Source organism: Crinia signifera, chromosome 8 (assembly GCF_055691185.1).
Source record: "Crinia signifera chromosome 8, ASM5569118v1, whole genome shotgun sequence".
NCBI classification, from domain to species: Eukaryota; Metazoa; Chordata; class Amphibia; order Anura; family Myobatrachidae; genus Crinia; species Crinia signifera.
This window is the reverse complement of record NC_139224.1, coordinates 176,286,997-176,359,085: the sequence shown is the minus strand read 5'-3', so window position 1 is coordinate 176,359,085 and position 72,089 is coordinate 176,286,997.

Below are 72,089 nucleotides of genomic sequence, written 5' to 3'. Positions count from 1 at the left end.
ATTGTGTACAATGAATTAACATCCATTGTACACAATAGACATTCGGGTTCCAGAACACCTAACCCTCTAATGTCCTCAAGGAACTGTGACGTATCCCTGAGGTATGTGGGGGTGGCCTGGACAAGTGGTTGGAGATAGTGGTCCAACCATTTAGCAAGTGGCTGCAAGAGAGAACCCCTTGCTGAGATGATCGGACGGCCAGGTGGATTGACGAGGGACTTGTGGATCTTAGGCAATGTATAAAGAATTGGACACACCGGATGTTCCACCGTTAAGTAGTCCCTTGTCTCCTCGTCAATCCACCCTTGCGTCAAACCCATCCTTAATAAATCATCAATTCTATGCATGCATATGAACAAAAATCTATTTTTCCGCATTACTCTGGGCAGATCAAATACCTAAAAAGATACATCGATGATGTCTTTCTCATATGGTTAGGTGATGAAGCATCCTTCGTTGAGATGGTTAATACGTTGAATTGTCTACCCTCCCCTGTGAGGTTCACATATGCATGTGATCTGAACTCCATGAACTTTCTTGACATAACTGTCTTGAGAAACGGAGCCTTTTTGGGATATACCCTCTACCAGAAATTAACAGACAGGAATACTCTCCTTTGGGCGACTAGCCATCACCCGGACTCTCTCAAGTCCAATTTACCCATTTCGCAATTCCTTCGGGTTATGCGAAACAACTCTGAAGAGTCTGCAACAACTAAACAACTATCTGAGTGTAAACAGAGATTTCTGGATAGGGGGTACAGTCTCAAAACTATTGATAAGAGCCTCACCAAAGCCAAAAGAAGGTTTCAAGAACAGAGTTTGATTCCTAAAGGTGTGACCCAGAATGCAAGGATGATCATCAATACCCACTGTGACACCAACTTCAAAAACACACAGCGTGTCATTAAATCTCAATGGTCGATGATCACTTCAGATCAAGCATTTAAGAAAATGGGCAAGGCCCCTCCACTGCTTAGTGTGAATAGGGGACCCAACCTTAAGGATCACCTCTTGAGACCAAATATGAAACCAGTAAAAGCAGATCAAGATCGATGGCTAACTAAAAAGAATGGATGCTATAAGTGTCTCGGTTGTGCCACCTGCCGGGCACTGATAACTGGCACATTCTTTTGCCATCCACACAATGGCACAAAAATATACTTGAAACATCGTTTGTACTGCCAATTAGACCATGTAGTCTACTATCTGATCTGCCCTTGTGGCTTAGTATACGTGGGAAAAACAATTCGAACCCTACGTGAAAGAATTAATCAGCACAGATCCTCGATCCGATTGGCCTACTCTACCGGGGCCACTGATAAGCCTGTGGCAGCACATTTTGTAAAAGAAAAACACCAACTGTCCACTTTACGATATATGGCAATAGACTGGATCCCTCCCCCACCACGTGGAGGTGATAGGGGACTTATGCTTCTAAAAAAAGAGGCACAGTGGATCCACCGGTTGGACACTGTATGGCCTCGTGGACTCAACGAAAAAACCCATATGAACATTTTTTTGTGATGAGACATGTGACTGAGGGCAATAATTCCCAATGACAATATAACAACTGTAGTCAATGGTATTAGAGATGAAAGTACTTTTATAACTACACTAGGTACATAATGGAGTATAACTGGCATCTATTTACTTGTGTACAAAAGAGTTCTATAGTAAATATGTTCTGAAAATCATGACCTAAAGGCAATATCAATGGGACCTAATTGGTATTTGTTTTTAATTAAGGGAGGAAGACATGGTGCCCCGGTCCAGGCTACGTTATAGCCAGGCTTGTGGCACCATGGCTCCACCCTGCAATAATTTTTAAAATGAGTGTATATGTTGTTCGTCCTATTTTTGATACATTTCTGGGTTGTGACTTTTTGTGAACCAGAGGCAGTGAGTGAGAATGCCCCTTCGCCAGCAATATATTGTTCACAGAGTATATTCTTCTTAAGCATGCCCCTAGGGACTTCTAATATGTCTTTGTTAATATAGTTCCCTCTAAATATACGTTCTCTGAAAGATATTGTCCCCCCTCATAATAAGCGACAGATTTGCGGGACAGAACTGAAAGCAAGCCGGTGTGTGATTTAGTGGTTGACAGGATGCGTTCCAAAACGATCCAAAATGGCCGTGCGTTTCACGGCCGGATCGTGGTGGGCGGCTATGTCCCGTATGATTGAGTACGGATAACTAAGCGATAGGAACTTAATTTCTCTGTTGCCGCTTGCCGGGGACCTGTGGTGGTGGCGTACGCGTTGGCTCTGGGTGCGCGTCGTCTGGCGATGACGCGAACGGAGTTCTCCTTCCGGCTTTTGCGTTCCAGGACGGTGGAACGCACGCCGGAGGTGACCGTGAGTAAAACAGTATGGAGATTTTAATATGAGGTAAATATTATATACGAGTGTACTGTATTTAGAGCGGCACCAAGGTAGATACGGTATGAGAGGTGGACACTATCCTAAGATATAGAAATGATATAGAAGCGATAGATAATTGATTAATTGGCGATGGGCAGGCACTTCCTGCTTCTGGGGTGTATTTATACTGTGGAGATTTCAATGGTGATCTGTACTTTTGGAGCTGTGACCCATTCACCACTGTCTTGACAAAGGGCCCGCAGTGGCTCGAAACGTCGACATTCTGCTGTAAAACTCTGGTGATGTATTAAATTTTATTGGCATCAAATTTGGAAGACTGGTGAGTGCTCTTTACATTGGACTATATATTTGGCTGTACCCCCGGGACCACAAGCCTGAGTTGGCACCCCAGCTGTTGCTAAATTGAAATTTGTGTGTGCTGGCCCTACAGAAGTATATATATGGAGATTCACCTGCTAAGGTAACATTTCCTGGACTATGCACCCATTGGATATAATTGTGAAAAAAGTTGTGAACTATTGGAGATTGGAGACTACTTTTTTTATCGCCTGCATTTCAAAAAACGTGTGACACGTGCATGTGTTATACTCCTGAAGTAACTAAATATCACCTATAGGTGTAAATTGTGACTTGTCTTTTGGTTCTGTATTCAGAAAGATATATTGCAAAAGATACTGTTTGTATTTGCTTAAGTGTTTAGCTCTGCCAGTATTATTGTGTACCTATTAAGAGTGTGTAGTAAGTTCCTTAAATGGCGACAAGCCTTTCGGGACTAGATGAAATTGCCTTGAGTGATGCGGAAAATATCCAGATCAGTCTGACTGATGATGAAATTGATAAAATTTTGTTCACAGAGTTAGATTTTGCTCAATTACCTTCCGCTACATCTGTTGATCATTTTCATAAATTGCACAGATTAAAACGGAGGGAAATTGATTTAATGCTGCATGGTCAATTCCTCTCCGAGTACTATAGAAAAAAACGTATTCCGAGAGGATTTAGAATCAATAATACTCCCACCATCGGTCGCCGCAATCCTGCTTTTTGCGTCCGATGGTGTGGAGTACTTAATAAATGTTCTCTGGATTTGATAGCTCTGGTTGTGGAGGAGGTTGGTGTAGAACTAAAGAAAATTAAGGTTGAAATCTCTGAGTACGAAAAAGAATCATTGAGTATTTTGAAGGCCGATAAGACTGAGGATTGGTTGGGTCGGATACAATCCCAAATTGAAAAATATAAAGCAGACTTAATAGCCTTCAAAAGAAAAAAATTGGAAACTGTTGAGGGTGACTACCAGAGACACGGTGTGTACAAGTGGTTAATGGGTGAAGGTTCCACACAACCATCAGGGTACAGACACCGAGGAGGGTATCGCTCTCGGCAACCACGCTTCAGAGAACCTGAATCCCAGATTTCTAACTCTTCATCTGAGACTGATACAGGTGATAGTTTACCCCCCCCTCGGGGATCCTCATACCAGCAGGCGTCCTCATCTTTTTTAGAACAAAGAAACAGACCCACCCGCAGAGACGTCTTAAGTCGACGCGCAAAAGACCGCACCCGCGGAGGGGTGGGAAATCCAGGCAGAGGGCAAACAGGAGGGTACAGGGGGTACAGGAATTGATTTTCAACCTCTCTTCTAAGAACCTGTCCCAGCCAGAACATTCCTTACTCTCGAAGGGTTTGAACTTCATACCCACATATAAATTTGATTCATTTCAGTGGTCAATTGACCACTTTAAAATGGGGAGGAAGCTCCGCCTTCGAGAGCATTTTGATAATAAACCGATACAAATCTCAATGACAAACCCCACTATGGCTCCCAAAGAGATTTTCAAAAAACCAAGTACCTTTGATCCCATCAGTACTAATGCGAGTTTAAAAACGTTTTTACGGGTAGTGGATAGAGATTGTAAAGAACAAGCTAAACAGAACAGGGCTTTTGACAACTTATCCACAGCAGAGAGAACAGCACTTAGAGGGTTACAGGATGATACTTCAGTGGTAATACGTAGCGCAGACAAAGGCGGTTCTATCGTACTACAAAATTTTTCAGACTACGACCACGAAATTAAGAGACAACTGGGTGACAAAACAACTTACCTTGAATTAACTGCTAACCCAATGAGTGCAATTAAATATAGAATTGATGATTTATTAAGGATGGGTTTGACGCAAGGGTGGATTGACGAGGAGACAAGGGACTACTTAACGGTGGAACATCCGGTGTGTCCAATTCTTTATACATTGCCTAAGATCCACAAGTCCCTCGTCAATCCACCTGGCCGTCCGATCATCTCAGCAAGGGGTTCTCTCTTGCAGCCACTTGCTAAATGGTTGGACCACTATCTCCAACCACTTGTCCAGGCCACCCCCACATACCTCAGGGATACCTCACAGTTCCTTGAGGACATTAGAGGGTTAGGTGTTCTGGAACCCGAATGTCTATTGTGTACAATGGATGTTAATTCATTGTACACAATCATTCCGCATAAAGAGGGAAGTGAGGCAGTGAGAGCTGCACTCCTGGAAGGGCCTCAAGGGGGTCCACCCATTGAATTTGTGCTAAATGCGTTGGATTTAGTATTAAAGTATAATCATTTTTTATATCAAGAGAAATACTATATGCAGTTGGCGGGGACCGCTATGGGGTCCAATGTGGCCCCAGCCTTCGCCAATCTGTTTATGCATGCATATGAACAAAAATCTATTTTTCCGCATTACTCTGGGCAGATCAAATACCTAAAAAGATACATCGATGATGTCTTTCTCATATGGTTAGGTGATGAAGCATCCTTCGTTGAGATGGTTAATACGTTGAATTGTCTACCCTCCCCTGTGAGGTTCACATATGCATGTGATCTGAACTCCATGAACTTTCTTGACATAACTGTCTTGAGAAACGGAGCCTTTTTGGGATATACCCTCTACCAGAAATTAACAGACAGGAATACTCTCCTTTGGGCGACTAGCCATCACCCGGACTCTCTCAAGTCCAATTTACCCATTTCGCAATTCCTTCGGGTTATGCGAAACAACTCTGAAGAGTCTGCAACAACTAAACAACTATCTGAGTGTAAACAGAGATTCCTGGATAGGGGGTACAGTCTCAAAACTATTGATAAGAGCCTCACCAAAGCCAAAAGAAGGTTTCAAGAACAGAGTTTGATTCCTAAAGGTGTGACCCAGAATGCAAGGATGATCATCAATACCCACTGTGACACCAACTTCAAAAACACACAGCGTGTCATTAAATCTCAATGGTCGATGATCACTTCAGATCAAGCATTTAAGAAAATGGGCAAGGCCCCTCCACTGCTTAGTGTGAATAGGGGACCCAACCTTAAGGATCACCTCTTGAGACCAAATATGAAACCAGTAAAAGCAGATCAAGATCGATGGCTAACTAAAAAGAATGGATGCTATAAGTGTCTCGGTTGTGCCACCTGCCGGGCACTGATAACTGGCACATTCTTTTGCCATCCACACAATGGCACAAAAATATACTTGAAAAATCGTTTGTACTGCCAATTAGACCATGTAGTCTACTATCTGATCTGCCCTTGTGGCTTAGTATACGTGGGAAAAACAATTCGAACCCTACGTGAAAGAATTAATCAGCACAGATCCTCGATCCGATTGGCCTACTCTACCGGGGCCACTGATAAGCCTGTGGCAGCACATTTTGTAAAAGAAAAACACCAACTGTCCACTTTACGATATATGGCAATAGACTGGATCCCTCCCCCACCACGTGGAGGTGATAGGGGACTTATGCTTCTAAAAAAAGAGGCACAGTGGATCCACCGGTTGGACACTGTATGGCCTCGTGGACTCAACGAAAAAACCCATATGAACATTTTTTTGTGATGAGACATGTGACTGAGGGCAATAATTCCCAATGACAATATAACAACTGTAGTCAATGGTATTAGAGATGAAAGTACTTTTATAACTACACTAGGTACATAATGGAGTATAACTGGCATCTATTTACTTGTGTACAAAAGAGTTCTATAGTAAATATGTTCTGAAAATCATGACCTAAAGGCAATATCAATGGGACCTAATTGGTATTTGTTTTTAATTAAGGGAGGAAGACATGGTGCCCCGGTCCAGGCTACGTTATAGCCAGGCTTGTGGCACCATGGCTCCACCCTGCAATAATTTTTAAAATGAGTGTATATGTTGTTCGTCCTATTTTTGATACATTTCTGGGTTGTGACTTTTTGTGAACCAGAGGCAGTGAGTGAGAATGCCCCTTCGCCAGCAATATATTGTTCACAGAGTATATTCTTCTTAAGCATGCCCCTAGGGACTTCTAATATGTCTTTGTTAATATAGTTCCCTCTAAATATACGTTCTCTGAAAGATATTGTCCCCCCTCATAATAAGCGACAGATTTGCGGGACAGAACTGAAAGCAAGCCGGTGTGTGATTTAGTGGTTGACAGGATGCGTTCCAAAACGATCCAAAATGGCCGTGCGTTTCACGGCCGGATCGTGGTGGGCGGCTATGTCCCGTATGATTGAGTACGGATAACTAAGCGATAGGAACTTAATTTCTCTGTTGCCGCTTGCCGGGGACCTGTGGTGGTGGCGTACGCGTTGGCTCTGGGTGCGCGTCGTCTGGCGATGACGCGAACGGAGTTCTCCTTCCGGCTTTTGCGTTCCAGGACGGTGGAACGCACGCCGGAGGTGACCGTGAGTAAAACAGTATGGAGATTTTAATATGAGGTAAATATTATATACGAGTGTACTGTATTTAGAGCGGCACCAAGGTAGATACGGTATGAGAGGTGGACACTATCCTAAGATATAGAAATGATATAGAAGCGATAGATAATTGATTAATTGGCGATGGGCAGGCACTTCCTGCTTCTGGGGTGTATTTATACTGTGGAGATTTCAATGGTGATCTGTACTTTTGGAGCTGTGACCCATTCACCACTGTCTTGACAAAGGGCCCGCAGTGGCTCGAAACGTCGACATTCTGCTGTAAAACTCTGGTGATGTATTAAATTTTATTGGCATCAAATTTGGAAGACTGGTGAGTGCTCTTTACATTGGACTATATATTTGGCTGTACCCCCGGGACCACAAGCCTGAGTTGGCACCCCAGCTGTTGCTAAATTGAAATTTGTGTGTGCTGGCCCTACAGAAGTATATATATGGAGATTCACCTGCTAAGGTAACATTTCCTGGACTATGCACCCATTGGATATAATTGTGAAAAAAGTTGTGAACTATTGGAGATTGGAGACTACTTTTTTTATCGCCTGCATTTCAAAAAACGTGTGACACGTGCATGTGTTATACTCCTGAAGTAACTAAATATCACCTATAGGTGTAAATTGTGACTTGTCTTTTGGTTCTGTATTCAGAAAGATATATTGCAAAAGATACTGTTTGTATTTGCTTAAGTGTTTAGCTCTGCCAGTATTATTGTGTACCTATTAAGAGTGTGTAGTAAGTTCCTTAAATGGCGACAAGCCTTTCGGGACTAGATGAAATTGCCTTGAGTGATGCGGAAAATATCCAGATCAGTCTGACTGATGATGAAATTGATAAAATTTTGTTCACAGAGTTAGATTTTGCTCAATTACCTTCCGCTACATCTGTTGATCATTTTCATAAATTGCACAGATTAAAACGGAGGGAAATTGATTTAATGCTGCATGGTCAATTCCTCTCCGAGTACTATAGAAAAAAACGTATTCCGAGAGGATTTAGAATCAATAATACTCCCACCATCGGTCGCCGCAATCCTGCTTTTTGCGTCCGATGGTGTGGAGTACTTAATAAATGTTCTCTGGATTTGATAGCTCTGGTTGTGGAGGAGGTTGGTGTAGAACTAAAGAAAATTAAGGTTGAAATCTCTGAGTACGAAAAAGAATCATTGAGTATTTTGAAGGCCGATAAGACTGAGGATTGGTTGGGTCGGATACAATCCCAAATTGAAAAATATAAAGCAGACTTAATAGCCTTCAAAAGAAAAAAATTGGAAACTGTTGAGGGTGACTACCAGAGACACGGTGTGTACAAGTGGTTAATGGGTGAAGGTTCCACACAACCATCAGGGTACAGACACCGAGGAGGGTATCGCTCTCGGCAACCACGCTTCAGAGAACCTGAATCCCAGATTTCTAACTCTTCATCTGAGACTGATACAGGTGATAGTTTACCCCCCCCTCGGGGATCCTCATACCAGCAGGCGTCCTCATCTTTTTTAGAACAAAGAAACAGACCCACCCGCAGAGACGTCTTAAGTCGACGCGCAAAAGACCGCACCCGCGGAGGGGTGGGAAATCCAGGCAGAGGGCAAACAGGAGGGTACAGGGGGTACAGGAATTGATTTTCAACCTCTCTTCTAAGAACCTGTCCCAGCCAGAACATTCCTTACTCTCGAAGGGTTTGAACTTCATACCCACATATAAATTTGATTCATTTCAGTGGTCAATTGACCACTTTAAAATGGGGAGGAAGCTCCGCCTTCGAGAGCATTTTGATAATAAACCGATACAAATCTCAATGACAAACCCCACTATGGCTCCCAAAAAGATTTTCAAAAAACCAAGTACCTTTGATCCCATCAGTACTAATGCGAGTTTAAAAACGTTTTTACGGGTAGTGGATAGAGATTGTAAAGAACAAGCTAAACAGAACAGGGCTTTTGACAACTTATCCACAGCAGAGAGAACAGCACTTAGAGGGTTACAGGATGATACTTCAGTGGTAATACGTAGCGCAGACAAAGGCGGTTCTATCGTACTACAAAATTTTTCAGACTACGACCACGAAATTAAGAGACAACTGGGTGACAAAACAACTTACCTTGAATTAACTGCTAACCCAATGAGTGCAATTAAATATAGAATTGATGATTTATTAAGGATGGGTTTGACGCAAGGGTGGATTGACGAGGAGACAAGGGACTACTTAACGGTGGAACATCCGGTGTGTCCAATTCTTTATACATTGCCTAAGATCCACAAGTCCCTCGTCAATCCACCTGGCCGTCCGATCATCTCAGCAAGGGGTTCTCTTTTGCAGCCACTTGCTAAATGGTTGGACCACTATCTCCAACCACTTGTCCAGGCCACCCCCACATACCTCAGGGATACCTCACAGTTCCTTGAGGACATTAGAGGGTTAGGTGTTCTGGAACCCGAATGTCTATTGTGTACAATGGATGTTAATTCATTGTACACAATCATTCCGCATAAAGAGGGAAGTGAGGCAGTGAGAGCTGCACTCCTGGAAGGGCCTCAAGGGGGTCCACCCATTGAATTTGTGCTAAATGCGTTGGATTTAGTATTAAAGTATAATCATTTTTTATATCAAGAGAAATACTATATGCAGTTGGCGGGGACCGCTATGGGGTCCAATGTGGCCCCAGCCTTCGCCAATCTGTTTATGCATGCATATGAACAAAAATCTATTTTTCCGCATTACTCTGGGCAGATCAAATACCTAAAAAGATACATCGATGATGTCTTTCTCATATGGTTAGGTGATGAAGCATCCTTCGTTGAGATGGTTAATACGTTGAATTGTCTACCCTCCCCTGTGAGGTTCACATATGCATGTGATCTGAACTCCATGAACTTTCTTGACATAACTGTCTTGAGAAACGGAGCCTTTTTGGGATATACCCTCTACCAGAAATTAACAGACAGGAATACTCTCCTTTGGGCGACTAGCCATCACCCGGACTCTCTCAAGTCCAATTTACCCATTTCGCAATTCCTTCGGGTTATGCGAAACAACTCTGAAGAGTCTGCAACAACTAAACAACTATCTGAGTGTAAACAGAGATTCCTGGATAGGGGGTACAGTCTCAAAACTATTGATAAGAGCCTCACCAAAGCCAAAAGAAGGTTTCAAGAACAGAGTTTGATTCCTAAAGGTGTGACCCAGAATGCAAGGATGATCATCAATACCCACTGTGACACCAACTTCAAAAACACACAGCGTGTCATTAAATCTCAATGGTCGATGATCACTTCAGATCAAGCATTTAAGAAAATGGGCAAGGCCCCTCCACTGCTTAGTGTGAATAGGGGACCCAACCTTAAGGATCACCTCTTGAGACCAAATATGAAACCAGTAAAAGCAGATCAAGATCGATGGCTAACTAAAAAGAATGGATGCTATAAGTGTCTCGGTTGTGCCACCTGCCGGGCACTGATAACTGGCACATTCTTTTGCCATCCACACAATGGCACAAAAATATACTTGAAACATCGTTTGTACTGCCAATTAGACCATGTAGTCTACTATCTGATCTGCCCTTGTGGCTTAGTATACGTGGGAAAAACAATTCGAACCCTACGTGAAAGAATTAATCAGCACAGATCCTCGATCCGATTGGCCTACTCTACCGGGGCCACTGATAAGCCTGTGGCAGCACATTTTGTAAAAGAAAAACACCAACTGTCCACTTTACGATATATGGCAATAGACTGGATCCCTCCCCCACCACGTGGAGGTGATAGGGGACTTATGCTTCTAAAAAAAGAGGCACAGTGGATCCACCGGTTGGACACTGTATGGCCTCGTGGACTCAACGAAAAAACCCATATGAACATTTTTTTGTGATGAGACATGTGACTGAGGGCAATAATTCCCAATGACAATATAACAACTGTAGTCAATGGTATTAGAGATGAAAGTACTTTTATAACTACACTAGGTACATAATGGAGTATAACTGGCATCTATTTACTTGTGTACAAAAGAGTTCTATAGTAAATATGTTCTGAAAATCATGACCTAAAGGCAATATCAATGGGACCTAATTGGTATTTGTTTTTAATTAAGGGAGGAAGACATGGTGCCCCGGTCCAGGCTACGTTATAGCCAGGCTTGTGGCACCATGGCTCCACCCTGCAATAATTTTTAAAATGAGTGTATATGTTGTTCGTCCTATTTTTGATACATTTCTGGGTTGTGACTTTTTGTGAACCAGAGGCAGTGAGTGAGAATGCCCCTTCGCCAGCAATATATTGTTCACAGAGTATATTCTTCTTAAGCATGCCCCTAGGGACTTCTAATATGTCTTTGTTAATATAGTTCCCTCTAAATATACGTTCTCTGAAAGATATTGTCCCCCCTCATAATAAGCGACAGATTTGCGGGACAGAACTGAAAGCAAGCCGGTGTGTGATTTAGTGGTTGACAGGATGCGTTCCAAAACGATCCAAAATGGCCGTGCGTTTCACGGCCGGATCGTGGTGGGCGGCTATGTCCCGTATGATTGAGTACGGATAACTAAGCGATAGGAACTTAATTTCTCTGTTGCCGCTTGCCGGGGACCTGTGGTGGTGGCGTACGCGTTGGCTCTGGGTGCGCGTCGTCTGGCGATGACGCGAACGGAGTTCTCCTTCCGGCTTTTGCGTTCCAGGACGGTGGAACGCACGCCGGAGGTGACCGTGAGTAAAACAGTATGGAGATTTTAATATGAGGTAAATATTATATACGAGTGTACTGTATTTAGAGCGGCACCAAGGTAGATACGGTATGAGAGGTGGACACTATCCTAAGATATAGAAATGATATAGAAGCGATAGATAATTGATTAATTGGCGATGGGCAGGCACTTCCTGCTTCTGGGGTGTATTTATACTGTGGAGATTTCAATGGTGATCTGTACTTTTGGAGCTGTGACCCATTCACCACTGTCTTGACAAAGGGCCCGCAGTGGCTCGAAACGTCGACATTCTGCTGTAAAACTCTGGTGATGTATTAAATTTTATTGGCATCAAATTTGGAAGACTGGTGAGTGCTCTTTACATTGGACTATATATTTGGCTGTACCCCCGGGACCACAAGCCTGAGTTGGCACCCCAGCTGTTGCTAAATTGAAATTTGTGTGTGCTGGCCCTACAGAAGTATATATTTATATATATATATATATATATATATATATATATATATATATATATATATATATTGTAAGCTTGCAGCAGGGCCCTCCTACCTCCAAGTCTGTCTGTTGTTACCCAGTTTGTTTTATCACTGTCTACTATTGTAAAGCGTAACGGAATCTGCTGCGCTATATAAGACACTGTAACGGAATCTGCTGCGCTATATAAGACATTGTAACGGAATCTGCTGCGTTATATAAGACACTGTAACGGAATCTGCTGCACTATATAAGACACTGTAACGGAATCTGCTGCGCTATATAAGATGCTGTAACGGAATCTGCTGCACTATATAAGACACTGTAACGGAATCTGCTGCGTTATATAAGACACTGTAACGGAATCTGCTGCGTTATATAAGACACTGTAACGGAATCTGCTGCGCTATATAAGACACTGTAACGGAATCTGCTGCGCTATATAAGACACTGTAACGGGATCTGCTGCGCTATATAAGACACTGTAACAGAATCTGCTGCACTATATAAGACACTGTAACGGAATCTGCTGCGTTATATAAGACACTGTAACGGAATCTGCTGCGCTATATAAGACACTGTAACGGAATCTGCTGCGCTATATAAGACGCTGTAACGGAATCTGCTGCGCTATATAAGACACTGTAACGGAATCTGCTGCGCTATATAACACACCGTAACGGAATCTGCTGCGTTATATAAGACACTGTAACGGAAACTGCTGCGCTATATAACACACCGTAACGGAATCTGCTGCGCTATATAACACACTGTAACGGAATCTGCTGCGCTATATAAGACATTGTAACGGAATCTGCTGCGTTATATAAGACACTGTAACGGAATCTGCTGCACTATATAAGACACTGTAACGGAATCTGCTGCGCTATATAAGATGCTGTAACGGAATCTGCTGCACTATATAAGACACTGTAACGGAATCTGCTGCGTTATATAAGACACTGTAACGGAATCTGCTGCGCTATATAAGACACTGTAACGGAATCTGCTGCACTATATAAGACACTGTAACGGAATCTGCTGCGTTATATAAGACACTGTAACGGAATCTGCTGCACTATATAAGACACTGTAACGGAATCTGCTGCGCTATATAAGACACTGTAACGGAATCTGCTGCGCTATATAAGACGCTGTAACGGAATCTGCTGCGCTATATAAGACACTGTAACGGAATCTGCTGCGCTATATAACACACCGTAACGGAATCTGCTGCGTTATATAAGACACTGTAACGGAAACTGCTGCGCTATATAACACACCGTAACGGAATCTGCTGCGCTATATAACACACTGTAACGGAATCTGCTGCGCTATATAAGACATTGTAACGGAATCTGCTGCGTTATATAAGACACTGTAACGGAATCTGCTGCACTATATAAGACACTGTAACGGAATCTACCGCACTATATAAGACGCTGTAACGGAATCTGCTGCGCTATATAAGACACTGTAACGGAATCTGGTGCGCTATATAAGACACTGTAACAGAATCTGCTGCGATATATAACACACTGTAACGGAATCTGCTGCGTTATATAACACACTGTAACGGAATCTGCTGCACTATATAAGACACTGTAACAGAATCTGCTGCACTATATAAGACACTGTAACGGAATCTGCTGCGCTATATAAGATGCTGTAACGGAATCTGCTGCACCAGGGACGTGCAGTCAGGGGAGGCAGGGGAGGCAGAGCCTCCCCTGTCATTAATGATTAAAATAATACAAAGAAGATACTTATGACACTTAGTCTGTGTCATAAGTATTTTCTTTATGTTAATTTAATCCTTTTTATTGTTGCTTGATTTTTTATTTAATTTTAGAGGCACCGAAGGCGGTGCCTCCAGCTGCCCCTTACAAAAGGCTGGAAGCAGGGGGCGGGCATGGGGTGGGGACATGCTGAGCGCTGTAAAAGCCCATTAATAAAACTAGCAGAAGCGGCACCACTACAAGTGCCGCAGTGACAGGGGCGTGCATTCAGCCCTGTCACTGAAGCCATCGGAAAGCCGCCACCCCCCCTTCCCTCCCTCTCCCCTCTCCCCTCGCTGTCGGCACCCGTCCTGCACTGCCATCACCCACCTCAGTGATGGCACCGGTACAAGCAGGCCAGCTCGCCAATGTGCGCTACCTTAGCTGGGACAGCTGCGGCTGCTGTAGAACGGTCCTAGCGTGGCATTGAGGAGATCTGGCTATAGCGCTGCTGTGAAGGCTGTTCCAGCGGCGGGTGAGGGGGGGGGGGCGGGGAGAGAGAGAGAGGTCCCTGCGCAGCGGTGTCCTGAAGCCCTCCACCCGCCTGTCCCCGGGCCAGGAGCAGATGTGTCCTGAAGCTCTCCACTCGCCTGGCCCGCTGCATGGCTGGCCATTGGCTGCCCTGCCAGACATGGTGGAGAGGCCACAGTCCAGGCTGCCGACGAAGGTCTTCACCAGGCTGTCAATCAATCAACTTGTGTGTCATCACCATGCTGGAGCTGCAGGCCTAGGAGGAGGAGGGTGAGTATGCACTAATGCCTCTTGTCATCAAATTCTACTCAGTGTCAGCCAGCCATAACCCCCATGGCATCGAGCATGTAAACCCTATGGCAATGAGCATGTAACCCCCATGGCAACAAGCATGTAACCCCCATGGCAACAAGCATGTAAACCCTATGGCAACAAGCATGTAACCCCCATGGAAATGAGCATGTAACCTCCATGGCAACGAGCATGTAGGACGTTAAGTCCTAGTAGAGGCATTCTTTTAAGCAACAATAGTGGGGAATTATGCATCTACCCCACACTGCAGGGGGCATTCTGCATTTAAACGGCACTAATAGTCCACGAAAGGGCCCAAAATGTATTATTACACCATTGCGTGTGTAGTAATACCCGGAAGTGCTGCCGCTGTATCTTTTGCCAAGAAACTCAGGGCAATGAATAATTAGAAACCTTAATATTGGGGCATAATTTGCTAGGGGCATTTTTGTGTGTGGGACATAAAAAGGTGTCAGCGGTATACCTATGTGTGGCATAATGTCCAAATGGGCATTACGGTGTGTGGCATAATGTGCGATAAGCATTACGGTGTATGGGTAATGTTTCATTGGCATTACGCTGTGTGGCATATTCTGTCATTGCCATTACGGTGTGTGGCACAATATTTAATGAGCATTGCAGTGTGGCCTAATATGTAATGGGCAATATGTTGCGTTGTATAATATTCAATAGGCATTACAGTGTGTGGTGTGATATGCAATGGGCATTATGTAGTGTGGTATTATATGTACTGAGTTTTACCTTGTGTGGCATAATGTTTCATGGGTATTACGATATGTGGCATATTGTGTCATGGGCATTACAGTGTGTGTCATAATGTTTAAGGGTCATTACAGTGTTTGACATAGGTAATGTGACCATGCCGCTATTGTTATGAAACTTGACCACAACCATTTTTGGTACCACCTAAGAAAAAAATTGTGCTTGCACCACTGCTTAAAGACCAGTGCCTCACCAGCCACTGACCTCACCGCACGTCACTGTGCTGCACTATATAAGACACTGTAACGGAATCTGCTGCGTTATATAAGACACTGTAACGGAATCTGCTGCACTATATAAGACACTGTAACGGAATCTGCTGCGCTGTATAAGACACTGTAACGGAATCTGCTGCGCTATATAAGACACTGTAACGGAATCTGCTGCGCTATATAAGACGCTGTAACGGAATCTGCTGCGCTATATAAGACACTGTAACGGAATCTGCTGCGCTATATAACACACCGTAACGGAATCTGCTGCGTTATATAAGACACTGTAACGGAAACTGCTGCGCTATATAACACACCGTAACGGAATCTGCTGCGCTATATAACACACTGTAACGGAATCTGCTGCGCTATATAAGACATTGTAACGGAATCTGCTGCGTTATATAAGACACTGTAACGGAATCTGCTGCACTATATAAGACACTGTAACGGAATCTGCTGCGCTATATAAGATGCTGTAACGGAATCTGCTGCACTATATAAGACACTGTAACGGAATCTGCTGCGTTATATAAGACACTGTAACGGAATCTGCTGCACTATATAAGACACTGTAACGGAATCTGCTGCGCTGTATAAGACACTGTAACGGAATCTGCTGCGCTATATAAGACACTGTAACGGAATCTGCTGCGCTATATAAGACGCTGTAACGGAATCTGCTGCGCTATATAAGACGCTGTAACGGAATCTGCTGCGCTATATAACACACCGTAACGGAATCTGCTGCGTTATATAAGACACTGTAACGGAAACTGCTGCGCTATATAACACACCGTAACGGAATCTGCTGCGCTATATAACACACTGTAACGGAATCTGCTGCGCTATATAACACACTGGAACGGAATCTGCTGCGCTATATAACACACCGTAACGGAATCTGCTGCGCTATATAACACACTGTAACGGAATCTGCTGCGCTATATAACACACTGGAACGGAATCTGCTGCGTTATATAAGATGCTGTAACGGAATCTGCTGCGCTATATAAGACACTGTAACGGAAACTGCTGCGCTATATAAGACGCTGTAACAGAATCTGCTGCGCTATATAACACACTGTAACGGAATCTGCTGCGCTATATAAGACACTGTAACAGAATCTGCTGTGCTATATAACAAACCGTAACGGAATCTGCTGCGCTATATAAGACATTGTAACGGAATCTGCTGCGTTATATAAGACACTGTAACGGAATCTGCTGCACTATATAAGACACTGTAACGGAATCTGCTGCGCTATATAAGATGCTGTAACGGAATCTGCTGCACTATATAAGACACTGTAACGGAATCTGCTGCGTTATATAAGACACTGTAACGGAATCTGCTGCACTATATAAGACACTGTAACGGAATCTGCTGCGCTGTATAAGACACTGTAACGGAATCTGCTGCGCTATATAAGACACTGTAACGGAATCTGCTGCGCTATATAAGACGCTGTAACGGAATCTGCTGCGCTATATAAGACACTGTAACGGAATCTGCTGCGCTATATAACACACCGTAACGGAATCTGCTGCGTTATATAAGACACTGTAACGGAAACTGCTGCGCTATATAACACACCGTAACGGAATCTGCTGCGCTATATAACACACTGTAACGGAATCTGCTGCGCTATATAAGACATTGTAACGGAATCTGCTGCGTTATATAAGACACTGTAACGGAATCTGCTGCACTATATAAGACACTGTAACGGAATCTGCTGCGCTATATAAGATGCTGTAACGGAATCTGCTGCACTATATAAGACACTGTAACGGAATCTGCTGCGTTATATAAGACACTGTAACGGAATCTGCTGCACTATATAAGACACTGTAACGGAATCTGCTGCGCTGTATAAGACACTGTAACGGAATCTGCTGCGCTATATAAGACACTGTAACGGAATCTGCTGCGCTATATAAGACGCTGTAACGGAATCTGCTGCGCTATATAAGACACTGTAACGGAATCTGCTGCGCTATATAACACACCGTAACGGAATCTGCTGCGTTATATAAGACACTGTAACGGAAACTGCTGCGCTATATAACACACCGTAACGGAATCTGCTGCGCTATATAACACACTGTAACGGAATCTGCTGCGCTATATAACACACTGGAACGGAATCTGCTGCGCTATATAACACACCGTAACGGAATCTGCTGCGCTATATAACACACTGTAACGGAATCTGCTGCGCTATATAACACACTGGAACGGAATCTGCTGCGTTATATAAGATGCTGTAACGGAATCTGCTGCGCTATATAAGACACTGTAACGGAAACTGCTGCGCTATATAAGACGCTGTAACAGAATCTGCTGCGCTATATAACACACTGTAACGGAATCTGCTGCGCTATATAAGACACTGTAACAGAATCTGCTGTGCTATATAACAAACCGTAACGGAATCTGCTGCACTATATAATACACTGTAACGGAATCTGCTGCGCTATATAAGACCATGTAACGGAATCTGCTGCGCTATATAAGACACTGTAACAGAATCTGCTGCATTATATAAGACACTGTAACGGAATCTGCTGCATTATATAAGACGCTGTAACGGAATCTGCTGCGCTATATAAGAAAGTGTAACAGAATCTGCTGCGCTATATAAGACACTGTAACCGAATCTGGTGCGCTATATAAGACGTTGTAACCGAATCTGCTGCGCTATATAAGACACTGTAACGGAATCTGCTGCGCTATATAAGACACTGTAACGGAATCTGCTGCGCTATATAAGACACTGTAATGGAATCTGCTGCGCTATATAAGACACTGTAACAGAATCTGCTGTGCTATATAAGAAAGTGTAACAGAATCTGCTGCGCTATATAAGACACTGTAACCGAATCTGGTGCGCTATATAAGACGTTGTAACGGAATCTGCTGCGCTATATAAGACACTGTAACGGAATCTGCTGCGCTATATAAGACACTGTAACGGAATCTGCTGCGCTATATAAGACACTGTAATGGAATCTGCTGCGCTATATAAGAAACTGTAACGGAATCTGCTGCGCTATATAAGACGCTGTAACGGAATCTGCTGCACTATATAAGACATTGTAACGGAATCTGCTGCGCTATATAAGATGCTGTAATGGAATATGCTGCGCTATATAAGACGCTGTAACGGAATCTGCTGCGCTATATAAGACACTGTAACGGAATCTGCTGCGCTATATAAGACACTGTAACGGAATCTGCTGCGCTATATAAGACGCTGTAACGGAATCTGCTGCGCTATAAAAGAAACTGTCAATAAATAAATAATATATATATATACACACACACACACACACACAAGCAAATACATAAACATAATAGAGATAATACACTTATCTCCACATCATCCATTACACTGTCAGATCTTTGTCTCCAGTCCTCTGGGTAATTGAACTATTGATCGATTGAAACCAATTAAATAATCTTCCTATAATTAAAACATGAATTCCTCCCTGAGAGCAGAGAACAGGGGTCTATAGCGATACATTTATTATCTCTCAATACAACGCGTCACCATAGAGACGGACATCTTTCTAATTACACGCCCTCAGATTTATCCTCGCCATTATTTATCCAACGCACTTTCTGGCATCACAATCCTCTAGCTAGACATGTCTATATGTGGAGCTGGACACGCCTATATGTGAAGCTGGACACGCCTATATGTGGAGCTGGACACGCCTATATGTGGAGCTAGACACGCCCATATGTGGAGCTAGACACATCCATATGGGGAGCTAGACACTCCTATATGTGGAGCTAGACACTCCTATATGTGGAGCTACACACGCCTATATGTGGAGCTACACACGCCTATATGTGGAGCCAGACACTCCTATATGTGGAGCTAGACACGCCTATATGTGGAGCTAGACACGCCTATATGTGGAGCTAGACACGCCTATATGTGGAGCTAGACACGCCTATATGTGGAACCAGACACGCCTATATGTGGAGCTAGACACTCCTATATGTGGAGCTAGACACGCCTATATGTGGAGCTAGACACGCCTATATGTGGAGCTTGACACGCCTATATGTGGAGCTAGATACGCCCATATGTGGAGCTAGACACATCCATATGGGGAGCTAGACACTCCTATATGTGGAGCTAGACACTCCTATATGTGGAGCTACACACGCCTATATGTGGAGCTACACACGCCTATATGTGGAGCTAGACACGCCTAAATGTGGAGCTAGACACTCCTATATGTGGAGCTAGACACTCCTATATGTGGAGCTAGACACGCCTATATGTGGAGCTAGACACGCCTATATGTGGAGCTAGACATGCCTATATGTGGAGCTAGACACGCCTATATGTGGAGCTAGACACGCCTATATGTGGAGCTAGATACGCCCATATGTGGAGCTAGACACGCCTATATGTGGAGCTAGACACGCCTATATGTGGAGCTAGACACGCCTATATGTGGAGCTAGACACGCCTATATGTGGAGCTAGACACGCCTATATGTGGAACCAGACACGCCTATATGTGGAGCTAGACACTCCTATATGTGGAGCTAGACACGCCTATATGTGGAGCTAGACACGCCTATATGTGGTGTTTGACACGCCTATATGTGGAGCTAGATACGCCCATATGTGGAGCTAGACACATCCATATGGGGAGCTAGACACTCCTATATGTGGAGCTAGACACTCCTATATGTGGAGCTACACACGCCTATATGTGGAGCTACACACGCCTATATGTGGAGCTAGACACGCCTAAATGTGGAGCTAGACACTCCTATATGTGGAGCTAGACACTCCTATATGTGGAGCTAGACACGCCTATATGTGGAGCTAGACACGCCTATATGTGGAGCTAGACACGCCTATATGTGGAGCTAGACACGCCTATATGTGGAGCTAGACACGCCTATATGTGGAGCTAGACACGCCTATATGTGGAGCTAGACACATCCATATGGGGAGCTAGACACTCCTATATGTGGAGCTAGACACGCCCTTTGGGCAAAGTGTGACACTGTAATCTCTCTGATTCTAGTTCACAAAAGTATCCCAGTATAGGAGTGCTACAGCGGTACACCCCACCCGCTCTGTCTATCAGCATGGTGTAACCATGTTAAAAGGTTAATAAACCAAATACTTATATAGGGTTTGTAGTTGATAAATATATGCACGTGGTTGAGGTAAAAAACGTTCATATATTTACACACAGGTAAAATAAGTGATGTGTATCAATGTATGTATATAAAGTGAATATATATTTAATACCATATTACATTTCTGTATTTAAACAATACTTGCTGTTATGTACACATTGGTGGTGCAGGAGATAATACATATGTGTGTATTCAATGCAAGAAATAGGTGGTCAGTGTAGTATAGAAAGTTCTGGAATCCGCTCACACCGTTACAGCTGACAATCCCCAGAGCTGGCAGGGGAGTGTCAGTGGGTGGGGTTTCAGATCACACCACCAGAGAAAGAGGTCAGGTGACAGGGCTTGACAGAGATAGAAAAGAGGAGTACATCAGCTACTCAGGCGGAGTCTGGAGATCCCTCCCTCCAGTGCTGGCACCTCCCCCCCTGTGCCCAAGTGGCTCCCGGGCTGTAAACATGAGCTGTAAGCAGGCTGCTGGGCACAGGGGGGTGAAGCCGGAGAAGGAGTTCGGCCAGCACTGCTGATCACCACTGAGAGTCTAGGCTGTGTAGTCTGAGGGAGCTACCAATAGCACACCTACGTCCTAGCCAAGCACAGGAGAGACAGACCGAGCAGCAGGAGAGATAAGAGGCAGCCCTGATTGGTGAGATGCCCCAGACATTTCACCGACCATATGGTTAAGTGAATGACTATGACATACTTTAGCCCATGGGTTGCCCACTGTCAGAGCACCGACCTTGCAAGCCAGCAGAGGAAAGATGCATAGACAAGACACAGTGGCGTAACTAAGTTTTGGGCGCCCAATCCCCCGCCGCCCATGCAAACCCCCCCCCAATCCCCCGCCGCCCATGCAAACCCCCCCCCAATCCCCCGCCGCCCATGCAAACCCCCCCTCCCCCCCCCAATCCCCTGCAGCCTTACCTATAGCGCTGGTCCCGGCGGCTCCGTTCTTCTTCTGCTGAGGACCAGCACAAAATGGCCTAAGGGTGTGCCAGTATCAGTGCCGTCTTTCCCCGGCCCAGCCCAATGGGAAAGATGGTGGCCGGGGTCCGGGAATCCGCTCACCCTCGCTGGGGGATCCGGGCAGGGGGATCAGGGCGGTGGCGGTAGCTAGAAGCCTGATTCGGCGAAGCTCTATTTGCCGGCGGGGCGGGAAGTGCTGTTGCATTTGATTAGACTGGCCGGACGCTGATTGGCTGAATTCAGAAAATCAGCATCCGGCCAGTCTTTGAAAAGGCAACAGCGCTTCCCACCCCGCCGGCAAATAGCGCTTCACCTCCTAGCTAGCAGTGAATTTAATTTCAGGGGTCCGTGTGCCGGGGTTCTGATCACCCTCACTGGGTGATCCGTCAGGGGGATCAGGGCATCGGTGGCGGTAGCTAGGAGCCCGAAGCGGCAAAGCGCTATTTGCCGGCAGGGGGGGCGAGAAGCGCTGCTGCATTTAAAATGACTGGCTGAATGCTGATTGGCTGAATTCAGCCAATCAGCATCCGGCCAGTCTTTTCAAATTCAACAGCGCTTCCCGCCCCCGCCGACAAATAGTGCTTCGCCGCTTCGGGCTCCTAGCTACCGCCACCGCCGCCCTGATCCCCTTCCCCAGCGAGGATGGTCGGATCCCCGCCACCCGGCCACCATCTTTCCCATTAGCGCTATTTGCCGGTGGGGCGGGAAGCGCTGCTGCATTTGAAAAGACTGGCCGAACGCTGATTGGCTGAATTCAGCCAATCAGCGTCTGGCCAGTCTTTTCAAATGCAACAGCGCTTCCCGCCCCGCCAATTAATAGCGCTTTGCCACTTCAGGGCAGGCTCCTAGCTACCGCCGCTGCCCTGATCCCGCTGCCCGGATCCCCCAGCGAAGATGATCGGATCCCCGGCCGCCGGAAGCTGACTGGCTGCCGCACGGAGCCAGAGAGGTGAGGGTTGGGGAGGTGACTGTGGGCTCCTGGGCAAACTAATTTGGGGGGGGGGGGGGTCCAGTGAACTAGGTTGCCCAGGGGCCCTTCCTAATGTTAAGACGGCCCTGGCCAGTATACCTAATGGAGTACAGCTGAGGGGGGTCCAGAAGACAGCATGGTATATGTACCAATCTGCCAGTGGTGCTATAAGAGAGATACATTTATACAGTGATTTGCTGAGACTACATCAATATAATGGTAACATTTGTGAGCGAAACTGACAAGTCTGCTTTGCTGCTTGTGACCTGATACGATTGTAGGCACACACTTTTCTGTGCAGTACTCATAGACCAAGAGTCTATTTCTCCTATGGATGTAGACAAATTCTGCTAAACAGGCTAAGATATGGTAAAGGAACTCCCTCATACTGTACTTTCAGGACTTCTAAGGAAAGGGCCCCAACATGTGCACCACCGAGCACTTTGCTATTGACTACTCATATGTAGATCAAATATTTATATGATTATACTGCATTATAATGATTTCATGTTATTTACAAAGTTATATATTAGTTACATATTGTTAATAGAAATGTATAGAAATCTGGAACCGCACTGGGACTCCAATGCATTGTCCAGGTGGTGAGAAGTGTGAGGCACGTCGTACAACCCTAATGGGTATAAATGCATTGGATCTGTAGTGAGGTCAGTAGTTGGAATGGGAAGTGAGGAGTATGGGTGTAAACCTATTAAGTTTATATATTTATATTTTTATTATAAGGTAATTAATTCATCATTATAATTTCCGTTAAAGATCTATAACTGGATGTTTAATAACTTTATTATCTCTTCCAATAAAAGTATTACAACGATTGTTTACCTGTGAGCAGTGGCGATGCGGCATTCTAACAGAATATGTCATTGTAGGTAGTTGTATAATCTCTATCAATGTCTTTATCCAACACCACTATGGGTTTTCCCAAGTAGACTTATTATAATATACTTGGGTGGAGGCACTGACACAGAAAGGCAAAAACCCTTTAACCGAAGGATAAGTAGCATACTCAAGACATAGTAAATTAGTAGCCCACAATCTCTATAGTGGTCAGAAGGGGGGTTACATTGGTGCTTTTTGTTTTTTAGCTAAAGGTTTTGTGCATGGGAGTGGGGTAGTGCTGCAGCTTCACCTGTCTGTCTGTGACAATGCATTACTGGGAGGTGACCCATGAGACTTTTCACAAGAGGTCAGAGGCTGAGAAGCTTGTGCTGAGCTCTGATTGGTGGAGCTCATCACATGCTTCTCAGGCCCATGGAAGACAACAGCAGCCTCTTCATGGGAGGGTTTTTAATCAGAGGCAGCTCTGAGCCTGTGAGGTCTCCTACAGAGTAATGTACAATGGGTCAAACACAGGCTTTTCATTTGGTGTGTGTATATATATATATATATATATATATATATATATATAGGGTTTGGCTGAATACAAAGTCCAATTGTGTCCGACGTTTCGGGGTTCGCAGACCCCTTTTTTCAAGGTGTACCCTTGAAAAAGGGGTCTGCGAACCCCGAAACGTCGGACACCAATTCTGTTTTATTAAAACAATTATGAATTAATTACATCAGACGCAGTGATTTCCAATCCATTTCGTAAAACATGGGAACAGGTCCAACGCGTTTCATCACGAAAGTGACTTCATCAACATTGACGTTTGTTTACAAAACTTTCTTCATGTGACGTTATTTGAACGTTGCGGTGCCAATACAGGCTCATTCCCGAGGTTGGCGGCTCCATACACCGCAAGTAAAAGGCATGAATGGCCGGTGCACAACGCTCAGCAAATAGGAGCAGGTTACAGCTCACTTCACAAGACTCCTGTTTAACTGACGCTAGGCTACGTCTCAACGCGTTTCGTCACCAGTCCCCCCCCCTGCAGTTACCCATTGACCAAGTTTATACTGCCTTTACTCTGTGTTCTGTAATATTCTCCTATGCAGTTTGCGGCCAGTAATGACAAGTGGGAGGGGGTCCCCCTGTCTAAAATGACCCGGGCCCCCCGAAGGCTTAATCGGCCCCTGGCCTCTGCCTCTAGGATAGGCCCATTTATCATATCCCAGGTACTATCGCCCTCACTCTGTGGCCCCTGCTCTGGGAAGCTCTGTGCTGCCACAAACCCGAATTCCCTGTGCAGAACATCCAGTAATAATGCACCAAGCCCGGGCTGGCTCCGGGAGGGTCACTGCAGGTAGTCATAGAACTGGTGACGCTTATTTAGAACAATCCCAATGTACATTTAGTATAATAACAATGTTACGCCACAATGATACATGGTGTTTGTGTACTTGTAGGCGCCTATTAAGCCCCTTCCACATCATCTGCTTGGCACAGCCGACCTGAGACCTGCATTGTAGATTTACTAATGGCATTTCCCGTTAACTAATTGGTATGTAATTGTCCTGCTGTTCATTAGTATTATGTCCTCCAGTTGTTTTGTATCAATGTTTCCCTGTCTGCTGAGGCTTCGTCTCCCGGCTTAATGGGGTAATGGTGAAAAATGCAGATTATTACGGAGCAGATTACAGATATCTGGGCGGTCGATATCCCACTAGGCCTCAGCGTAATGTTCTGCTTTCTTTTACAGCTAAATATATTTCATTTGCGCTTAATTGTATCCTGAAGACAAACCCAATCTAGAAAACAATTGATAAGCTGTAAAAAAGGATGAACGTTGGTTACGTGTAACCGTGCTGCATATCCTGGGACGTTGCTTTCTGTACACTGACATATATCTGTAAATGTTCATCCCACGCACTAAAATCGGTATACAAATAAAGAATCAGGGCATGTAAATACGAGACCACTCGAGATGCGGTAATAAAGTTACCAGTTGCATTTACCATTGCGTAGGCACCAGGACATAGCTTCTGGTAAAGCTCTGTTCCGGCCAATGGCTAGAAGCAAAAGCTGATGACCCGGCTGAGTTTGCTGCACATCTGGGGCCAACGGAGATGGATATGGATGATCCCTCTCCAAAATATGCGAAAGAGCAGCCCTCAGGCTACTACAGTAGCTACTAATGTCATCTAAAGATGGCGTTAGTAGTCGGGTCACATACCAAAATATTGAGGTAAATTTGACATTTTAGCGGCTTCTATAGAAACCTATGGGGGCTGCATCTGTATTCCGAGGGACTGTGACAGATATAGGAGATGAGTCAATCTGGTATACAGGGCTGTATGTAAGGGTTCAGGCACCAATGGCAAAGTGTGGGACTTCTCCAGTATCGAACGGGCACCCCAGTTGATAAAAACTGCGACTAGCTGTCCGGGATACGGTCATTGGGTCTACAGCATGCTGGTCGACAAGCAATGGTTCGACACCATTAGGTCGACATGGGGATAGGTCGACATTGGTCAAGGTTGACACAAGCATTAGGTCAACAGTGTCTAGGTCGACAGTCAAAACGTTGATATGGGGTTTTTCACTGTTCTTTGAGTCGACATGTGCCGACAGGCGATATTTCATGCCCTACCATCCACTAGGACGTGGTGGGAGAATAAAATAGTGTGCCGAGCGTAGCGAGTGAAGTGAGCCATGCGGTGCACTGGAAACTGTGTCCCTGTTGACTGTGTCAACATTTGGGTAAAAAACAGTGAAAAACCCCATGTCGACCTTTTGACTGTCCACCTAGACACTATCGACCTAATGATTGTGTCGACATATTGACCTGTCGACCTAAACCTATATCAACCTAGAACCATGTTGACCTAGACCCATGTCAACCTAACGGCTTGTCGACCAACATGCTGTAGACCAAACGATCCCAACCCAGCTGTCCTTGGCTGAAACCGCTTACCAGAAATGATTCCCCAGTGTGAGCAGTCTTAGCGAAGCCCAGGACTTAAGCTGCCCATACACCTACAGATTGATTGTCAGATTGGGCTGGTTGGAACAAAATCCTGGCACTGGATGACAGCAGATGACAGGTGACCATTTGCATTGAAATGCTGGAAAACTGCCAAAACCTGTCACTCAGATGTTACCAGCCAGATCTGACAATCGATCTGTAGATGTATGGCCAGCTCGTCGGCTTCGATAGAATCAGGCTGATCAGGGCCAGAGCTGACACGTTTTTGTGTGTGTGTCGACACCTGTTGACATGGACTCCCAATTAGTGTAGCGCGTATGCTCGCCATGTTTCGGACCTAGTACCTCACTTTGCTGCTGCTGCTGCTGCGCTCGGTCAGGAATTTACCAATCCCAATTTTAGTCCGTGTGGATCAAAAAGCATGAAAAAGTCCAAAGAAATCATGAAAAACTCATGTCAATCTTTTCACAGATCAACCATTGCCATGTCAACCATCCACGTGTGTTGACATTTTGTCAGTGTCCGTCTGACTGTGGACCTCCTGTATCATCTGGATCCCCGCTATGATCCCTGCTGCAACCTCATCAGTTCATACAGTTTTGTGGGATAGTGAACTGATGAGACCAGAATGACAGATAAATGCCGGGTATTGTTCCGGAGAGCGGTTATTAGCCGGCTGAGGTCTGTAACCTGCCGGGGTGGGTCTGGATTCCCCATTAATAATCAGGATGTGTCCCCACAGCTGGTTCCCATCATCTCCCCTCAATATTAGAAGCACATTACGCTGATTTCAGACTCTGGGACGTATCTCTGTATCCTCTCATTGTTTTGTGGCCGGATATTAGCGACGTCTCCTCATGTTGGCGGCAATGAGGCCCAAATGGCGGCAGACTCCTAACAATTCATCCTTCTTGTTCTAGTGCATGTAGCCTGACCGCATCCTGTAATGGGGATGTTCCTGCCCTCGCTTACTGGTAAATAATGACTTGTGCGGTGCGATCCCAGTATCCTGGTAATACCATCTCTGCGCCGTGCCGCAGCCGGGCCATCTGCTAATAAATCCTGGTCTGTAAGAGACATTGTTCTGCGCTTCATCCTTAGTCTGTCAGCGAGTAGCGTAATATATAGATTGGCAGAAATAAGCCATAACCTGCTGTGTACGTTTGAGCTGAACGTGTGACTACGCAGCGTCTGCCAGGCTATGATGTCATTTTCCACGCCACGTTAGATAACTAACATGATTTATGTCCTTTCCTTCAGCTTTCATGGTGATAACAACTCTTCAGCCGACTCAGGACAGGCCCCGGTTTAGGTAATGGGGGCGTCCACTGCAGTTTGGCCTGCAAATCCACCCAATCGATGTCACCGCACCATATGGTGTGAGCAGGCCCGGTGCAGAGAACAATGGCACCGACCATAGGGAAGTGCGATTGTCATGAGCGGGGAGAGGGATGGAATTGTTAGGCTTCCTTCGGGTTACTTTGTTATGTGGCGAGGAATCGTCTTGGGCACGTGGGCAGAATGGCGCGCAGTTCCAGTTAATGTATCATTTCCCATGCTGGAATTCCCAGCAGCCGTGTGCTTAGCAGAGATGCCTGGGACAAAGGTTCCCACTTTGTAAAACGCAGAACTCTGTGAACTGTGGAATGCGTCTCGCAGATTAAACCAGATCGGAGCCTGTATGGTCCGCGCAGACCCCTCACGGACGCACTAAGCAGAGCTGCCTAGGTTTTGTTACAAAACTCAGGTCTCTGAACCTTCAATGGCCAAATTGATGGCCATACTTTATATTATTTAAACATAGTTTTTTTTAAGGAACAAAACATTAGGGGGGGATTCAATTGTGGGTGAAGGGGGCGAAGGCAGCGGAATTTGCAGAGGAGCTCAGTGACAGGTGGAGCACTTACCAAAATGACACACTGGAGAGGATTGAGCATGTTGCTTATCTTCATTGCAAAATAAAACATCCAATAATATCACAACATCTACATCTGAAGAAATGACGAAGCATATGCTCTGCGCTAACTGATCTGTAATTATGTGTTTAATAAATACTCCATAATATCTCTAAATGTTTCCTTAGTTTCATCTAATATGTGATACATACCCCAGATGCCTGGGAATGTTTAAGAAATGCTCCTTACATCTGCGACTATTCACAACGAGCCCCTAATGTCTCCAAATGTTTACCGAGTACCCAATAATGCTGGAAATACAAAACAGCCTGATGTTCTCCATACTAGGTGCAACAGATCCACCTTCTAAAAGGCACAGATGCGCTAATGATGGGCACTGGGACAGACTGGTCCGTTACAGGGGAAATTCCCAGTGTCCTCACTTCCTGCAGGCCCCGCCCCCTTAGAGTGGCAAGTAAGTCGGTGGAGCAGGGTCACAGATGAACCTGGGCCTGGTGCTGGTTTTAAAAAAATCAGTGGAACCCTAGTCAAATTTTTCCCTTATTTATTAAAACCAGGACCGGCTCTTTGAGCCTGGGGCTGGTTACGGCCGTGGGGGGGGACCCCACACAGGCCCTTATTCTGATCGGTGCGTACTTTTCCGAATTCTTTCGGATGGCGTTTTTTAGCCGTCTGCGCATGCGTGGAGAACGCGACGCGCATGTGCCACGCATGGTCTCCGTACTTGTTCTCATTAATACCGTACAGAAATGTGCACCGCAATCACTCGGGCAATATGGGTGTGTTATGGGCGTCATGCGGAATGACACAGGGGCGTAGTTTCAAAGTGGGCTAAACTGGGCGGAAACATGGGCGGACACGGGGGAGTACACATATTTTGGTAGACGTGCATTCGGACAGCACGCCGAATGCACGCGAACAAAAAGGGAAGAAATGTGCGGTGTCCAAAAGGCTACTCTTGCTTTGCGGACCCCACTCGGTCATGCGCTAGGCAATCGGAACGCCTAATCAGGACGGACGCACCTCAACCAATGTCACCTGAACCAAATACAATCACATACTTTACCCATTACTTGTTAATTACACGCTTCTCACTGCTACAATTGGAAGCATTGCAGCTTAAAGGGAACATTACATGCTGCACTTGTCACACACTTTTACACTGCAAATAATGCACACAACTTAATATTAATAATACTAATACACATGGCACTTGTGCATGTATCAATTAATACAGACATTTGTGGGGCCAAAATAACATTTATTAAAGAAACTTTTGAAAAAATTTCAAAAACATCACAAAAAAAATGGTACCATAACAGGACTAAAAAGAAATAATATAGAATAAATAGCCACAGCAGAATCATTAGGAACACATCAGGTGGCTTCACAACAAAAGTACAGCACCAACACTTCAAGTACAGCACACAGTAATGGTAGCCGAAACAGGGCAACAGGGGAACCAAACATGACATTTGAACCGCGGCCAAAAGTGGTGACCCTCGGCACGGATTTGGACACAGGATGCTGACACACACAGCTCAATGGAAGATTTGGGAAGACATAACGGTGGAGATTAATGGGGACACAAGTTCATTTGCGGGCACGTTTGCCCCTGGCAGGCTCCTTGCCACGTGCAGCAGCTCTTCGGCCTCGTCCACGGCCAGATGGTGGCTCATGTGGAGCACATGCTGGTGAGGGGGTGGATGTTCTTCCCCCTCTGGCAGCAGGGAGTGATGGTGTTGGTAATGCACTGGAAGCGGGTGACATTAGGGCCCTATTGGTGGTAACTAGCTCCACCATAAGTTCATTATGGCGGAGGAGGAGGTCATTTTGCCGCAGGGCTTGATCAGCCAGCACCTGCAGGCTAGCAGCAATAGCTTGCTGGCTTGCACTCATAGCTTGCTGGCTGGCACTCATAGCCTGCAGGCTCTCAGCAATACTCTGCTGGCTGGTGGTCAAACCCTGCAGCACCTCGTCGGCCCTACGCACCCGCTCGAATGCCGACTCTCCCTGCTGCACAATACTATCCAGCACACGGCCCCACATGGACAATTCAGCCGCGGACAATCCCACCGGCTGCTGCTGCACGGGCCTGCTACTGGGGCCAGGTGGCACAGACTCCACAACCTCCTCAAGAGAATCTGGACCAAGCGGTGGGGATGCTGTTGAACGAGAAATTACCAATTACCACACATTCCATGCCAAATTTAAAACATCTACTTATGGCCTGGCAAATAATTACCTTCAAGCGTAGAAGCCATCACTTCCGCTGGGGACTCGCTGTCTATAGTGCTCACCCCCCGGACCTCCTCCACTGCAATGCAGCACTGGGCCATCTCTTCCAGGGGGGTGAGCTCCAGCTTTGATGGCATGGGGCCAGCCCCAGAGGTGTGGCTGTGTTCCCACTGCTGGGTCAATTTCTTCTTGAGGTTGCCTTTGAAGTCGTGCCACCTGCAATCAAAGTGTACATATTAATACATGTAACTCCTCATGTTTGCTGTAGCACCCATTGCAATCTGAAACATAATACAACATGTGCCTACTGACACCAAACTTACATTATATTCATTTTTCAAACCAACCCTTAGAAGATACAAAAACAGTCACCCTCCAATAACTATCAATTCAATGTCATGGCCAACATGTCTGTGCCTCCAAGCAACGTGAACACCCATTTCCCAACTCCATCTAATATTGAATGTAAACATTACTGGACTTGTACTACTCAAATGTAACACACATGTACTTGCCTCTTCTTAACATGCTCCGTCTGACGAACTTGTGGAGCCACTGCATTAATCTCCGCCGTTATCTCCTCCCAGATCTTCCATCTCCTTGTGTGTGTCAACTTGACCGCTGGGCACTCTATTAAATCACGTGCCCGGGTCACCAGGATGTCAAGCTCCCGCGGTTCATATGCCATGTTTCTTGTGGTTGGTTCCTCTGTTGCCCCACTGCGGCCACGGGCACGGCCACTGGCACGGGCACTGCCACTGCCACGGCCACGGCCACCGGTTGCTGTACTTGAAGTGCTGGGCTGGCTACTCTGTTGGGAAGCCACCTGCTGTGTTCCCAATGATTCTGCTGATGCTGAGGATGGGCCAGCTGCTGATTGGCCTGATGTTGATGGCCCATCTGGCTGCTCTGGGTTGAGGGGGACATAGGTGGTGTTGGCCTCCATGCGGGACAAGAGATTCTGCACCACCTGGTCTTCCTCTGACTCTGAGCCAGCCATGTTTGCAACAAGTGTTTGCCTTTCTAGGACAACTTTAAATACTATTTCTGTAATTGGCGTTAATCAGCTGCAACCTGCGTTCCGTACGGCCGCGTCCCGTACGCCAGCGTCAACCGTGCGGCGCATACGGGCCGCCCCTTGGTGTTGAAAAATATTTCCAAAAAACCTGGCAAACTCAGTAAGTCTGATTGATTAGCTAAATGCAGATTCCGACACCAATGACCAAATAAAACTGAGGTCACACATGAAATGTATATGTGAATGTACATCTGTACTGTGCACTTGTTTGCTATGTAGTACAACTGACACTACCCATTCCATATGTCAATCCAGTCCACCACTTAGCCACAAGTAATCAGTGCTAGCATCCAAATCATATGTGAAAGCACTCCACATTCAGGTTAGATGCTAGCTACTTTTCATTCCACCTCTGTAGTATGGCCCAGTAGAAGGTAAGTGTACACATGGCAGCATGGCCTAATTTTGGGAAAAGGTCTGCCACTATTTGCTATGTTTCTGCTGCATAGCTTTCATTATAAATTAGCTGTTTAGTACCTTGTTGAGTTAGGTGTAAGTGGCTAGTGATGCAGACTATTTCACCTGTTGCTTATACCCATGTTTGGTGAATGTTATAGATTAGATATAATGTGTTTCCATCTTATTTTACACTGTTTAGGATGGGTGTGCGATGCAATGGGTTAGCCGTCTGTTCGGGCGCATCCACGCTGTTAGTGTAAAAATGAACAATAAAGTTAATACCAAATATCACTCTGATCAACCAATGACAGCACATGATTGTTTGATTTGTGCCATTGCTAAGATGGCGGCTTATGGCAGAGCAGCACCTTTTTCGCCAGCAGAGCTGAGGACACTGGTCTCCGTTATGGAGACCAGGCTGGGGCGGGCGGGCCCCTTTATAACGAACAGGCAGAAACGCTCTGCCTATGCGGTGGCCCGCCGGCGGATATACGCCCGCACCCATGTGCGGCGGACCATCGCTCAGCTTGAGCGGCGGTGGTCCGACCTCCGGCGCAGGGAGCCAGAGAGGCTGCAATCAATAAGGGCCAGCATTGCTAGATGTGAGTATTTCAACAGTAAATGTGGATTTGGACATGATTGCTTACCTGACATTATTTAATCCACTAAGGTCACCAGCCTGATCATGAGTTAAACATGGCATACAATATATGAGTGCTACTTCCTGTTTGACACCCTGTAATGGTCATAAAATATGTTATTGGGGGGGATTAATGCTTGTGATGCTTACAATGGGCCAAATGTCACAGCATACCTGCCATGTTACAGGCTGTGTTTTGTAAAGGCCACTGAGGAGCTGTTTGCATGTACAATTATCAGTACTTACAACCTTTGCATTTATAGGTTGATAAGGCTTAATACAAATTACCACTAATTGGCACTTTTTTCATTTTTCCCAAACACAGCACGTGCACGAGCAAGACAGGCCCGGGAGGAGGCAGAGGCGTCCCAGGCCCAGGAGGAGGCAGAGGCGTCCCAGGCCCAGGAGGAGGCGGAGCCAGCTATGGGCGAGGAGGAAGAAAATGAAGAAGGGGTGGTGGAGGAAAGGGATGGAGTGGAGGAGGATGTGTGGCCAGTGGAGGCAGAGGTGGTGGCTTTCGACCACGAGGTGGCAGCCGAGGAGGAGGTCGTGCCAGCCGAGGAGGCCCAGGAAGAGGGGGAGGATGAGGAGGCCTGTGAGGTGGAGCAGCCGGCCGAAAGTGGTATGTATACATAAAGAATCGTTATTCCTTTTGACATCCACTATTTGATATGTAGCACTGTTGATTCAAATGTGTTTAAAAATTCTATAAAGGCAAACAACAAATTGGGTAGCAACAGACACACTTTGGGGTTAGATAGGGTGCCCAAACCATCCCTTTCATCCTGGACACATATTAATGACACAGGTTGTGCGGATGGCTTTCAGGTCGAATTGAAGTGCCACTGAACCTGTGTAGTTAATCTGTATCCAGGAAGAAAGTGATGACTTGCTCATGTAAGGGTTACATGTCCCTGCTGGTTGCATACAATCTGTAGCCTCATATAGGTGAGTAGAGTTTACTGGTGAATGATCTTTGTAAACTAGATTCAGTATGGCCTAAATGGAGTATGGACAGGCGTGGCTTAGACTGGAGTAACAAGTGGTGAGTGCCCCTGGGCCCTCCTCTAGCTAACCACCCCCTGCGGTCTGCATGTATGTTTTGCACCATAATTGTGTGTTGATTTGGTCTTAGTAATGCTTTTGAGCATGGGAGTGGGTTAGTGCTGCAGCTTCCCCTAACTGGCATTATGACAATGATTTCTGGAACAGACCATCAGCAGCCAAGCCATGCTTGATTGCACAAATGTACTGAGCATTCCGGAGAGTTGTGTAACTCCCCTGCCAGGCTCCATCATATAACAGACACTGAACTTTGTTTGCCGAATTGTGATTGGTGCAGCGCGTGGCATGCTTCTCAGAGCTTAGTCATGGGTGGGTTTGGATTGAGAAGGAGCAGTATGACTGTGAGGTGTTCTACAGAGTAAAGGGTAGAGGGCCAAAATCAGGCTTTCCATGTAGTATGTATGCATGTATGTATAGGTGTATGTCTCATATATATAGTTAGATATGTGTGTATATATATATATATTTATATATAGATATATATATATCCAGGGCTATTTTTGTGCAGGCTCCAGCAGGAACTGAGGCCCTTATTCTAGTTCACTCTTTCAGACAAAATATTTCTTAGATGGACAAAACCATGTGCACTGCAGGTGAGGCAGGTGTTACTTGTGCAGAGATAATTAGATTTGGGTGGGGTTTTACACCTGCCTCACCTGCAGTGCACATGGTTTTGTCCATCTAAGAAATATTTTGTCTCAAAGAGTGAACTAGAATAAGGGCCTCAGTTCCTGCTGGAGCCTGCACAAAAATAGCCCTGTATATATCTATATATAAATATATATATATATATATATATATATATATATATACACACAAACCTGTCACAATGCATGTTTAAAATGTAGGTTTGACTATGTTAAATGTATGTATGAATATCATTAGTCATTTTTAAATTTGAATTTCCTCCACAGGTGAGCCTGCCCAAGCAGAGGAGGGTCGCTGTGGGGCTCTCCTTCGTCTACGAGGCCTGATGCGGCAAATGTTAAGCCTCATGGACAGCATCATTGATGCGGAAAATTAATTTTCAGTTTTTTATTCTTGTTTGTGAATAAATATTTATTTAAAGTTCAAAGTTGTCAGTGTTTTTTCCTAACATGCTAAAGTATATGTGTAAGTTGTTTAAAATGTTTAAAATAAGCAAAATGTACATAGTGTATATAGATGTATGTTAGGGTCACATGCTGTAAGGGTTAATGTGTGTCATGAATGAAGTAGGAATGTGGGTTAGTATAGATGAGCATTTAATTGATTGAAATTGATAACAATCCCTTTTTCAGGAGGTTGCCTAATAGCCTAAGTGGGTCATGTGATCGCTGTGTGTACTCAGTACAAAAGTGTTGGATTTTGCATAAATACTCCGCATCGGGGCGTACGGACAGCTTCCCGTACGTTCTGACGCGGTAAGACCGTGCTTGTGCGGGAAGACCGTGCAAGAATCTGTACGTTTCCACCGCACACGCACGGTTTGTATGTCGTCCGTACACACGCCCTGTTCTTAAAGAGTGAGTCCGTCCGAATGCGGAGGACACGTGGGCGTTTCTACGGACGATGCCCGCACGCCGCCGCACAGCGTGGCGCGCGGACCGCACCGTAAGAATTCGGGAATATCCGCACCGATCAGAATAAGGGCCACAGTTTCTTAAAATTATTTATTTTTCTTTTCTTATAAACACTGCAGCCGATACGAATTTGTATTTTAAAATACGAATGTGTATCAGCAAAAACACGAATGGATATGCCATCGGAAAATACGAATAAGTCAAATACGACTGATTCGTAAATTTTCCTCCGGAATATACGAATTCGTAAATGCAATACGATGGCGATGCCAGTTGTATACATTCGTGTTAAGAATACAAATTCTCGTATTCGTATTCTTAGGATATAGATAAAAAGATAGATAGATAGATGTTATCTATCTAATGAAGAATATCTGTGCTGATTATTTGCCGGTGTCGGTGTAATACATACCATGCCTACAGGACGCATTACTGGGACATAATGAAGATAAATCGGTGAATGAGATGTGACATGACGCCATATACAGGAGCTGCCCTACAGACCTGGGAAATACGATTAAGATGGAACGCAGCTTAATGAGAATATTAATAAACTCCTTGTTGGTTTCTCTTCTCCGTTACTGTAACCGCGAGCAGCGTAATAATGACACAACAGGGCGGAAAAAATATCGGCTGCTTGATTAGCGTAAGATAGGAAATGCAGGCAAACGACTAATAAATCACATGTGTATAATTAATAAGACCAAGGAAATTGGCTCCCAGATAAGAAAACTGCTGGGATAATAATACTAATTAACTAAAACATCACAAACAGAATAAAAAATATAATGAAATACAAGTTTGTTTATTATACACATTGACTGTATTATATCATATCATTGCTGCAATGTATCAGTTCTACCGCTTTCACACTGCCAAAACGTTTCTAAAACCGGTATTTTTAAACGGTATATAAAACGGGTCTGAGCCTTCACATTACAGTAGATTACTGTTTTAAATACCGTTTAAATACCATTCACATCAGTCAACCCGTTTAATCCCCTGAACACGTTTCAAGGCAGAATGCAGAGGCCAGCCTATCACAGGTCTGTAATCTGTTGTTATTACTAAATACCGTTTCAGAGCCATTCTCACTGCATAAAAACCGGCTCTGAAACGTGTAGGACTCTGCTTTTTAAACGTTTTGAAATACCGGTTATCTTTAACCGGTAAATCAACTCTGGCGCTTTCCCACTGCAGCCTGAAACGTGATGAAATGGGAAAAAAAAGGCAATATACCGTGTAACAAGTGCGGTGTGAAAGGGGGATTACAATAGTTTCTGTTCTGTTTATCGTACACATTCAGGGCCTTATTCTAGTTCACTCTTTCTGACAAAATCCTTCTTAGATGGAAAAAAACATGTGCACTGCAGGTGGAGCAGATGTAACAGGTGCAGAGAGAATTAGATTTGGGTGAGTTATTTTGTTTCTGTGCAGGGTAAATACTGGCTGCTTTATTTTACACTGCAATATAGATCTCACTTTGATGTAAAACCCCACCCAAATCTAATTCTCTCTGCACAAGTAACATCTGCCCCACCTGCAGTGCACATGATTTTGTCCATCTAAGGGCCAGATTCTATAAGCTTCAAAAGAGATAAGTTTCACAGTGATAAACAGCCAGCCAATCAGCTCCTGCCTGTTATTTTTCAAACACAGTCTGTGACATGGCAGGTAGGAGCTGATTGGCTGGCTGTTTATCACTGTGAAACTTATCACTTTTAAAGCTTATAGAATCTGGCCCTAAGAAGGATTTTGTCAGAAAGAGTGAACTAGAATAAGGCCCTCAGTATATTATATAATTGCTACAATGTATCAGTTACAGCAGTTTCTGTTCTGTTTATCGTACACATTGGGGGTTATTCTGGATGGTTGGTAAGCTGTGAAGATCATCACCCAGCGCCACCACCGCCCCCCCCCCCTCCCCGCTGCGGACGGTCTGATGAGTGTGTAAATCGCCGCAGCCACTTGCTATCGGGTTTTCACGTGCGCACAAATTCCGATGGCCATTTAGTATATTATGTGATTGCTACAAGGTTTAGAATGAATGTTTATTGCAGACTTAATTCCTGAGAATGATGATCTCCGCTGTATCTGTTCCTATTTATCTTGTATATTCTCAGCCACCGGCGTTGACAGCCCCCCTCCCCCTCCCCCTCTGCCGTTTATGGGGGTCATATCCCACCACATTCATCATGGCAATTTGGACTTGGCAAATGTTTGCTTGTTCCCTGTAATGTTTATCGGTGACCGGGATGAATGGTCTGACAGCAGCTCTCATATTCCTCACAAAACACAAATCTTTTCCTTTTGTTAAAAATCAAGTTATTACCAATAAATTGTTGTCACGTTTCAAAGATGTTTTTTAACCTTGATCCCGAATACAGAAACGATCCATTCAGTGCAAGTTCCAAAATGGCGGCTGCAATTTAAGCGACACAAAGTGGATATCACAAAAGAGCAGATTCCTTGTTGGTAAATGGAGGATGATTACCCAGACACAGCGCCAGGCGCTCTTACTGAAACGGATCCGCACGTACCATATGCGGGTGTGAAGGAGTTCACCATGGGGGTCACCAGCTTGCTGAGATCTGAGCTGTGTGTGTATTCACAATTACACTCTGCTACATAGGACCCCGCATAGCGCTGTATACAACACCCTAGGCAAAACTTCCACCCTCACCCCACACTACCACCAATTCCCACTATCCTGACCCTCCAAGGAAAGTAATGAGGTAAGGTAATTACATCAACTATACTAACATGACACAAAGCCTCTCTTCCCATTCTGTGTTCACCTTCTATTCCTCATGTACAGAAACTACTATACAATATGTGATACAGTATTATGTTATAAAGTAATCAGTGATACAAGTTTGTTATTATTAACATTTATGTACAGAGCAGTAACTGCATTATACGGGAGTAATGGTGATGCTCTCTGTACAGTGATATTCTATGCATTATATCATTTTCACTGTGGTGTTCTCTGCAATGTTTGGTGGTCACTGAGGTGTTCTCTGCAATGTTTGGTGGTCACTGTGATGTTCTCTGCAATGTTTGGTGGTCACTGTGATGTTCTCTGCAATGTTTGGTGGTCACTGTGGTGTTCTCTGCAATGTTTGGTCACTGAGGTGTTCTCTGCAATGTTTGGTCACTGTGGTGTTCTCTGCAATGTTTGGTGGTCACTGAGGTGTTCTCTGCAATGTTTGGTGGTCACTGTGATGTTCTCTGCAATGTTTGGTGGTCACTGTGATGTTCTCTGCAATGTTTGGTGGTCACTGTGGTGTTCTCTGCAATGTTTGGTCACTGAGGTGTTCTCTGCAATGTTTGGTCACTGTGGTGTTCTCTGCAATGTTTGGTGGTCACTGAGGTGTTCTCTGCAATGTTTGGTGGTCACTGTGGTGTTCTCTGCAATGTTTGGTGGTCACTGTGATGTTCTCTGCAATGTTTGGCGGTCACTGTGGTGTTCTCTGCAATGTTTGGTGGTCACTGTGATGTTCTCTGCAATGTTTGGCGGTCACTGTGGTGTTCTCTGCAATGTTTGGTGGTCACTGTGATGTTCTCTGCAATGTTTGGTGGTCACTGTGGTGTTCTCTGCAATGTTTGGTGGTCACTGTGATGTTCTCTGCAATGTTTGGTGGTCACTGTGATGTTCTCTGCAATGTTTGGTGGTCACTGTGATGTTCTCTGCAATGTTTGGTGGTCACTGTGATGTTCTCTGCAATGTTTGGTGGTCACTGTGGTGTTCTCTGCAATGTTTGGTGGTCACTGTGATGTTCTCTGCAATGTTTGGTGGTCACTGTGGTGTTCTCTGCAATGTTTGGTGGTCACTGAGGTGTTCTCTGCAATGTTTGGTGGTCACTGTGGTGTTCTCTGCAATGTTTGGTGGTCACTGTGGTGTTCTCTGCAATGTTTGGTGGTCACTGTGGTGTTCTCTGCAATGTTTGGTGGTCACTGTGGTGTTCTCTGCAATGTTTGGTGGTCACTGTGGTGTTCTCTGCAATGTTTGGTGGTCACTGTGGTGTTCTCTGCAATGCTTGGTGGTCACTGTGGTGTCCTCTGCAATGTTTGGTGGTCACTGTGGTGTTCTCTGCAATGTTTGGTGGTCACTGTGGTGTTCTCTGCAATGCTTGGTGGTCACTGTGATGTTCTCTGCAATGCTTGGTGGTCACTGTGATGTTCTCTGCAATGTTTGGTGGTCACTGTGGTGTTCTCTGCAATGTTTGGTGGTCACTGTGGTGTTCTCTGCAATGTTTGGTGGTCACTGTGGTGTTCTCTGCAATGTTTGGTGGTCACTGTGGTGTTCTCTGCAATGCTTGGTGGTCACTGTGATGTCCTCTGCAATGTTTGGTGGTCACTGTGGTGTTCTCTGCAATGTTTGGTGGTCACTGTGGTGTTCTCTGCAATGCTTGGTGGTCACTGTGATGTTCTCTGCAATGCTTGGTGGTCACTGTGGTGTTCTCTGCAATGCTTGGTGGTCTGTGATGTTCTCTGCAATGTTTGGTGGTCACTGTGATGTTCTCTGCAATGTTTGGTGGTCACTGTGATGTTCTCTGCAATGCTTGGTGGTCACTGTGATGTTCTCTGCAATGTTTGGTGGTCACTGTGGTGTTCTCTGCAATGTTTGGTGGTCACTGTGATGTTCTCTGCAATGCTTGGTGGTCACTGTGATGTTCTCTGCAATGTTTGGTGGTCACTGTGGTGTTCTCTGCAATGTTTGGTGGTCACTGTGGTGTTCTCTGTTACAGCTGCCTGTGGCAGGTCTGTGTAACTGCAGCCTGGCTCCGGTATGTTTAGTCTGTGCAGTCTCACCTGTCACATAATTTGACCATTACCTTGTGCCTGGCTGTCCAGTTATAGTGAGTGCATGTATCGGGAGGCTTGTCCATTCCTGCTGTTGTATCATGTGCTGTTGTTCCATTTCTGGCTTCAGTTTCTGGGTTTAATTTAGTCCTCGGCAGCCACTATGTCACCTAGTACGTCCTGGTGGCACTCCAGTACCCGGTGGTCATTGTCAACTGGGGAAAAGTGTCTGTTAGAGGTGGAGTTCTAACTAGCAGGAGGTTAGAGGACTGCTGGGCAAGCGTAATAATAACATTGTGCATTATATGATTGTCTCTGATGTCCTCTGCATTGCATGGTGGTCACAGTGATATTCTGTGCATTATATGGTGGTCACTGTGATGTTCTGTGCATTATATGGTGGTCACAGTGATGTTCTGTGCATTATATGGTGGTCACAGTGATGTTCTGTGCATTATATGGTGGTCACAGTGATGTTCTGTGCATTATATGGTGGTCACAGTGATGCTCAGTGTATTATATGGTGGCCACAGTGATGCTCAGTGTATTATATGGTGGTCACAGTGATGTTCTCTGCATTGCATGGTGGCCACAGTGATGTTCTGTGTATTATATGGTGGTCACAGTTATGCTCAGTGTATGATATGGTGGTCACAGTGATGTTCTCTACATTATATGGTGGTCACAGTGATGCTCTGTGCATTATATGGTGGTCACAGTGATGCTGTGTGTATTATATGGTGGTCACTGTGATGCTCTCTACATTATATGGTGGTCACAGTGATGCTGTGTGTATTATATGGTGGTCACTGTGATGCTCTCTACATTATATGGTGGTCACAGTGATGCTGTGTGTATTATATGGTGGTCACAGTGATGTTCTCTACATTATATGGTGGTCACAGTGATATGTGCATTATATGGTAATCACTGTGATGCTCTGTGTATTATATGGTGGTCACAGTGATGTTCTGTGCATTATATGGTGGTCACTGTGATGTTCTGTGCATTATATGGTGGTCACAGTGATGCTCAGTGTATTATATGGTGGCCACAGTGATGCTCAGTGTATTATATGGTGGTCACAGTGATGTTCTCTGCATTGCATGGTGGCCACAGTGATGTTCTGTGTATTATATGGTGGTCACAGTGATGCTCAGTGTATGATATGGTGGTCACAGTGATGTTCTCTACATTATATGGTGGTCACAGTGATGCTCTGTGCATTATATGGTGGTCACAGTGATGCTGTCTGTATTATATGGTGGTCACTGTGATGCTCTCTACATTATATGGTGGTCACAGTGATGCTGTGTGTATCATATGGTGGTCACAGTGATGTTCTCTGCATTATATGGTGGTCACAGTGATGCTGTGTGTATTATATGGTGGTCACTGTGATGCTCTCTACATTATATGGTGGTCACAGTGATGCTGTGTGTATTATATGGTGGTCACAGTGATGTTCTCTACATTATATGGTGGTCACAGTGATGTTATGTGCATTATATGGTAATCACTGTGATGCTCTGTGTATTATATGGTGGTCACAGTGATGTTCTCTACATTATTTAGTGGTCACTGTGATGCTCTGTGTATTATATGGTGGTCACTGTGATGCTCTGTGTATTATATGGTGGTCACTGTGATGCTCTGTGTATTATATGGTGGTCACAGTGATGTTCTCTACATTATTTGGTGGTCACTGTGATGCTCTGTGTATTATATGGTGGTCACAGTGATGTTCTCTGTATTATATGGTGGTCACAGTGATGCTCTGTGTATTATATGGTGGTCACAGTAATGTTCTCTGCATTATATGGTGGTCACCGTGATGCTCTGTGTATTATATGGTGGTCACCGTGAAGCTCTGTGTATTATATGGTGGTCACAGTGATGCTCTGTGTATTATATGGTGGTCACAGTGATGTTCTCTGCATTATATGGTGGTCACAGTGATTTTCTGTGCATTATATGGTGGTCACAGTGATGTTCTCTGCATTATATGGTGGTCACAGTGATGCTCTGTGTATTATATGGTGGTCACAGTGATGTTTTCTACATTATATGGTGGTCACTGTGATGCTCTGTGTATTATATGGTGGTCACAGTGATGTTTTCTACATTATATGGTGGTCACTGTGATGCTCTGGGTACTATATGGTGGTCACTGTGATGCTCTGTGTATTATATGGTGGTCACAGTGATGTTCTGTGCATTATACAGTGGTCACAGTGATGGTCTGTGTATTATATGGTGGTCACTGTGATGCTCTGTGTATTATATGGTGGTCACAGTGATGTTTTCTACATTATATGGTGGTCACTGTGATGCTCTGTGTATTATATGGTGATCACCGTGATGCTCTGTATATTATATGGTGGTCACAGTGATGTTCTGTGCATTATATGGTGGTCACCGTGATGCTCTCTGCATTATATGGTGGTCACAGTGATGCTCAGTGTATTATATGGTGGTCACAGTGATGTTCTCTACATTATATGGTGGTCACAGTGATGCTCTTTGCATTATATAGTGGTTCCCGTGATGCTCTGTGTATTATATGGTAGTCACAGTGATGTTCTCTACATTATATGGTGGTCACTGGGCAGTGGCGTAACTAGAAATTTTTCTCCCCCCAGCCAAAAAAAAATCTGCCCCCCCCCCAAAAAAAAAATCTGCCCCCCCCCCCCAGATCTCAGTATAGCGCCCCTAGCTTACAGCCAAATTAGAAAGGTCACTGATATAAAATAATATTTTTTATAACACACACACACTGCATATGGCATATATATTGATGACTGACAGCACTACATATACTGTACTGTGTGTGTATGTATGTATATATATATATATATATATATATATATATATATATATATATATATATATATATATATATATATGTGTATATTACCAGTAACAGAATGGGGACAAGCAGTGCACACTATACTACCCCCTCATACCTGTTCCTCTGCTGCTGCTCTAATCAACCACCACCCCCCACACACACTTTTCAGATGGTCCTTCCTTACCCCACTGCTTGAGGTGTGGACACAGTAATGCAGGACAGGAGTGAGGACAGACTCCCACTCACTCCCAGTAGTGCTTTGCACAGGAGCCTGGCTGCTCAGCTCACACGCAGCCTGGAGAATGGGGGCGGGGAAAAGACAATAAAGGAAGAAAGGAGGAGCAGTACTGATTGGTCAGGACTCTCCCTGAGAGTCCTGACTCCGTCCTCTCCTCCCTCTGCACAACTGCTGCTGCTGGCAAACGCTGTGCCTGGGAGCTCTGCCCGGCCAGCACTACTGCCACTGCGTGCAAGTCTGCACTGTGGTGAGTAGGGAGTAGGCTGGGGCTGGGCTGCCCAGACACTGAGACCAGTCTGCGGCAATGTGTTAGGAGGGGGGATCGCACTAATCAAACCCCCCCTCCTGCATTCTTGCCTGATTGGACGGCTGATCCGTTGCTCAGAAGGCAGTGTAGGCAGTCCCATCACTATTTGGCGACGGCCCGGGGGCGCAGGCTGCTGGAGCGCACACAGTGCTCCTGCCTCCTGCTCAATGCTAGCAATGTGACCCTGCGCCCTGATGGCGCTGGCTCCCCCCCGCGACCGCTGGGGCTGCGGAGCCTTATCTACGCCACTGTCACTGGGATGTCCTCTGTATTATATAGTGGTCACTGAGATGTCCCCTGTATTATATGGTGGTCACTGAGATGTCCCCTGTATTATATGGTGGTCACTGAGATGTCCCCTGTAATATATGGTGGTCACTGGGATGTCCTCTGTATTATATAGTGGTCACTGGGATGTCCTCTGTATTATATAGTGGTCACTGTGATGCTCTCTGTATTATATGGTGGTCACTGGGATGTCCTCTGTATTGTATAGTGGTCACTGAGATGTCCTCTGTATTATATAGTGGTCACTGAGATGTCCTCTGTATTATATAGTGGTCACTGGGATGTCCTCTGTATTATATAGTGGTCACTGGGATGTCCTCTGTATTATATAGTGGTCACTGTGATGCTCTCTGTATTATATGATGGTCACTGGGATGTCCTCTGTATTGTATAGTGGTCACTGGGATGTCCTCTGTATTGTATAGTGGTCACTGGGATGTCCTCTGTATTATATAGTGGTCACTCTGATGCTCTCTGTATTATATGGTGGTCACTGGGATGTCCTCTGTATTGTATAGTGGTCACTGAGATGTCCTCTGTATTATATAGTGGTCACTGAGATGTCCTCTGTATTATATAGTGGTCACTGGGATGTCCTCTGTATTATATAGTGGTCACTGGGATGTCCTCTGTATTATATAGTGGTCACTGTGATGCTCTCTGTATTATATGATGGTCACTGGGATGTCCTCTGTATTGTATAGTGGTCACTGGGATGTCCTCTGTATTGTATAGTGGTCACTGGGATGTCCTCTGTATTATATAGTGGTCACTCTGATGCTCTCTGTATTATATAGTGGTCACTGAGATGTCCTCTGTATTATATAGTGGTCACTGGGATGTCCTCTGTATTATATAGTGGTCACTGAGATGTCCTCTGTATTATATAGTGGTCACTGTGATGCTCTCTGTATTATATGGTGGTCACTGGGATGTCCTCTGTATTGTATAGTGGTCACTGGGATGTCCTCTGTATTATATAGTGGTCACTGGGATGTCCTCTGTATTATATAGTGGTCACTGTGATGTCCTCTGTATTATATGGTGGTCACTGAGATGTCCTCTGTATTATATAGTGGTCACTGGGATGTCCTCTGTATTGTATAGTGGTCACTGAGATGTCCTCTGTATTATATAGTGCTCACTGGGATGTCCTCTGTATTATATAGTGGTCACTGTGATGCTCTCTGTATTATATGGTGGTCACTGGGATGTCCTCTGTATTATATGGTGGTCACTGGGATGTCCTCTGTATTATATGGTGGTCACTGGGATGTCCTCTGTATTATATAGTGGTCACTGAGATGTCCTCTGTATTATATAGTGGTCACTGAGATGTCCTCTGTATTATATAGTGGTCACTGGGATGTCCTCTGTATTGTATAGTGGTCACTGAGATGTCCTCTGTATTATATGGTGGTCACTGGGATGTCCTCTGTATTATATAGTGGTCACTGGGATAGTCCTCTGTATTATATAGTGGTCACTGTGATGCTCTCTGTATTATATAGTGGTCACTGGGATAGTCCTCTGTATTATATAGTGGTCACTGTGATGCTCTCTGTATTGTATAGTGGTCACTGGGATGTCCTCTGTATTATATGGTGGTCACTGGGATGTCCTCTGTATTGTATAGTGGTCACTGGGATAATCCTCTGTATTATATAGTGGTCACTGGGATGCTCTCTGTATTATATGGTGGTCACTGGGATGTCCTCTGTATTGTATATTAGTTCCTGGTATGTGGAGTAAATGTGTGCAGAGAACGTCCTTCTACACTTGTTCTGTAATAGAAGATGACTGTGCCCTTCATGTAGCATTAAATCAATGTACGAGCGTTGTCTGAGTGACAAGCATATAGCGGGACATCTCGGAGCCGGATCATTATTCATATGCTTTCCAGGATTTGTTATAAGGTCACTATGGATGTAGGGACATTATTGTACAATGATATGCCAGGGGGATGTTCTGGGATTTACCGTACATGAGGATAGCTCTGGATACAGCAGCCCTATCCCTCCTCTCCGCAATATCACAATAATATCTCCACTTATTCCTACTCTCTGACAAGATCCACTAATATCAATAGAAATGTCAGCAACGTCAGATGACAGTGCCACCCCCCCCCCCCCCCCCCCCGTGCCTGTAACTCATAGGAATACAGAGGTGTCTGTAACTGTGGTCCATACTATACACTACGCCGTCATCGTCCATTTATCTTTTTATTTATCTTTTTCCTTCTAGGCGCTGAAGCTAATTCTGGGTACACATATGACGGAGTGTGTACCCCGCGTCCTCGCTGGGACACGGCATTGGGAAGTGCACTCTGCAGCATTGCCATAGTGGTCCTGCATGTACAGACAATGGAGAGCTCTTCAGTAATGATATAGTGCACACCAGATGATATGCAAGGTAACGATTGTCGTTATTGTGCACATTGTCTACTGTATGGTCCAATGTGCATACCTCCCAACTGTCACGATTACAGCGGGACAGTCCCGATTTTCGAGTCCTGTCCCGCTGTCCCACCCGCGGCAGGCATTGTCCCGCTGCGGGGGGTGGCAGTTGGGAGACCCCCCAATCTAGTAGAATAGACGCTGTGCGCAGGGCCGTTTCTAGACAATTTAGCTCCCAGGGCAAATAAATAAAAATGCGCCCCCCCCCCAAATACATAACATGAAATACAAGAAATTGCGCGCGCCAAAGGCGCGCGCGCCGAAATAGGGGGCGTGGTTTATTTTAAAAGGGGGTGTGGCTTAAAATAAGGGCGTGGTCTAGCAGCAAAACAATTACCTTACATCTCACTTTTGCAACCTGCATGTCCAGACATTGGTTACCGCAGGAATTGTCATTGTCCTCCCGCACTTAAGTTGGCGGGCTGAAGCCCACACGGTAACATAAAAATATAAAGCCCCACACAGTTACCTAGTACGCCTCACAGATCAAGGCCAAACAATGACAGGCTACTTAAATCATACACTTTTTTATCCGTGATGCCAATTACACATTACATATTACGCCGCACACCATGATGGCAAGCACACAATACTCCCCACAACGTAATGCCTATTACACATTATGCCCAACGCTCCGCTGCCGCACAACTGATGCCGTTTACTAATATGCCCCCACAGTGCCACACATATATGCCCCACAGTCCCAGCTATGCCCCCACAGTGCCACACATATATGCCCCCACAGTGACAGCTATGCCCCCACAGTGCCACACATACTGTATATGCCCCCACAGTGATAGCTATGCCCCCACAGTGCCACCCATATATGCCCCCACAGTGACAGCTTTGCCCCCACAGTGCCACAGATATGCCCCCACAGTGCCAGATATGCCCCCACAGTGCCACACATATGCCCCTACAGTGCCAAATATGCCCCCACGGTGCCACATATATGCCCCCACAGTGCCACACATATGCCCCCACAGTGATAGCTATGCCCCCACAGTGCCACCCATATATGCCCCCACAGTGACAGCTTTGCCCCCACAGTGCCACAGATATGCCCCCACAGTGCCAGATATGCCCCCACAGTGCCACACATATGCCCCTACAGTGCCAAATATGCCCCCACGGTGCCACATATATGCCCCCACGGTGCCACATATATGCCCCCATAGTGCCACACATATGCCCCCACAGTGCCAAATATGCTCCACAGTGCCACACATATGCGCCCACAGTGCCACACATATGCCCCCACAATGCCACATATATGCCCCCACAGTGCCACATATATGCCCCCACAGTGGAAAATATGCCCCCATAGTGCCACACATCTGCCCCCCTCAGTGCCAGACCTATATGCCCCCACAGTGACTGAGGATAATATCCCAGCAGCAGCACAACTCACCGTTGCTGCTGCTGCTGCTGGGGAGAGCAGAGTCCGGGTCTCCGACTCCGAGTCCCGTTGCCGCCGCTGCTTCTGTTTCCCAAGGGAGGAGAGGGGAGCGCATACCGCATCTCTCCTTCACTGTGACTGGGCTGACAGGAGACAATCATATCTCGCGGGCTGGCTCCTTATTGGCTGCCGGCCCGCGAGCTGATTGGCTAACAGCCCAGTGACACAGCGAGGGGAAGGAGAGACTTATGCGCTCCTCTCTCCCCTCCAAGATCATCTTTTTGGTGCGGCGTACGGGGCGTGCGGGGGGACAGCGGCGTGGGGGAAGCTGGCGGGCGCCCTGGCTGCTAAACAGAGGCGGACAAGCCGTGCGGCGCCCCGGGCTGCTGCACGGCTTGTCCGCCTCTAGAAACGGCCCTGGCTGTGCGCATGCGCACAGCGTCTATTCTCGTATGAAAATGAGGTTGCGGCTAATTAGCATAAGCCGCAACCTCATTTGCATACACCCCGCCCCCTTTTCGCGAGTGTCCCTATTTCTACAGGTCAGAAGTTGGGAGGTATGAATGTGTACGCACCGCTAACTCTTGGCAACTATCACTGTTCGCCCTTTATACTGTATATATATTCAGCCAGCAGGCAAACAATTGAGACACTTGGCCAGATTTTCTGAGCTTCAAAAGTGATCAAATGGAGAGTGATAAACAGCCAGCCAATCAGCTCCTTTTTGAAACACAGTCTGTGACATGACAGATAGGAGCTGATTGGCTGGCTGTTTATCACTCTCCATTTTATCACTTTTGAAGCTTAGAGAATCTGGCCCACATTGTGGAACAAATGACTGAGACAAGCTGACTAAAAATGTTGGTTCCTAAATGGATCATTTAGCTGGTCGGACCTAGATGGTGCCGAGGAGTTCCGCCATTAGGGAAAAGATCACGCCACTGGCTGGTGAGAGATGGTAACAGGGAGGATTTTTCTGCTGCGGGACCAACAGCAGAAGCTCGCTTGAGCTCATTCTCCACCAGCAGGGCTCTCTCATTATAACTATACAGCCATACCTCAATGAACCGCCTGGTACCATCCGAACCCAGAAGCTAAACAGTGATGGGCCGGCCTAGTACCTGTCTGGGGAACTAACAGGGAATAGTTGGTGCCGTAATTTTTCGTAACAGCAGAAGCCACTACGCTGTGAGAGTGACGCTTGATCTATACCCATTTCCTTGCCTCTCACACTGTCTTCCTCTAGTGATGTTGTGACTCCATTTTCTCTTTTTCTCTACACTTCATAATTTTCAATTCCAAATCTACTACCGAGGGGTGGTGTGTCCTGCACCATCAGAACTGCTATTTCATACTTTGATGACAATCGGATGTCACAATCATGTTCTGTTACAGTTTTCATGCCAGGAAATAGCGATATGAGTGACTAATCTTCGCGAAGTTTGCTTGTAATTAAGTACCTAACAGAGTCAGTATAACTTTGATCTATTGCTTGGAGGTGGAGGATTCAATTGAACAATTTTGAAGTTCCTCTGCAAATGTATACCCCCTCTTATGCGATATATGTATTTTAAGTGTTTCAAATTAAAAGTTATGTTTTAATTAATAGACACCATATCAAACATATTATTATTTACAAGTGTGCCCCAAAAAACCTTGTCGGGTTCCCTTTAAGTCATCTTCAGACTTTCCTTTTTCAGTTCAACATTTGAACTCTATTTGGGAGCACCACCAACCACTAGACTTTGCCGTTTAACCATACAACAGAGCAACGGCGTACATGTTGGTCAATATCTAAACCTAACATACCATTCTATACCTGTGCCAATCCACCTCAACCCCAAAAGATGGTGAGAGAAGGGGTCTGTGTACTAAGGATCTATGCACTAAGGGTCTATGCACTAAGGGTCTATGCACTATGGGTCTATGCACTACGGGTCTATGCACTACGGGTCCATGTACTAAGGGTCTATGCACTATGGGTCTATGCACTACGGGTCTATGTACTAAGGGTCCATGTACTAAGGGTCTATGCACTAAGCAGAGGCAGAACTCTGGGAGGCAATGGAGTCATCTGCCATCGGGCTCCTGCTCCCAAGGGGGCACCTCTTCTCACCTGCAAGTTTGAATCAGTTAATTGAAAGCCGTTGATATCACTTTTGTGGCTGACACCCCCTCCCAGCAAGACCATAGAAGTCACAGTTTCTTTATTTTAAACATAATATACATAACATACACACATTCATACAGAAATTTAAATAAGGTGGTGTGTGTGTGTGTGTAGGGGTCACCAATATTTACCTTGCCTCCGGGCAACTGGGACGAACTTACGCTACTGGCACTACGGGTCTATATGTACTAAGGGTCTATATGTACTAAGGGTCTATGCACTAAGGGTCTATATGTACTAAGGGTCTATATGCACTAAGGGTCTATGCACTAAGGGTCTATGCACTAAGGGTCTATATGTACTAAGGGTCTATATGAACTAAGGGTCTATAGGAACTAAGGGTCTATATGTACTAAGGGTCTATATGTACTAAGGGTCTATGTAGTATGGGTCTATGTAGTATGGGTCTATGTACTAAGGGTCTATATGTACTAAGGGTCTATACAGATGGGGCCGGTTTTATCTTTGCTGGTGAACCGCCAGCAGCATGCTGCTGGCGATCCGCCAGCAACACAGCGCTCCATCCCACGCACGCGCGTCTCAGAATCCGGGCGGCGGGGCGGCGAGGCGGACGCAATACTGTCCGCCTCCCGCTCGCTAGTGCTGGGGGGACCCGTGGAGGCTGCGGGGGGGTGCAGTCGCCCGGTGTGGGCACCGGGCGACCGAGGGCAGCACCGTCGGAAGGGGACATGCGCGCGCGTCCCCTTCCGGCATACAGATGGCGGCGGGGCAGGGGATGGCGATGGCGACGCCATCACCTGCAAAGATGAATCCCGCTACATCTGTATGTACTAAGGGTCTATATGTACTAAGGGTCTATATGTATTAAGGGTCTATGTAGTATGGGTCTATGTACTAAGGGTCTATGCACTAAGGGTCTATGCACTAAGGGTCTATATGTACTAAGGGTCTATGTAGTATGGGTCTATGCACTAAGGGTCTATGTAGTATGGGTCTATGTACTAAGGGTCTATGTAGTATGGGTCTATGCACTAAGGGTCTATGTAGTATGGGTCTATGTACTAAGGGTCTATTTACTAAGGGTCTATGCACTACGGGTCTATGCACTAAGGGTCTATATGCACTAAGGGTCTATGCACTAAGGGTCTATATGTACTAAGGGTCTATATGTACTAAGGGTCTATATGTTCTAAGGGTCTTTGTAGTATGGGTCTATGTAGTATGGGTCTATGTACTAAGGGTCTATATGTACTAAGGGTCTATATGTACTAAGGGTCTATATGTTCTAAGGGTCTTTGTAGTATGGGTCTATGTAGTATGGGTCTATGTACTAAGGGTCTATGTACTAAGGGTCTATATGTACTAAGGGTCTATATGTACTAAGGGTCTATATGTACAAAGGGTCTATATGTACTAAGGGTCTATACAGATGGGGCCGGTTTTATCTTTGCTGGTGAACCGCCAGCAGCATGCTGCTGGCGATCCGCCAGCAACACGGCGCTCCATCTGACTGAGACGCGCGTGCGTCCCCCACTCACGCGCGTCTCAGTATCCGGGCGGCGGGGCGACGAGGCAATACTGTCCGCCTCCCGCTCGCTAGTGCTGGGGGGGACCCGTGGAGGCTGCGGGGGGGGGGGGTGCGGTCGCCCGGTGTGGGCACCGGGCGACCGAGGGCAGCACCGTCGGAAGGGGACGCGCGCGCACCTCGTGCGCGCGTGTCCCCTTCCGGCATACAGATGGCGGCGGGGCAGGGGATGGCGATGGCGACGCCATCGCCATCACCTGCAAAGATGAATCCCGCTACATCTGTATGTACTAAGGGTCTATATGTACTAAGGGTCTATATGTACTAAGGGTCTATATGTACTAAGGGTCTATATGTACTAAGGGTCTATATGTACTAAGGGTCTATGTAGTATGGGTCTATGTACTAAGGATCTATGCACTAAGGGTCTATGCACTACGGGTCTATGTACTAAGGGTCTATGTAGTATGGGTCTATACACTAAGGGTCTATGCACTAAGGGTCTATGTAGTATGGGTCTATGTACTAAGGGTCTATGTACTAAGGGTCTATGTACTAAGGGTCTATGCACTAAGGGTCTATATGTACTAAGGGTCTATATGTACTAAGGGTCTATATGTACTAAGGGTCTATGTACTAAGGGTCTATGTACTAAGGGTCTATGTACTAATGGTCTATGTACTAATGGTCTATGTACTAAGGGTCCATGCACTAAGGGTCCATGCACTAAGGGTCAATGCACTAAGGGTCCATGCACTAAGGGTCCATGTACTAAGGGTCAATGCACTATGGGTCCATGTACTAAGGGTCTATGTACTAAGGGTCTATGTACTAAGGGTCTATGTACTAAGGGTCTATGTACTAAGGGTCTATGTACTAAGGGTCCATGTACTAAGGGTCTATGTACTAAGGGTCTATGTACTAATGGTCTATGTACTAAGGGTCCATGTGCTAAGGGTCAATGCACTAAGGGTCCATGTACTAAGGGTCAATGCACTAAGGGTCCATGCACTAAGGGTCTATGCACTAAGGGTCTATATGTACTAAGGGTCTATATGTACTAAGGGTCTATATGTACTAAGGGTCTATGTACTAAGGGTCTATGTACTAAGGGTCCATGTACTAAGGGTCCATGCACTAAGGGTCCATGCACTAAGGGTCCATGTACTAAGCTTTGGAGAGAGCTTGATTCTACGTTAATAACTATAAAGATAAAACAACATGTTATCTGCAGTAAGAAGCGGTAGATGTATTCGCCACACAGTGTGGGAACATGTATCATACCACTGCCAATCAGCTCCTAGCTGGCATGTTGCAGGCTGTGTTTCAAAAATGACAGTTGGCAGCTGGCTGGTTGGTACTTTATCTCTCACTGCCCGATTTGTTTACTTTCTGGTGATGTCAGCTGCCCGCACGCAGAAGCCGCTCCCATTGGCATGGGGATGGCCAGCGTTATCCTGGGTTAGGGTGACCAACTCATCCCTTTATTTGGGACACATATTAATTACACAAGTTCTGTGTCTGGCTTTCACCTGGTTTTAAACTGCCACAGAACCTGTGAAATTAATATGTGTCCCGGATTAAAGGGACGAGTTGGTCACCCTATCCTGGGTGCACTCAGCGTTTTTTTGGGTACACTGGCGATCACATGCGAAGGCCCCCAGCACACCTCCTGCATGCCCCCTCCCCCCTGCTGCGAGCCCCTCTGACACTATGCAAGTCTCCGCAGGCGCCCACAGTGAGGACATGCACATGCGATGGCCGTCACCATCAGTCCCCAAATTCGTACAGGGGCGAACCAAGAAGAATGACCGTTTCTGTCCACGGTTTGATCCGTCCTTGTGTGGCAGACGCAGCTGTTTGTACTGCAGGTAAATGCACTGATTTCCCCACGTGAGGCTGTGCGCAGGAGGTGGGAACACGCGCAGGAACACGTGAGGCTGTGCGCAGGAGGTGGGAACACGCGCAGGAACACGTGAGGCTGTGCGCAGGAGGTGGGAACACGCGCAGGAACACGTGAGGCTGTGCGCAGGAGGTGGGAACACGCGCAGGAACACGTGAGGCTGTGCGCAGGAGGTGGGAACACGCGCAGGAACACGTGAGGCTGTGCGCAGGAGGTGGGAACACGCGCAGGAACACGTGAGGCTGTGCGCAGGAGGTGGGAACACGCGCAGGAACACGTGAGGCTGTGCGCAGGAGGTGCAAACACGCGCAGGAACACGTGAGGCTGTGCGCAGGAGGTGGGAACACGCGCAGGAACACGTGAGGCTGTGCGCAGGAGGTGGGAACACGCGCAGGAACACGTGAGGCTGTGCGCAGGAGGTGGGAACAAGCGCAGGAACACGTGAGGCTGTGCGCAGGAGGTGGGAACACGCGCAGGAACACGTGAGGCTGTGCGCAGGAGGTGTGAACACGTGCAGGAACACGTGAGGCTGTGCGCAGGAGGTGGGAACACGCGCAGGAACACGCCGGACTATTGTCAATAACAATTTACACAATAATAATACCATTAACAATATTGGTCTGCATATCGGCTAGTGTATGTGCAGTATGGCGCCGCGGGTCGTTAATGATGTCCTGCGTCACCTGTACACGCAGTATGAGGGCATGGCCCCAGCTCCCCACCAACCCCGGCACCATCCGTCCCTGCCGGCATTGCCAAGTGTGTATGCGCTGGTAACCGCGCCGGGTCCCTGGCGCCGCCGATATTGCTGGACACACACATCATTATATGTGTACCCAACTTAACGCTTGGGTTCTCATCTGTACTCGTTATATTGTTAACCCTTTGAGTGCCAATGTTGCTCTGAGAGATCCTCACTATGGGCCTTATTTTGGTTCATTCTTTCTGACAAAATCCTTCTTAAGGTGCCCATACACGTTACAATTATTGTATACAATATCGCATCTCATCCAATCTTCGTTTTGCGATGAAATCAGATGAGATGAGATCTAGTACAAAAAGTATGTGCAGCATATACTTTTTGTACTAGATCTCATCTCATCTGATCTCATTGCAAAACAGAGATGCGATGAGATGCGATATTGTATACAATATTGTATACAATAATTGTAACGTGTATGGGCACCTTTAGATGGACAAAACCATGTGCACTGCAGGGGGGCAGATGTAACATGTGCAGAGAGAATTAGATTTGGGTGAGTAATTTTGTTTCTGTGCAGGGAAAATACTGACTGCTTTATTTTTACACTGCAATATAGATCTCACTTTGAAGTAAAACCCCACCCAAATCTAATTCTCTCTGCACATGTTACATCTGCCCCACCTGCAGTGCACATGGTTTTGTCCATCTAAGAAGGATTTCGTCAGAAGGAATGAACCAAAATAAGGCCCAATATCCGCAAACAATGCCGGCGTTGCCCTTAGCAACTGTTCTTTTAGTATAAATAAACACAGAGTCAATTCACTGAAGTTTAATTACAAATTTCACCCAATAAAAGAACAGTTGCTGTTGGTGACGCCGGCATTTTGAATGGATATTTTGAGGATCTCTCACAGCGGATTCGGTATGAAATCCCGACAGGGTCAAAATCCCGACATTTAAAATCCCGACAGGGTCAAAAGTGAAACAGTCTACATGACTTTCGGTCGACAGGTGCGAGGTCTACATGGGTTTTTTCACTGTTTTTTTTACCTGAATGTTGACACAGTCGACATGGACACAGTTGCAAGTGAACCGCAGCCCCTCGCTGCGCTCGGCACACTATTTTATTCTCCAACCACGCCCTAGTGGATGGTGGGGCATGAAATACCGCCTGTCGGCACATGTCGGTTAAAAAAAACAGTGAAAAAAACCATGTCGACCTCGCACCTGTCGACTGAAAGGCATGTAGACTGTTTCACTTGTACATTCTATATGTCGGGATTTTGACCGTCGGGATTTTGACCCATTCGGGATTTTGACTGCATCCCGTCACAGCAACGTTGGCGCTCAGAGGGTTAAACTTGAAACAATGTAGCCTTTGTTCCTAAAAACCATCCAGGTCTATGCAGCCAGAAGGAGGAGAATACGAATTCATTCACCTCCCGATTATCACATGGAATGAAATATATATATATATATATATATACACACACACACACACATATACACACACACACACACACACACACGACTGAGCTTCTATTTCTAAGAAGGTTTGTGCCATAAAACGAGGGCTTGTTCCGTCCATCACAGGTGATCCTGCTCTGTGAGATTATTCGGTAACGCACAATGGGCCTTATTCTGGTTGGAGCGGCCAAACGTGCGTACGTTCGCCATTAACGTACGCTAGCCGTACGCGGCCGTTAGGGTTAGGTCCACCCACAAATCAGCCGCTTACGTACGGGCAGAAATACCGTAGAAGGGGAGTGGCGTACAAATGAGCGTACGGCAACGTACGCGGACGGTCCAGCCCTTGCACTCCGACAACAGGCGTACAACTGAGCGTACGCCGCCGTTTACGGACGTCTCTCGTCCGTCTTCCCACCGCCTTCTTGCGGAGATCTGAGCGTACGCCAGCTTGCACGGACGGGTCCCTATTGTTTTAAATAGAAAAGTCAGCTTATGTCACCGCTCGTGAGAGTGAGCGTACGTCCGTGTACGCTGACATACCCTTCATATATATGGACCTGCAAATCTTGCCTTTCAACTATAATTATGAAAATTAATTAATTGATTGAATTAATTAATGTGCAAAATAGTGGTCATGGGCTTAAAACATTGCTGAAACATCCTTTGTAGGTGTAAGATGTGGTTTATGTTATTGTATCCTAAATACAAAACCTATGTTAGTATTAGAGTGAACACGTTGACACATGTCGACTTGTGTAGATTGAGTGTGCTACTGCGTAAAGTCTATGAAAGCAGGTAGTGAATGTGTCTAACTGTTTAGCAAATACCTACCTTAGCGTATAAAAAGATTCTTACCTTAAATTAAACAAACCTTTAAATGTGGAGAAGTATAGAAACATAAGCTTCCAATGTGTTTGCGTGCTGTATGTGTGGCTTGCAGGCAGTGAAATCATGGTTTGGACTTAATAGACTGCAGCCGTAAGCGTTGTGGAGTGTTCGCGCCGGCGCATTAGCGTATCTGCACATGCGCAGATCATGAAAAACCCCGGGACGTACGCGTACGGCCCGGCCGCTCCAACCAGAATAAGGCCCAATGTACCCCGGGCTGTGGAAGCCTCCGCATTCCGTATGCGCAGGAGGAAGCGCTCGTCAGTCGCACCTGTGACAGCCAATTGCCAGGAGAGACCGTCTCTCAGCGAAACTAGGAAACTGTGAACTTATCACAGGGAATCTCAGCAGTGACATGAAGAGCCTCTCACCCTCATTCCACCCCGCACCCAACTGGCACTCGCTCCCACATCCACAAATCCCTGGTTTTATTTATTTAGCAATTCATTTCTCTTAGTCGCCTCTCTGTCTGCCTCCTAAATGGAGCTGCCTGGTAACAGTACTCTGTATTGATTCCCTGCTACTGTATATAGCAAATATATACCAACAACCTCTTATATGGTAATTCCACAAGTATATATATATTATGTGAGGAGTAATGATTGTTTAGTGCACCTGCACCCCCCTCACTGTAAGGCAGCCCCCCTCATTACCAGAAGCCCCCCTCATTACCAGCAGTCTAGACCCCTCTCCCTACGTGTGACCATCTACGACATGCATTGTTTTCATGTTTTGTTTGCAAATTTGGGATGTGGGAGGTCATTACTTATAATTATTGCTAATTACAGGAGTAGATGAAGTGCTGCAGCCGGGGCTCGGACCCCACTGTAGCATTCTACACTCCTGGGTCCCCTAATCAGTGCCTGATAATTAGGAGAGACACCGGCATTTGCTGTTATAGTGAAGGTCCCTGGTGACGCGCATGCCACAGCGCAGAGGATGCAATAGAAGCGATGCGACAGTGCAGAGGACGCAGGCGGTAGGAGCTATGTGACGGAGCAGAGGACGCAGGCGGTAGGAGCGATGCGACAGCGCAGAGGACGCAGGCGGTAGGAGTGCTGCGACGGCACAGAGGACGCAGGCGGTAGGAGTGATGTGACACCGCAGAGGACGCAGGCGGTAGGAGCGATGTGACGGCGCAGAGGATGCAGGCGATAGGAGCGATGCGACAACTCAGGCGGTAGGAGCGATGTGACAGTGCGGAGGACTCAGGCGGTAGATGCGATGTGACAGCGCAGAGGATGCAGGCGGTAGGAGCGATGCGACAGCAGCGCAGAGGACGCAGGCGGTAGGAGCGATGTGACCGCGCAGAGGACGCAGGCGGTAGGAGCGATGCGACAGCGCAGAGGATGCAGGCGGTAGGAGCGATGTGACAGCGCAGAGGACGCAGGCGGTAGGAGCGATGCCACAGCGCAGAGGACGCAGGCGGTAGGAGCGATGCCACAGCGCAGAGGACGCAGGCGGTAGGAGCGATGCCACAGCGCAGAGGACGCAGGCAGTAGGAGCGATGTGACAGCGCAGAGGACGCAGGCGGTAGGAGCGATGCCACAGCGCAGAGGACGCAGGCGGTAGGAGCGATGCCACAGCGCAGAGGACGCAGGCGGTAGGAGCAATGTGACAGCGCAGAGGACGCAGGCAGTAGGAGCGATGTGACAGCGCAGAGGACGCAGGCGGTAGGAGCGATGCCACAGCGCAGAGGACGCAGGCGGTAGGAGCGATGTGACAGCGCAGAGGACGCAGGCAGTAGGAGCGATGTGACAGCGCAGAGGACGCAGGCGGTAGGAGCGATGGGACAGCGCAGAGGACGCAGGCGGTAGGAGCGATGCCACAGCGCAGAGGACGCAGGCGGTAGGAGCGATGTGACAGCGCAGAGGACGCAGGCAGTAGGAGCGATGCCACAGCGCAGAGGACGCAGGCGGTAGGAGCGATGTGACAGCGCAGAGGACGCAGGCAGTAGGAGCGATGGGACAGCGCAGAGGACGCAGGCGGTAGGAGCGATGCCACAGCGCAGAGGACGCAGGCAGTAGGAGCGATGTGACAGCGCAGAGGACGCAGGCGGTAGGAGCGATGTGACAGCGCAGAGGACGCAGGCGGTAGGAGCGATGTGACAGCGCAGAGGACGCAGGCAGTAGGAGCGATGGGACAGCGCAGAGGACGCAGGCGGTAGGAGCGATGCCACAGCGCAGAGGACGCAGGCAGTAGGAGCGATGTGACAGCGCAGAGGACGCAGGCGGTAGGAGCGATGTGACAGCGCAGAGGACGCAGGCAGTAGGAGCGATGTGACAGCGCAGAGGACGCAGGCGGTAGGAGCGATGGGACAGCGCAGAGGACACAGGCGGTAGGAGCGATGTGACACCGCAGAGGACGCAGGCGGAAGGAGCGATGTGACAGCGCAGAGGATGCAGGTGGTAGGAGCGATGTGACGGCGCAGAGGATGCAGGCGATAGGAGCGATTCGACAACTTAGGCAGTAGGAGCGATGCGACAGCGCAGAGGACGCAGGCGGTAGGAGCGATGTGACACCGCAGAGGACGCAGGCGGAAGGAGCGATGTGACAGCGCAGAGGATGCAGGTGGTAGGAGCGATGTGACGGCGCAGAGGATGCAGGCGATAGGAGCGATTCGACAACTTAGGCAGTAGGAGCGATGCGACAGCGCAGAGGACGCAGGCGGTAGGAGCGATGTGACACCTGCAGAGGATGGAGGCGGAAGGAGCGACACAGGCGGTAGGAGCGATGTGACAGTCCCTTATATTGCATGTAACACTGTTACCGTCAGGGTTCCTCTGGTACCATGTGTGCGGCTGTCACAGATGCTTCCTCGCCTTCGCCGTCTTTGATTCCCTCTAATGGTTCCATTGATGGAATCTGAGCATTAGGTGAAGGGAATGATTCCTGTTGTTAGTGATAATGTCCCTCATATTTCCCATCATCCTCCCAGGCAGGTGGCAAAGCTGCGACAAGGGCCGTCACTCCGCATGTCGCGCTGTCCTTTGCAGGCGCCTGGGGGGATGGGGCCAGGGTACCGCATACGTGCGGGCAGCTAAGGGCAGAACCGCCTCACATGCTCAATGGGGCAAATTTACTAATATGCCATTTCTACTAAGGATGGGATGTTGCCCATAGCAACCAACCAGATGGTACTTTATTCTACTTATTTATTAAGCACCTTCTAGAAGATAATAAATAAAATCTAATTGGTTGCTATGGGAAACATCTAATCTGCAATAGAAACCCCAGTGTATTGGCTAATGATGGAGGTAGGCACAGTTGTGTACCTATGATGGGCCCCTGGGTCTAGAGGGCAACACATTGCATGCGATACACCCATTTAGTTACCTTTCCCTTACCCGTTCACACTCTTATTCCTTGGGTTTTTCCCCTCTTGTTTTAGCCGCGTGTGCCGACAGGCCGTATTCCATCCGCTACCATCCCCTAGGGCGTGGTGGGAGAATACGGTGAAGTATGGAGAGTGCAGCAAGCCATGCGAGGGGACTTGAAACACTTTGACTGTGTCCATGTCGACTATGTCGACATTGGGACCAAAAAGGAAAACCTCTTGATTGTTGACCAAATGGTTGTGTGGAGCACAACATGTCAACCCATTTCCAACCATGTCAACCTATTTCATGTGTCAACCTAAGCCATGTCGACCTTCAGTGGTCGACCCAAGACATGTGGACCCAATATTGCTCGACCCAATGCTCATACCCCTTTCTACGAGGGGGGGGGGGGGTTTGGGGTGTAATGCTGCCTGATTTACCAATATTCCGCATGAAAAGCTATCCCCAATACCAGGAGCGTTAGTGTGCCTTGAGGACCGAGGTTGGAATCCTATGTTAGATACATAGAGTGCAGCAGGTAGCCACGTGTCCTGGTGTACGGGCCACCATACAGATCCTTGGCCACAAGGAGAAGCATGTGTGTAAACCCTTATCCTTTGCAGGATCTGTAATGCTCACTTTTCACTTCTGCCAACGTTCTTCTTGTGACCGCGTCCTCCTTCATCACTTCTGCCAACGTTCTTTTTGTGACCGCGTCCTCCTTCATCACTTCTGCCAACGTTCTTCTTGTGAACCCGTCCTCCTTCATCACTTCTGCCAACGATCTTCTTGTGACCGTGTCCTCCTTCATCACTTCTGCCAACGTTCTTCTTGTGACCGTGTCCTCCTTCATCACTTCTGCCAACGTTCTTCTTGTGACCGTGTCCTCCTTCATCACTTCTGCCAACGTTCTTCTTGTGACCGTGTCCTCCTTCATCACTTCTGCCAACGTTCTTCTTGTGACCGTGTCCTCCTTCATCCGTACTTGTTTCCTAGCATGGCGCGATATTGTACAATAAAATATTGTATGCCATACAATGGCATACAATGCGATGGTATACGATTTTTTATTGTACAACCACCCTGATGGGTCCATACAATCCACCGAGCCCGAAGCGTGGCGAGTGGACGCGGAATCTCGCCAAGCTTCGTGTTCGCGTTGATAATGGGGGGGAGGGCATTTAAGATTGTATGGGTCCCATCAGGGTGGTTGTACAATAAAAAATTGTATACCATCGCATTGTATGCCATACGATGCCATACGATATTTTATTGTACAATATCGCATGCATGCATCGTATGCGGGTATATGGCATACGATGCATGCGATGGCATAAGATGAGAATCATGGGCGCCGTGCTAGGAGACAAGTACCCCTTCATCACATCTGCCAACATTCTTCTTGTGACCACGTCCTTCATCACTGTCCAGTAACCAGAGGAGATGAGTGTTCTGAGAGTTTCCATGGATCTTCTGACACCATCTCTGCTACTGGGATGCTCCATACACTCTATGGCTGATATTGTGGTGGGAACGTCATGGTCTGAGACCACATCGCCCATTGTGGTGTCTCCACCTCAGTATTACATTTGTCCTTGTTTTCCTTTAGAGTCCATTTCTTGGTAGGTTCCATCACTTGTGGAATCATGTTCTTCCTTTGCAGAACCCCAGATAACAACGTCATCCATCATTTTGTCAGCATTTGGAACATGTTCCAATCTCATGTGTATTCCTTTGTCGTGTTCTTCAGGAGCGGACAACATACGATGTGGTGGTCATCAGAATCTGTATCGGCCATCCTATGCTTCAACTGGCGACACTTGCCAGAATCCCGGAGATGTGTCAAGCTACTAAACCATTCTGATTCCCCTAATTGGACCTGGTTTCATGTCTGCTTAGTAGTTTCAGATGTTCCCATTGGCTCGATTTACATTACCTGGATCCAGACATATTCGGAGTCATTGACTTTCCTCCTCACAACCAAGACTTCCATGTGATTAGATCCTATTATTGCTTCTCTGCGAGGAGCGTATCACGGCGGCACGTGTGTGTGTGTGTTATCCTCACCTGGCAGATGGTATACGGACATTATTAAGGTTAACATACATTGGGTCAACCACTGAAGGTTGACACATAAAAAAGGTCAACATGCCTAATGTCAACATGGTCAATAAATCGACACAAACATTAGGCCGACATTGGGTTTTTCAGGGTTTGTTTGAGCCGACATGTGCCGACAGGCGGTATTTCATGCCCCACCATCCACTAGGGCGTGGTGGGAGAATAGAAAAGGGCATGGAGTGTGTAGCGAGGGGACGTAGTGCACTTTTTCTGTGTCGGCTGTGTGGGATTTCACTCTAGTGGGACGGCATTTACATGAAGCCTGGCCACGGCAAATATGCGGCCATACGGCCATACGATCCGGCCTAAAGTACCAGCCAATCAGCTCTCACCTGAAATGTTACAGGCTGCGTTTAAGGGGCTTATTGGCCGATACATTCTCTCTCTCTCTCCAAGCCTTGAATAAACCTCTTAATTTTATAATTATTTCGCCAGCCCTTGGCATACTGGGCGGCCTTGCCCCGCATTCCGTCTCCCATCGCAGCCGCACCAGCATTACCAGTGGATTTTCTGGGCTGCAATCAGATTTTTAAGGGTACACATCCGTCCCAAAGCGCCAGCTCAGAGGAGAAATATTTTGATGTTTACTTACCACATACTTGCCTACTTTTGAAAACTAGTTTCAGGGAGATAATAGTTGGTAATATAATTTTGTACAGCGCTCCATTGACTGGGCGTGTCATGCTCCACCCAAAGGGCGTGTCTAGTTCCATATATGGAGAGATTGTGACGTGAGATTGAAATGATAGTGAACGTGGCACCTAGAAGCGTGGGTGTGTAATTTAAAATGACTTATATCCAAATGTAGATGAGCCCCAAAGCAGTTAGTAAGAGCTACAATACTTGGTAAAGTGCTGGGAAATGGCGCTGATGATTCAATGTACAGTAAATATATCTATCTCTCATTCATTTTTCCCAAAAAAAGTAACAGTCTAATGTGGGCTAGGTGAAATGAGGGAGATTGCTAGACTAATGAGGGAGAGAGGGAGATTGCTGTTATTTCAGGGAGTCTCCTGCAGAATGCAGGAGGGTAGGCAACTATGACTTACCATCGTCTGCTTCTCTTCCTGCCGCTTGCAGCCACCACATAGCCCAGGACTCGGCGGCTGCAAGGAAAACAGGGGCTTCCGGGCGGGTGCCGGCCTCATGCATCCGTCCCTAGCAGGCATAATCACACCTGCGTTTTGGCGGGCACTCCCTACATTTCATTGGGCGGGCTGGGGATCCACCCTGACATGCCCACCCCATCACTGCGTGCACCTTGCAAACACAGATATATGCTGACGGTGTGCTATGTACATATATCTGTGTTTGCAAGGTGCACGCAGTGTCGGGGTGAGCCCTGCACATACGCGTTGCAGAAAACGCCCATGTGCAGCCCCAAAACCATCGGACTGCAGCCGAATTTGGACCTTTGCCCACAGGTCTGAATCAGCCTGAAGTGAACTAATCATGAAAGCGATAATTTCATTCCCCGTCGTTGTCCAACCAGTGCACGGTCTGCTGACCACGCATGTGCAGCAGACATTCCAGGGGAGGGATCTAGAAGAACCCTATTCTGGGGATTTCTGTTATCTGTAGCTCATAGTCCACAGAGGGCTAATGCCATCTCCAGATGGCACCAAGCCTTGGAAAATCTGCGGCGCGGCATCCTCCATAGTGGGCTACTGTTGGGAACGGAGGAGCTGCGGCAGATATGGGAGAATTTTGCTGCGGCCCCTTGTTAATGCGTTCAGAGGATCCTACATATTTCATATGCTGCAAATATTATATGATAAATAGAACCCTAAGTCCGTGGCCCTTTATCCCTTGTTATACCTAATCTTTTGTTTACGGTCACTTCTACCCCTTCCTTGTCACCCCAGTCCATACTCGCCTACCTTAACGTTCAAAACTCTGGGAGAAGCTCAGAGAGGAGACTTTCTGCAGCATTTCCGGGGGTGGGGGCGGGGCTTGCCATCCTCATTCCCTGCCCCTTTCCAGTAAATGTGGGAGGCGTGGGCTGGGATGGAGACCTAATTTTTGGGATCCTCCCAGCCATTCCAGAAGGGAAGGGAAGTATGTCCCATTCTGTGTTCCCCTTCCTTTAGGATGTAAGCTGTCACGAGCAGGGCCCTCTCTCCTCACGTGTCTTAGAATATATCTCTGCCACCCTGATAATTGTGTCAGTGTCCTGTCCCCTGATGGATCTGTCCTTATTTACCATGTACTTGTCCTAAATTGCATTTGTACTGTAATTCATAATTTTCTTGTTTTTCGCTCATCTACGTATACGTCAGGCGCTGCGCTACCCTTGTGGCGCCTGATAAATAAATGATATTAATAATAAAATGTCTGCACTATATCTGTGTATGTCCTTTGTAAGGTGCTTTGTAAATAACCTTTGCTTACTGGAACACAACAGCCACAGCCCAGGAACATGTATTTGTCATTCTCCAGGCCCTGCGGCACAGTTGCATCATTGCTGTTATACATGATGGACAAACACCAGGCGAGATGTCAGACAGAAGCCCACGTGGCTGCATTACCACACACACACACACACGCACACGCACACGCACACACACAGCGCTTCCATTCTGCTCAGTCCTCGCCTGGGAACTCCCAGCTATTCTGTTGTTTCACCTCATCTGGTCTTGGGCTCATTCCAATGAGTGTGCGCTCCTGTTATTAAGTGCTGTCTGGTCATGCAGTCTCCTGGACTCCTGCTGCTGTTTGTTCTGGCTTGCCAGAGTCCTCGTTAATTTGTAGCTGATGCGCCATGAAAGCTTCCTGATGAGATTCTTACTGTCACTTGCCACTTTCACCGCTTCCAAGAATCCTTTATTGAAAAGAAATGCTCAGCTCTTGTGCTATGATCCAGCCCTCAGCGAAGTCTTGTGTAAGAAAAAGCTTATTTGTTGGACGTGAGATAGTGGCGCCTGGTGCCGAGTTGGGAGTCTATTGTGATCAGCTGCTTTCTCCTGCCAGAGATCTATATTCCCAGGACTCAGGCCCCAGATAGCCGCAGACAGCGATTGGCAGAATTAGTCCTGCAAATTACCGATATTCCTGTTTAGCCACCATTACCCCCTGATCGTGTCAGCTGGAATAAGATGCAATCATGCGTCGGCTCGGGAAAGATTACAGCAGATCAAATTATTAAATGGCAGGAAGTTCAATATATATGTGTATATATTTGTTATATATTATTTATTTCTACCACTGCAACTATTTTCTTTTATAAATTGGGCCTGTCTACGCCAACCTCCCATTACAGCTCTCACTGACTGCTTGCTAGATCAAATCCCCCCTGGTTCCATGGGACCTCCCCTGACAGCTATCACTGGCTGCATTCCAGGACACACAGCCCCAAAACCTCCCGTCACAGCTCTTCCTGGCTGCATGCTGGGACACAGATCCCTGTCACCTCCCTCACAGGCTGCATGCTGGGACAGAGATCCCTGTCACCTCCCTTCACAGCTCTCACTGGCTGCATGCTGGGACACAGATCCCTGTCACCTCCCTCACAGCTCTCACTGGCTGCATGCTGGGACACAGATCCCTGTCACCTCCCTCACAGCTCTCACTGGCTGCATGCTGGGACACAGATCCTTGTCACCTCCCTCACAGCTCTCACTGGCTGCATGCTGGGACACAGATCCCTGTCACCTCCCCTCACAGCTCTCACTGGCTGCATGCCAGGACACAGTGCCATGCCACCTCCCCTCACAGCTCTCACTGGCTGCTTGCTGGGACAAACCCCCCTGGATCCATGTGACCTCCCCTCACAGCTCCCACTGACTGCTGGGACAAAGTTTCCTGGCTCCTGGAGACCTTTGCTCACTGCTAACCCTGGGTGCATGCCAGGACATAGAGCCATGCCATTTCCCCTGTGAAGGCCTTTGGGAGATCGGGGCCACTGCTGACATCAGTGTCCGTCCTTACCAATGGCCAAAAGCCGCCTGCATTATGCAGGCACTCCCAGAAACCACCGGTGTGCTGCCTACAAACACTGGCCACATGTCAATTCAGTTGCAAACAGCCAGGGATGACAATCTATCGCTGGCTTAGTTTGCACAGACGGCTCGCACGGATCATAGTGCGCATGTGCAATTGTTTGATAATCGGGCCACAATTACTGAATCTTATACCTCAGTTCCAGTATGAGGAAGCAATGGTAACCACCACACCAACCTTGCTGCGTAACAGGACATTGTTGAATACTAACATTTTTTGTGTTGTTACCCTATAACTCTCCATCTCTAGGTTACAGTGCTCCCATCTTGTTGCAGGACGCACTGAGGCTGCGTGTGGACACTGAGGCCGTTTGCAGGAACCAGATTTCATCTCCTCACACTCCGCAAGGTCAACACATAAGACCAGGTCAAAAACACGACACAGACCTGGGCTACTGGTCCATGCTAAGCAGACATATTAAATACCAGTTCCGTCTGTCGTGTGTTGCGCCAGGGGCACTGCCCGCTATGGGATCCCGAATATTCCATCTCCACATTTACCGGGCTACGTTTCCCTTTGGAATGAAGTAGGACATTCCTGCCCCAGATGCCAGCTGCGGTCCTGCCAGGATTTCAGGTCGTTGGATCAGGCGATTATTTATTGCGATTTGATATTCTGCTGATTGTTCTGAGTTAATTTTCTGGGCTTTATCCTTTTCGATGATGGAGCGACTCAGGAATAGCGCTGAGGTCAGGAAATGGCACATGGTGGGATCGTATCACCCCCTGCTTCCAGAGGGGCCACAACTTCACTATTCCCGCCAACAGCGCCTGCGTTACAGCGTTGAGAGCCTGTACCGGCAAAACTGATATCCACCATTTTTATATTTTTTACTTCCAAAATCCTTTTCTGGTATGTTTTTGTGTGACAGCACCTGGTGACAGTTGTTATGTCTCGCCGCTGACTTATTGATTGCAACACTATCCAACATATTTGCAACGTGTGATGGAATTGCAATGACGCGGGCCCAATTGTGCTGGCAGCCGGTCAGCGAGCGTACACGAGGCTCCCAGCTGCGGCTTCTGGCTCTCACATCACACACAGACATCTCCGGCCATTCTCGGGATGTCAGGACACTTAGAGCGGCGGGGAGTCATCTGGTCGGGGGCTGTGAATAGGATTTGGCTGGGGGAATAGCAGGGAGCCATGTTCCCAGTATTACACAGTTGGGAACCAGCGACAGGGAATTACTGACTGTGATTACGGAGGATCTCCAGGGAAACGCAGAGAAAGTGCAAGATTACAGATGAAAGGTTGTTCTAAGGAGAAGAAAAACAACGGGTTTCGGTTTTCTATCAAAAGAGATTTCTAAAACTACTCATTTATAAAACTGAGCTTTAGAAATGAGGACTCATGAAAATGGCAGCGACGGCGGTGGATAACGAGCAATAAGGCAACTTGTCTGTCAGCGTAATATAATATAATATATATATATATATATATATATATATATATATATATATATACATACATACTGGGCCTAATTCAGTATGGATTGCTAATCTGAGAAGTTGCAGATGACCAGAAACAATGTTACCGGGGGCGGAGCTGACATCACCTGACTTCCCCCTCACACACCTGGCCACACCTGCGTATTCCCTGACACTCCCAGATAACAGCCGCTCCCCATGTAATGATTCCCCAGTGTGTGCAGTGTGTGTGTAGCCCAGGACTTACTCAGCGGCTGTGATAGAATCAGGCTGATCGGGGGCGGAGCTGATGTCACATGACTTCCCCTCACACACCTGGCCACGCCTGCGTATTACCTGACACTCCCAGATAACAGCCGCTCACCATGTAATGATTCCCCAGTGTGTGCAGTGTGTGTGTAGCCCAGGACTTACTCAGCGGCTGTGATAGGATCAGGCTGATCGGGGGCGGAGCTGACGTCACATGACTTCCCCTCACACACCTGGCCACGCCTGCGTATTACCTGACACTCCCAGATAACAGCCGCTCACCATGTAATGATTCCCCAGTGTGTGCAGTGTGTGCGTAGCCCAGGAATTACTCAGCGGCTGTGATAGAATCAGGCTGATCAGGGGTGGAGCTGACATCACATGACTTCCCCTCACACATCTGGCCACGCCTGTATTATCCCTGACACTCCCAGATAACAGCCGCTCCCCATGTAATGATTCCCCAGTGTGTGCAGTCTGTGCGTAGCCCAGGACTTACTCAGCGGCTGTGATAGGCTGCTGATCGGGGGCAGAGCTGACATCACATGACTTCCCCTCATACACCTTGCCACACCTGCGTATTACCTGACACTCCCAAATAACAGCCGCTCCCCATGTAATGATTCCCCAGTGTGTGCGTAGCCCAGGACTTACTCAGCGGCTGTGATAAAATCAGGCTGATCGGAGGCGGAGGTGATGTCACATGACTACCCCTCACACACCTGGCCACGCCTGCGTATTACCTGACACTCCCAGATAACAGCCGCTCACCATGTAATGATTCCCCAGTGTGTGCAGTGTGTGCGTAGCCCAGGACTTACTCAGCGGCTGTGATAGTATCAGGCTGATCGGGGGCGGAGCTGACATCACATGACTTCCCCTCACACACCTGGCCACGCCTGCGTATCACCTGACACTCCCAGATAACAGCCGCTCACCATGTAATGATTCCTCAGTGTGTGCAGTGTGTGTGTAGCCCAGGACTTACTCAGCAGCTGTGATAGGATCAGGCTGATCGGGGGCGGAGCTGATGTCACATGACTTCCCCTCACACACCTGGGCACACCTGCGTATTACCTGACACTCCCAGATAACAGCCGCTCACCATGTAATGATTCCCCAGTGTGTGCAGTGTGTGTGTAGCCCAGGACTTACTCAGCGGCTGTGATAGAATCAGGCTGATCGGGGGCGGAGCTGACGTCACATGACTTCCCCTCACACACCTGGCCACACCTGCGTATTACCTGACACTCCCAGAAAATGGTTGGTTACCACCCAAAATGGTAGCTTTATCTCTATCAACTTGCATACGCCCAGCAATCAAAAAAGTAGCAGGATTTTATCACAGGACACGCACGCATGCGATATTCGCCTGGCCTGTGCATTCACAGCTGTGCAATCAGGTCTGAATTAGGTCCATTGGCCATGGACAGTAAAGCTAATTAAAAATTCACTCCAGTTGGGAGATTAGAATTCTGGTGAGTGCAGCATACATGGGGCAGCTGGGGTACAGATCTGCGCCTCCAAATATAATAATAACAGAACGCCAGTTTTCTCAACATTCACAGATCACGCCCACCCAGCACAGATCACGCCCACCCAGCACAGGCCATGCCCACCCAGCACAGGCCATGCCCATCCGGCACAGGTCATGCCCACCCAGCACAAGCCGTTCCACACCATACTGGTCACATGCCCACCACTTCTCAGTATGGGCCATTGCACATTTTCAGACCCAGCCCATGTGGCCCTTTATCTGGCCCTGTGGACACAGTAACACCATTTAAACAAATCTTGGAAATTACGGCCAGAGTTCAGGGTCACACCGTCCACTTATATCATTATTATGTTTGACATTAGTCCCTGCTATTCAGTGGGACAGAGGTGCGGGTTATGCATGTCCCATGGAAATGTCCTTAATATGTACTTCCGCCTACATCATCAGATAGAAGTTAGTTATCTTCTAGAGAACACATTGACGTCCCCAGGAGCTAGCCAGCGCGCCATGGCGATCACCTCTCCAGGACAGGTTAGTATCCCGTACCGTGTAAGAGAAGACTCTACTGTGATTGGTGGCAGGACTTCATTCTGTAACATGCGCCAGCACTCAGTCCATGGCGGCGGTCGCTGGGACCAGTATGTGCCAAGTGGGAGCTTCGGGAGGGATGAGTACACCTCTTGTACGTGAGCAGGGAGCTGACATAAGCTGTGACACATGCCTGCGGGTGGTGGTGGGGAGTACATGCATCAGTAATGTTTATTCACAGCAATCCCTGGCACTGAGCATGAAACCCCTGGCAACAAGCATGAAACCCCTGGCAACAAGCATGAAACCCCCTGGCAACAAGCATCAGACCCCAGGCAACAAGCATCAAACCCCAGGCAACAAGCATGAAACAGCTGACACTGAGCAAGAAACCACTGGCAACAAGCATAAACCCCCTGGCAACAAGCATCAAACCCCTGGCAATGACCATGAAAAACCTGACAATGAGCAAGAAACCCCTGACAATGAGCAAGAAACCCCTGGCAACTAGCATGAAACCCTTGACAACAAGCATGAAACCCCTGGCAATGAGCATGTAACCCCTGGCAATGAGCATGTAACCCCTGGCAATGAGCATGAAACCCCCGGCAATGGATAAAAAACCCTGGCAACGAGCATGAATCCTCTGGCAAAAAGTAATATACCCCGGTCTATGAGAATGTAGTTATTATAATTTATTATGAGGCGGTTGGCAGAAACTTTTTTTGGCAGTAGGACGCAAAATTTCTAGCCATGCCAATGAACAGTCCCCCAACTAGAGTCCTATGACAGAGGGGGCAGCTGTATGTGCAATATAGCCCTTACTTGTTCTCAAAATGGACAAAACAAGTGCACTGCAGGTGGGGCAGATGTAACATGCAGAGAGAGTTAGATTTCGGTGGGATGTGTTGAAACTGAAATCTAAATTGCAACCAGTATATACCTTGCACAGAAATAAATCTAAAGGTGGCCATACACACGCAGATTTATCTGCAGATCTGGCTGGTTGGAACAAAAACATGGTTATGGATGAGAGCAAATGACAGTTGACCATTTGCTTGGAAATGCTGGAAAACTGACAAACTGTCACTCATACATAACCATGTTTTTGTTCCAACCAGCCAGATCTGCAGATAAATCTTACTAATGTATGGGCACCTTAACTCTCTCTGCACATGTTGCATCTGCCCCACCTGCAGTGCACATGGTTTTGCCCATTTTGAGAACAAATTTGTACTGCGATCAGATCTGAATAAGGGCCTAAAGGCCCCCATACATTAGGCCGACTTGTCCTAGGGACAAGTCGGACCCAATTTACCTGCGAGCCGCCCGGCAGCTCCCCGGGAAGCTCACATACAATTTGGCACTTGATGTGCCATTTTTACATGGGATAAATCGCATGCGATTTATCCCATGTAAAAAAAACCCCGGGGAGCTGCAGGGCGGTGAGCAGTAGTGGGGGCGGGCAGCGGCGGTAGTGGGGGCGGGCAGCGGCAGTAGTGGGGACGGGCAGCGGTGGTGGGGGCGGCCAGGACGGGCGGCGTTTGCGGTGAGCGCAGTGTACTTACACATAGCAGCAGCGGCGGGGACGGGACACGCAGTGGCGGCTATTATATTTTTAAAATACTTGTCAAATGACCGGCCGCTCTCTGATTGGCTGAGAGCTCTCCGGCCAATCAGAGAGCGGCCGGTCATTTGACAAGTATTTTAAAAATATAATAGCCGCCACTGCGCGTCCCGTCCCCGCCGCTGCTGCTATGTGTAAGTACACTGCGCTCACCGCACACGCCGCCCGTCCCCACCACCGCTGCCCGCCCCCACCACCGCTGCCGCTGGCCGCCCCCACTACTCCCCCGGTGTCTGTATGCATATGCCTGTCAGGTGGCAGGCATATGCATACAGGGAGGTCGGACGTGATCGTATGTACAGACCGTCCGACCTCCCTGATCCGGTCCGATGCGCACGGGACCGCGCATCGGATCGGATCAAATGTCACATACCTACGATTTTGGGCCGATTTCATCCGATTATCGGCACAAAGTGCCGAAATCGGATGAAATCGTCCCAAAATCGCATAGTGTATGGGGGCCTTAAGAGCAGAGATGAGATTTCTAGCTATTTAGGTAAAGTACTGTATAGGCGGGTGATGACCTCACACAGTCCTGGTGACATCACATAGCCTCATGACTATGATTCCTGTTTCCTCTTCCCCAGTCCTCATGACTATGATTCCTGTTTCCTCTTCCCCAGTCCTCAGACGCTACCGAAATGCAGAATCAAAAGTTTTTCAAAAGTTTTTCTCCTAATTTGGGAGGA